This window comes from Gastrolobium bilobum, unplaced genomic scaffold (assembly GCF_033153095.1).
Source record: "Gastrolobium bilobum isolate Gb01-03AN ecotype WA unplaced genomic scaffold, APGP_CSIRO_Gbil_v1 utg3796, whole genome shotgun sequence".
In the NCBI taxonomy this organism is placed as follows: domain Eukaryota; kingdom Viridiplantae; phylum Streptophyta; class Magnoliopsida; order Fabales; family Fabaceae; genus Gastrolobium; species Gastrolobium bilobum.
Genome location: NW_026896017.1, coordinates 2,586 through 74,674, shown reverse-complemented (window position 1 = coordinate 74,674; position 72,089 = coordinate 2,586). Strand labels below are relative to the sequence as shown.

Here is a 72,089-nt window from a genome sequence, read left to right as displayed (position 1 = left end):
ATTCTCTCAAAATCAAAATTTTGATAACCTGATCAAAACTGATGTTTCAAGACCTGGATGCTTGCTTAAGTCTATGAAATAGACTTTCACAACTTGCATACCGTGTGTTCCTACTCATTTGCTATAAACCCTTTTGGTTGTTGTATGTAGATATCCTGACATCCAACTCCCAAAATGAAATCTCATAATTGAGACTTATAGCAACTAAGAGAATCTGGATAGACTCAAGCATGGCGTCTGGCAAAAAATGCCTCCAAGCTAGCTTTGAAGGTTTTCACCTTTCTGTCCATCCTCTCTTTGCCTTTTATGTCCACATGCACCTTGTGGGTTTTACCCCTCTTGGTGTCTTTACTAGGACCGAACGGAGTTGAAATGCAAGTATTTCATCTCATTGTTCATAGCCTGAGCAACACTTGATCAATAACATCTTCTAGTGCATTATCGTAACTAGTGGGATCAATGTCACTCAACAAGAAACAACTTGAGAGTTAACAAGGTTCTCTCCCACTACGAATGTACTGCACTAGACCTTGTGTATTTATAGGTAAAACAAAGAGTGGGTCAAATGATGGATCTTCAATTTCTTGAGGATCCGCTTATCCTTGATATTGTTCCTTTACATGTGATACTAATATTTCTACTAGTTTGACTTATATATTATCATGTTAAATTTCCAATCATGGTTCTCTTGTTTGTTCACTTAGAGATATATCTATCCCCTCTTGAACAATCAAGGGAACAGTGGATGAAGCTTCTACAGATTCTGAAAATTATTGATCTGAGATAAATCTCATCAAGAATAACCTAACTTAAGAGCTTATAATTTCTTATCTAGTCCTCCTTTAAGAAAATCATGTGAGTGCTCACTTAGATTATCTTGTCCTTATAAGAAATCATCCCTAGTTCTCTTAGGGTAGCCAAAAGATATGCACTCTTCCATACAAAATTCCATCTCATTTGACTGCTGTTGTAGGACGTGTGCCATAGCACCCTAAATCCGAATATGGTTTGATCTGGGCTTGCACCCTTTCCATAATTCTTTAGGTGTCTTTACAACAAACTTTGATGGAATCAAGTTAAGAAGGTACATTTCCTTCTCTTAGGCATCTCCCTTGAACAACATTGACAAAGATGAATAACTGAACATGATCTTCACCAAGTCTAGAAATGTTTGATTTTCACATACTGCAACTTCATTCAACTAACGCGTTCTTAGAGTTGACAGTTACGAAAACTATCCCCTCTTAAATCAGGTAAGACCTGAAATTACCAGACAGGTAGCCAAAACCTTTAGTAGATCAAAGTGTTTTGATTTGAACACTTACATGCTTTTCTGCCTCAGACTAAAACTCTTGGAAATTTCCAAAAGCTTTAGACTTATGGCACACTTGGTTCATCTGTCCAAATCCAAAGTAAACATTCATATAATGAAGTACTCATCACCTCTTCTGGTCTGAACGCTAAGTGGTCCACATACTTTAGTATGTACCAATTCCAGTTGAATAGTTGCGCAAACCTTTTTGGCCCTTGTAGGATTGCTTGGCCATTTTACCTTCCAAATAGGACTAACATGTAGCTATTAGTTAAAAGATTCTTGAACTTTCAGTCCTTCTTTTAACTAAAATATGTTTCCTACTTGAGATAATATGACTCAATCACAAAGGTCAAAGTTATGTTTCATTTGAAACTTTTATTTCTTTGGTGAAAATCCTTGTTCATCATCATTTTCCATTCAACATAACAAATTTAAAAAGGGTATAGGACATAGGTAATAAAGACTATTCAAACAATGTACCAGAACAAAACAAGACGAAGATGAACTTCGAAATGTAACTGAGGAATCAATTGCATTGTCAAACCATGTTTTAATCAAAACAACTAACAATAATTGAATTCCTCTTGAAATCTGGAATAAACAAACAGTCACCCAAAACCATAGTCTTATAAATAACTTGTCCTACTGCAAATGCAGACACAAGTTCCCATTTTCAAGCTTAAAATATCTATGTCCATTGCTGACAGGCATGCCATGTTTGAACTACTACAAAGAGTAACAAACATAATCAGTGATTCCTGAATCAATAATTCATTCACTGATCAGGCCTTGATATGCCCATGTCAGGTTCTTTTCATCACCTCTGGGCAATTTTTCTTTCAGTCTGCACTTGAAGAACTTGCCTTGCGGCTTCTTCATAGCAACTGGTTTGACAACTGATAACCAAGTCATTTTGTTCTTGTTACCACCCTTGGGTTTCCCTTTGGATTTAACAAGACTCTTAGCAAAACCTGCACCGACTGCATTCTGTCTAGCAGAGCTGCTAGACGCAGCAAACATGTCATTAAGAGTCTGAAGCATTTTTACTCCACTCTTAATCATGTACACTTGCTTCTGCAAGTATTTGGAAAGACTGACAATAATATAGCAGCGAACTACCATATCTACCTATGGCCCTCGCATTGTCAGGACAAATTTTAGCTTCCATGTTTTAGAACAATATCAAAAATTTGCTTTTCACTTATTCATAGTTGGTACCATCTAGAGGTTTTCGACTCAAAATCATTTCTAAGATAATTTCTGAAAAACATATAAAGCACACAATTACAAACAAATAATGCAATAAACAAACGAAGTGCAAGTAGATTCTCATAACTACTCTTGTTTATTGTTAACAATCCTTCAATTTATCTTTACAAGGCTTACGATGGGCAAGTCACTTGTAAAAACCAAAATTGTTATTTGGGCCTTCAGTGCCATTGCCAGAGCCTCGATGGGAGGGTTAACAATTTTACCAAAGTTGAAGGTAATTAACCATTGTTTAATTTCAAAATTATCCTTAGTCTCTAAGCATTGCCGACGATGGGCTGTACAATACTTTACTAAAATTTTGAAATTATTAAGATTTAATCTAGTGAAATCTGATTATCCTTATCCGATGGGGCTTCAGTGATAACCATTTCACTAATAAACCCACAAATGGAGCCCGCAGGTTTTTAAAATTAATTAATTTTTAAAACCTTCACCCATTCAACATTTTTGTTTGAGAATTTTCATAAGCCCAGTCGAATTCATTGTTTAATTTCAAAATTATCTTTAATAACTTAGTATTATCGACGATGGGCCGTACAATACTTTATTAAAATTTTGAAATTATTAAGGCCCAATAAAATCCAATCATGCTTATCCGTTGGGGCCTCACATGATTATTTTATTGATAGGCCCACAATGCGCCTGGAGGTTAAATTAATTTCTTAATTTAAATCTCCTCCCATAGATATTTAAGTCCAATCTAATAAAATCTAATCATGCTTATTCGATGAGACTTCACATGATTATTTTATTAATGGTCCTTATAATGCGCTTGAAGGTTAAATTAATTTCTTAATTTAAATCTCATTCCATTCAACATAAGCAACATTTTCTAATTTCCAAGAATTATTTAATTGAGAGTATCTTTTGTTTGATTTCAAAAACTATATAAGTAAGAGCGCCGATAAACGTGCACTAAGCTTAACATAATTTTGAAAGCATTAAGGTCCTGAAATCCGGTCACTTTACGTCAGCGTGTGCTCCAAACAATCATGATACATGAATGTTGTATGCAGCGTGTGTTATTCCATGACCATTTCAGAAAACCCACAAATTACTCGCAAAATAAAAGAATTCTCTTAGGAAATTTTTTCTAATTATTTTTCTAGATTTAAATCATCCAAATAGCTGACTTAATTATTAATCTAGATTGCAACAATCATAATAATTATCATTTATGAGGATAATTTGAAATCAAAATAATTTCCATAACGATTATTTGTCTTGATGTTAATTATCCAAAATTAATTAATTCAATTATTAATCTAGATTTTTAATAAAAATCATAATAATTATTAATTAATTTCTTAGACTGATTTAAAATCAAAATAATCCCATAATAACTATCATACTAGTCGCTGAAGACATAATAGCTATTATGCTCATGCAATCATACAAGTTATGCAACAATATGGCACCACCTATTCTATATGGCATGTTATCGCAATAAAGCATGTTATCAATCATATAATTTATACCAATCAATAAAAGCATTAAATAATAAATCATAATTACTTTAATCCATGGCCTTCCTATTTTAAAGAAAATAAAATTAAATAATACAACTTTGGAATTCGACTTTCGCCTAGCCCATAGTATCTGTCTCAAGCCCCTTTAGGGTTTCATGGGCCCAAAGCCCAAAGACCCAATCCTTTGGCGAGAAACCCTAGGACGCGAAAGAGGAACCCTAGCCGTCAGGTCTGCCGCGCCGTCACCCGAAGTCAAATCAGGCCGAAACTCCAGGGGAAGGACTGCGACATAGAGACAAGTGCACCGCCGCCGGAACCACCCAAAAAGGGGGCCGGACGCTCCCTCACTCTCCCATTCTTTGCCGGAGAGTGGCGGCCACTCTCAGACGCTTGTGGAGGAGCGTTAAGACTCCGATGGCGGCGATCCACCCACCGTTGCGTTCGTCTTTCCGTCCTCTTTCCAACCATATATAGATCACCCCATTCCGAGATCGGGAAGTCCTCGAAAAGTCTCTGACAGTACTGACTGCGCATCTTACTCGCGGTTTCTCGATCTTGAACTTTTACAAAATATTGGAAAAATACACAGAAATTCCGAAAATAAATAAAAACAGCAAGGAGGAAACCTAATCATATGGGATTAGCCTCCTTGTTACAAATCGAGAAATACACGAGAGACCCTAACCATGGATTAAAGCATTTTTATCGATTAAAATTTAAACTTTTATGAAAATGAATTATAAAATGCACATGCTAGATTCATACCATAATCCTATAACCCTAGGTGCCACATTTCAAGAAGCAAAACTAATTACATGAATAGTGAAACTAGATTCACATACCAATGTACAGCCAAGGCTCTGATACCAATTGTAGGAAATCTTAGATTTATGCGAAAGCGGTTTAGGACCTAGTACATTGGTATGCTTACCGAATCATCCTTGTTTCACAATTACCTCTCGGTGCGCAGGTCTCGTGTAGAATCTTCCCTTGTAGGATTCCTCTTCACGAACAGCTCACCTCAGCGCCGCAGCACGAACAACCTCCTTGAAGCTGGACTGTGGCAGATCTTCCAAACTATCTCTCGAGGAGGAAGGGGAAGTGTGTGGGCACTCGTTCAGATGATGAACGTCTGCCTCTTTGGTTTGTTTCTGATGATCTGTTCACTTGGAGGCACAAGAGGAGAAAACTATGAACATATACGCTTAAGTCTTAGACATAACTCAACCCTAAGCCTCATGGGCTCAAGTTTCACTGAAGCCCAATAGGACTTTAGTGACCAAAAGAGCATATATTCAACAGATTTTTTCTTTTTCCATACTACAGGAGCACGTGAAATAAAAAAAACCATAGAAATATAAACAATTCTAAAGTAAACCACGAGAATATTGGTAAACTTTTTCCTTCTTTTTATTATATAGTATGCATGGGCAATAAAAAAGTCAAATTCTTGGACTTCTCCAAATTCACCAGTGTGGCTGTATAATGATGTTTCGGCTTTCTTTACATACGTTTACCAATTCTGTTGCTGTGCAAACCGTTACATTGGTGACAATGTAATTTTATAGACAGTTATATTTACAATCTCTGCTAACTTTTAACTTCTTATAACTAAATTTTAACTTTTAATTTTCGTTAATCTAACGGTAATAATTTATTAAAAATTAATAATTATTTAAAAAATATAACCCAATAAATTATAACTATCATATTAACAAAAATCGATGATTAAAATTTGATCATAAGAGATTATAAGCAAAAAGAAATTATAAATATAATTTTCTCGTATATTTATATCTATTTTTTTCTTCATAATCATTAAATAAAGGGAAAACATTTTCTCATGTTGTGACCCTTCGATTTGCGTGCAAAGCTTTTCTTTTCTTTTTCTTTTTTTAATAAATGTGGGACCCACCACTAGTTGAGTCACAACATAAGAATTGAATTCTCATGCAACATGAGAAAATCAAATCCCTTAAACAAATAGGTAGGACATTATCAAAATTTGTCAATATCTATGACGATAAAGATAAGCATGCTCACCAAAAAAAAAAAAAAAGATAAGCACTAAATTTTCATGTTATCTTGAATGTAACCAAAGGATCCATTCTCCAATTCCATGAACAGAATACAATGTCCTTATGACATTCCTATACACTCAGCAGAAAATCCCAAGTTAACTATTTTATGCGGTCAGAGCACTTTATAAATAGTACAATTTCCATCTTTTACAGAGAGATATACCAATATACAAATCTACAAGTTCTCAACAACAGAGTCCCTTTACAATTACATCCGCATTTTCATCATACTAATAGAAAGACACCAATGAGATTAAATAGGAAAGAGCAACCACTACCCTTTGAAAATAACAAAAGGGTATGGCCAACAACAAATAAAATATTGGCCAACCCCAGCAAGTTTCAAAGAATGAGCTTTGACTCTTGGATGTGAATTACAAAAATATTATGTGCATAAGGAGAGCCACAATGCTTACAGGTAGCAACTTGGAGAGAATACCCATCTGAGAGCAGCTGGAGCTCGTATGTCCTGCATTGATGTATGCATCTTTGCTCTTGCTTGTAGCCACAGAGACATTAACAGACAAGGAACCTGAGCACCATATTCAAATTATGACAATAGTGAAGGAGCACATATGCAGGAAAGAAATAGTTCCTTTGGTGAACTTACAATCATAGTTGGCCCATCCAACTCGTTGATTAGCTAAATCGTATACAATAATCTTATCTTTTAGGACAAGATCTGCAAATGAACAAAACAATTTAGTTGATAAACTCAAAATTAAAAATATGGGACTATTTCACTTGCTGACCTGGTTAATTTGATGCATAATTGACACAAAATAAACAAGAAAATGCAAAATTAAATCTCTAATAGAAATCATTTTAAATAATGACATGACAATGACAGAATCTAACCTTTTTCTAATCATATTTTAAATCCCATTAGAATGTTCACCGAAAATAAACTATTATTTTGAAGAAGGTTCTTTGTCACACCTTACAAGGTGTTTTCAGTCCTTCCCAATCCCATGTACAGTTCTACCAACAGGAAGAAATTCTTAATGAAATGACTTTCAATCACACACAGAAGACATGTTCATTATTCAAGATTTTTGTGCTATTCACTGAAGAGCTCATTTCATAATCAAATGAGAGTAAGTGCGTTTCTTCGAATTCCTAACAGATTTTATTCTTTTTAAATAATTTTTCCAGGGTCTAACCTCCTAAAATTGTGAATCCATCCTGCCCTTTCTGGAAACCGATGCACCACATTGCAGCAGCATCCTGTAAAAGCAAAGTAGCACATCAGACTATTATCAGTGGCATGCAATTCAAAAAAATTACTCCTACTTAGGCAGGAGAAAAGAAGCAACAATGTGACCGAACAGAGAAAAGGACATACTTACAAGGAAACCATAATGCATAAGGTACTGTTCTGGTTTTAAAACCATGGATGCACCACCCATAAAGTTTAAACTGACTGGAGGAAATATATCACCCAAGCTGAAACAGCATAAATTCAAATGAGATCTCACAAATCTTAATAGGACAAACTCTCTTCTTTTATGATGAAAGAGAATTTAATCTTTATTGTAAAACTGAGTTTGAATTGAAATAACCTGGTTGAGACCAGATAACACTGGTTTCCTTTTGAAATAATGGGTTTGGAAAACTGTGACGCAGCGATAGTTATCTGCATATTCATTTAGATATTCAACATTAGTACCAGGTATATCATTTCATAAAATATAGGCAAAGTCAATTTTAAAATACAAGAAAAATAAGCCAGAGGAAGAATTTGTTTGCCTCTCTTCAAACACAAATTTTCATTCTTCAATGCCATACTGTAACATCAAGATATTGGTTGACATTGCACTTCAAATTCTATTTGACAAGACGAATATATAGCAACAGTAGTATTTGCAATTAATCACATATACCCATGTATCCAGAATCAAGATTTGGTGTTATCATTTTGACTCTTGGGAGGATACTGGATACTGGATCCTGGTAACAGAAAGACTAGAAAGGTATCCGCTATCTTTCTTGTAAACTTTTCCTAGATTCAAATCTGTGATAAAGTTCACTTATGTACATAGAACCCCTCTTCCTTCAATGACGAAAACTTTAAATACAAGCCTTCTTGTAACTTCATCATAGTATATAGTCAGGGCCTCTTTGATTATTAATTGATCCTCGTTTCCGCTGTCTAGATAGATGGTTATTGTTGCCACGTTCATATTTACTCTATTAGTTGAGTGTGTGAAAAAGTTGAAGGGATTCCCCTGTTGTTGCAAACCAAAGAAAGAGTTCTGTGGGTGTGAAAAAACTCTCAAATTTATGAAGTAACCAATTGGTTAACATGGATACTTTAGCCAATGTGAATTTTTTCCATAGGAAGAAGTTAAGTAAATAGATTAATGGGCGTATAAATAGCCCCTTACAGAAGACTTATCATATAGATCTTAAACCATCATTAGGCATTGGGCATTTAGTTATCTAGAACATATTTAAAATTGAGGACAACCTCAAATTAACAGCCTGACCTTCTGGTTGAGACAGAAAAGCCTTTCCCGTTACTCTGAGGCTTTACTGCTTATTATATTAAGTAAGAATGTGGAGGAGCATATAAGACTTTATGCGCTCAAAAAAATATATTTGGAGAATGACAATGAAATCATGGAACGCAGCCACAGTGTTTCAAAATTTCAAGAGAGGTAAAAGAAAACTTACAGCATTGACAAAAGGATCATAAGCTTCTTGAACAAGGTATGCCAATGTTGTACCAGAGTCAACCATAGTTCCTCGGTTATTAGATGTTGCAAATACATCTGTATCAATTGAGAGAAGTTGTCCATTGACAGCAATGCTCTGAAGATTTAAGTTGTAATGAGGCCTGAAATTTGATAAAGAAACTAGTAAAAAACACAGCCATATTATATCTGATATAGAACACAACAATATAATGATATTGAACTGCAAGTTATTTGACAACAGGAACAATGGCATGACAAGCATTTTAAGAACCCAATTCTCTGAGCAAGTGAGCAGTATCACCTTTTATATTTAATTAAAAAACTTTATCATTAAATAAAAAAATATGTGTTGTATATTATCATTTATAGTCATCTTAAGATATTTATTCCAACAAACAAAAACATTGTTTTTGTAAAAAATACATTGTTAAATGCAGGGTTTTAAATCCAACCCCCCCTTCTCCAATAAAATAAAATGAAATAAAAAATGAAACATCCACACTCACATACCAAGGGTGTGGCATGTAACTGTGTCCCAGAGAAAAAATAAAAAGAGACCAAGGTCCATGTCGGGACAGGCTGGACAGAACCCTTCGTCACAATATATTGAGAAACCAAGAAACTTTTCTTCTCCGCAAGAGGCATGAACCCAAATATACGAACATCAAGACCCATTACTTTTATAACAAGAATACTGCCCAAAATCAACTTATTTGGCTAAATAGAATGAAGCAGAATCACCCTTCAGAAAATTTCAATCGAGGTCAAAATATCAAAATTTTACAACATTCCAAACATCGAACATTGCAACAAACATAATCAGAAACTTTATGTAACCTAAGGGTACAAAATGATGGTTAATTAGTCAAGTTTTAAGTTTTAAGATGTCAACTAGCAGTGCTGATTTTGTGTTTCCTGACATCTAAACTAGTATATAATTATACTAAATTATAGAGGGATCATCTCATAATTACCATACAAGTAATTAATCCTTGACAGTAATGCAAATACCTAGTTTCAATAGAATTTATATTTTTCCTTCATATCAGGGTGATGGAATATTAGGGGAAAAAATTGTCCCCCAACTGAGGAAAGAAAACAAGGAAGGAAGTGCAGAATAGAGAACATACTGTGATGGGACAAGTGGACTATAAACAATACTTGGCTCCATAATTTCACCAAGAACTAGTATGCCTCCTCCGTTGCCCTCTCCTTTTAAGCAATGAGAGAACACTTTGGGTGCTATGCCTTGTGATGACAATTGTGATATAACAGATAGAGCACCAGGGCCAAACCCAAAAATTCCATCAACTGCTTTATCTGTCTTAGTCAAATCCCCAGACTGATAAGTGCTACACCTATTCCCAAAACAACCATCCAAAAAAGTTCAATTAAAACCAATATCCATATTAGCATAGACATGGGAGTTAATTAGCCAACTACCACAACAGAAGCAATAGGTGAAATAGTGAAAACCTCAACATAAACAAACCCCATTTATTTACCTTTTCTCCCCCTCCCCCATTTTTTTTTTTCTTCAAAAATCCACCTATTGACAAGATTTTCTATAATATCCATGCAGTTACTGTTAGTTTGATCCACAATATTATGATATCACAAAATTTGCTACTAATGAAACTCAGAATGTAATCTTCACCAAAAAAAGCTAGGCTCCTCTGACCCCACATCCAGCTCCACTCTTTATATCTTCCCAACCCCACATTGAGTGCACACAACTATCCATAAAAGCATAATGACTCACCCAAAAATGATGGTAGATGAGGAGTTAGAAAACATAGACTGCCCCAGGATCACGTCAAAATACATTGCATCTGAAACATAAAAACCAGAAGTCCCACTTCCATCCCCATAATGAAAGTTGTAGCTGCACTGATTAACCTGAGAAGAGCATTGACTCGAACTAGTATGAACGGCATAAGAGCATATTGGGTCTGAGCAGGAAACCAGTGCAGCAGTGGAAGAGCTGGCTGTGTCAAAGAAATTGAGCTCAATCTGTAGAGTTCATAACATAACCAACAAGAAGAGCAAAACATTACACTCTGAAACGTCTCTTTATTTCCACCAAGTTATCCACAAGTATAAATGTTATAAAAAAAAGCATCAAATTCTCACCCCCAACCCACTAGATAGCGGGCAATTACTGCAAGAATTGCAATTAAGCCACAAGATGTCACTTCCGGTATCAATCTGTACGTAAAATTCTTTTGCAGGAGACCCCATTTTCACTTTCGTGAAATACAAACTGAACAAGAAAACCAAGATTAACCCAAGTTTGAAGAGCATATGGCACTTCTTAGTCGTTAACATTATAATATGATGACACAGAAACTATATTATGATATCAAATCGTCTATATATCCATCTTCTTCTTCTTAATGCTTGCCATTGCCAGAAATGGAAGATTAAGAAAGAATCAATAAATCTACAGATTCCATGCAGTTTGAAACAAAGCAATAAATGCATATCCCTTTACTGTAATGAGAAAATTGAAGAGACAGTTAAGAATTAATTACACGTACCCAACGAAGTAAGGATCGGAGGTTCCTTGGACTGAGAAGTCGACAACCCCACTTTGCAAGATTCGACCATGGCGGGCTCTGTCACGAGCTCTCAGTGCCCCCAGTTCCACTCGCTGGTTCAGAGGAATAGCCCGTTCCAGAGGAAGATAACTCACCGGCAAACCGCTACACACAACCGTGGCCGGCGCCACCACGGTGGCTAAGACCAACAGTACGGTAACACAAACCCGCATTTTCCTCTGCTTTCTGGGTTTTCTTCAATCGCAACGACGAGGACGCAGTTGCTGTTGTCTTTTCTGCATTGAGTCCTAGAGAGAGAAACAACAATATAGAAAGAGAGAGTTCAGCATGGGTACTAATAGAAAGAGACCTTTTTAACTCTTCACATGGGTAGAAAAATATTACACTAACAAGGTGTTTGGTGCAGTTGAATTTATTTTAGGGAAATATTATTCTCATGCTAGTTTTCTTATGCTACAGAGAGAATTGAAGTGGGGTCACCATTAAAAGTCAAAAAAGAAAAGAAGAAAAAAAGAGGTGCGATTTTCGAACAAAATGAGATAACATCTTATGTAAAATGAGAGTAGTATTTTCCTTTATTTTAACGAAGAAATGTAATTAACAGGGATCTAGGAATCTGTAGGGATAATGAGTTAAGTAGAAAAGTTAAAAAAAAAAAAAAAGATGTTTGGTTGGGCAGAATATTACCGAGTAAATTAAATTGAGTGAAATTCTCTGAATCTATGTTTGGTTGAACATAAAATATTGATGGGAAATCAAGTTGAAATTATAAAATAATCCTTTACAATATTTTAATTTAGTTCTACTGTTTCCTAAAGTCATCAAATTAGGGATATTCAGTCGTTGGATATCAATTGTCCCAACGATAATATCCAAAGTTCCTGTGAAAACTCATAATCGGATTGAGTAGATCTTTGAGTAGATAAGCATGCAAAAATCAGACTGAAGTTGCTATGAAACCCAATCTGGTCGGCCTTGGTGCAGATCTAAAAGAGAAATCCAGAACCGAAAAAATGAACACCTCCGTGGATGTCCAAAAGTGGATTTGCTCTTCTCTCTTCTCACTTTGGAAGCTCCATTTTTACCCATTTTTACTTACCTAGTTATCCGTCGAATATCATCAACGCAGTAGGATTTCAGAGTGTATTTTTTGTCCAATTTTACATACAAAGCTCAATTGCTAGGTAAATCGGTTAGGTAGGCAAATTTTTGGATCACCTGTACCAAACGTATACAACCAACTTATCCAATTTCAGATGCCTAGCAAAATTTTGAGATATCCTATACCAAACACACCTTAAGATAATTGAATTTAAAATTATTGGATTGAATAAAAAAAACTTAGATAGTAATAGATATATATTAATTATTAAATTCGTTTCATAAATTAAAGTTTACAGTTTCTCTTTCAAAATTTATGGGATTATTTAAAGAAAAATGTTAGAGATTAATATAAATCATTAAAAAGGCCCTCACCTAACACCATAAGGTCTTGGGTTGAAGTGGTTCTTTAACATGGTATCGGAGCTTCAGTGATCACGAGTTCGATCCTCACGCCCCCAAGGTAAACCAAAAATTGGACCTGTGCAATATCCACGCTTCAAGCCCAAATGGCTCTTGCGTGAGGGAGGTGTGTTAGAGATTAATATAAATCTTTAAAAAGACCATCACCTACCACCTTAAAATCTTGGGTTGAAGTGGTTATTTAACAAAAAAAAAAAAAAAAATCATATTCCCATGTTAAAAAGGAGATTAGTTTGTCATATTGTATTCTCATCGAGTAATGTGTTATTTTATTTTTGGGAAAAAAGTTTCCGATGTTACTTTAGATAACTTTATCTAATGTTCATCGAAACGACGTCGTTTTGGAGTTGAAAATTACAAAAATACCATGATTTCCGTCCCAAAACGACGTCGTTTTGATGAACATTAGATAAAGTTATCTAAAGTAACATTAGAAAAAACAAACCCTTTATTTTTTTTAAGAGTAATATGTCATTCCATTTTAATGTACTACATATAGAGAGAAAAAAAAAACAATGATCTCACTTCATTTGTGTTAGGAGATAAAACTTCTCGCCTCTCGTAAGAAAAAATCCCCTTACTTAAAAGAAACTTTAAACCAGAATAGTACCCGAGAAAGGTCTCCCATTGTCCCGCATTGTGAGAAATATTTAGTATGCTACAGGACAACCTAATGATTTGGTGTTCTCTCACAATACTATTTTTTTTTTCCATTTTACCCTTGCTATTTTTCTTCTTTTTTAATTTTGCCCTTCCATTTACACTAAATAACCACTTAAAAAATGATAGTCCTGCACCACAATAAATTATCTCCACACTATGCCACTGTCTTATGCTGCCAAATTTTTAATGTACTACATAGAGAGTGAGAAAAAAAAAAGTATGCCCATGTATTTTTTGGAAGGGAAATGATAGTCTTATGCTACATAAGATACATATCTCATGTCATATCTTCATAGAATTTTGTGCCAACTTTTTTCTTTTTTATTTTCTTTTTTTTAAATTATGCACCCCATATATTTATATCACCCACATGAGAGTACTATCTCATGTAACATGAGATTAGTAGATCCTTTTTGGAATAGTCTATAATTTTATTTTGATTGCAAATGGTATTTAGAGCCTGTTTGGATGGGCTTTTTTTTCTTCAAAAGCTGCTTTTTTTAAGAAAAAAGCATTTCTCGAAAAAAAATCTGTTTGGATGCCAGCTTTTAAAAAAAGCAGAAGTCATAAAAAAAGCCAAAAACCTACTTTACTCAGAAGCTAAAAATTTTAACTTCTAAAAAAAGCAGAAGTCAAAAGCCAAACATTTTTTTCAAAAATAAAATATTTTTTAAAAAATCTAAATAGCTGAAACTTTTATAGAAAGTACTTTTAAAATAAGAAAGTGATAAAAAGAGCTTTCTTAAAAAGCCAATACAAACGCACCCTTAGTGGCAGAGTGGAGATATAATTTTAACATGTGAAAGTTCTATCATTTTTGAAAATCCAACGAGTATCAAATTTCTACCATTTTAAAAAATTTATCCAGTATCAAGATTATACCATAATATTTAAAAAAATTATATTATTTTTAAAAAACAGTCGGTGCCAAGACCAAGGCTCTCACTGATCTTCAAGTGATTCTGACTGACTCTGATCATTATTCAGAAGAAATGTTCATCAACCAATTCAAACTGTGGTGATCGAATCGACAAAATCAAAAACTTAAAAAACTAGCATATTTTAATTAGGTTGGATCTGTTTTCAGTTTGATTGGTGAAAATCAATCCAATTATTATGTATTTATTATGGAAAAAGTGTTTGTCATTTTAAATGATATAAAATTATGTCATTTTAAGAGAAAGATAGACACAAAATAAATTTTTTATTTAAAATTTAAATTAAAAAAACCACTCACTTTCTCTCCCATGATTTTCATTTCTTGTGTCTATCTCTCCTAAAATGACATAATTTATATCCTTTAAGGGGGTGTTTGTTTTAAGTTTTTGAAGAGGATTACCGGTAATTCTTTTTTGGTAAATGTAATTACCACGTTTGGTAGAAGGAATAAATTACGATTCCCGGATATCCAAGGATTACCGGTAATTTGATTTATAAAGAAAAGTCACTATTCAGATTACCAAAAATAATATGTTAATTCGGAATATCAATCAGAATACCAAGCAAAAGAGAAAGCACAACAATAAATTTTGAGACAAAAATACTCCAATACACATAAAAATCTAGACTCAATCTATCAATTACAAAAGTAAAAATAGTTTGGGGTTATTTTTGTAAAATAACCTCATATTCCAAGTCATATTTCGTTCTAAACCAAATATGGAATCAGTCATTTTTACCCAATATTTTCGGTAATATTTTGGCGAACCAAACACCTCTTTCGTAAGATTTCAAGTAAACTCAATTTCTACTGAATTCCCATTAATCATGATTCCCGGTCACCAAAAAATTTCTCTTGTACCAAACACACCCTAAAAGGACAAACATCAAACCCATTTATTATTTTTGAAAGATGATGACTTGAAATCTTTTTGTTTTGTAGACTTAAAATCTTGGATGTTATTAATAACAAACTATTCTCTTATAGTTTTTATTGCCTATTAATTTATTATAACTTTTCATGAGTTTTAAGATTTGTTTTAATTTGAAGACTTAAATTTTCAGTAGTTCGTAATTTTAAATAACTTTATTTTGATATTGATCTGAATTGTTATTATAATAATATAAGGCCCAAAATAAAAGTCTTCACTATAAGAAAGATGACAGTCAATGAAGACTGCAACCTCATCGCATGAAGCTCCACAATATTAAAACTCATCTCAACAAGCTCCTCAACATTAAACATGACAGCCATATTACTTTGTCTCCAAGACAAAGCAAACATTATCACTAAGTAAAATCCTATCTTTCTACTATAAATACATACATATTAACACAAAGGTATATATCTTCTTCTACATAATAAAACCTACTTGAACCATATCTGACTTGACCGTCAGAGTGTCTTGCAGGTACACCTCTCATCTTGTTCCATTAAAGACCCATGTGTTAAAGCTGCTCCAATTATGTAGAGGAAAATTACATGATCGGCCCAGTTATAAAACCGGTTCTAATAAGATATAATTAGTGATTTGTATGACTAAAATTTTAGGCTTTTGGAAAAATCGATCTAATTCAAACCTAATAAAATTGAATTAGATTAGATCAAATTTTTAAAAAATTCAAACCAAATTAATAATTAAATGATCAAAATAAAAGAATTGAATCAAATAATTTTTGCTTCTAACTAGATCCAATTCCAATTCAAATCACAAACACACCTAATTTTCAGTATACAGTTAGTACCAAAGATATGTTACTGCAGCAGTACAGTTGCCTAATGCGTCTGGTGTTTCTATTTAGTATTTGTTTTTCATTTTTTTTCACATAGACCCCATACTTTCGTTTTATTACTTCTGAAAGCTACTTAATTAGTTGTGCCTTTTTTTGTGTGTGGAAATTAGTTGTGCTCTTTATATACAAACACATTACGCACATTTCCCGAATTTGAAAATTCTCAAAACAAAAAGTAAATGGAGCACTGGAATTTTAACGATAAATAGATAGTAGTATATTTGTAGAACCGGCGAGCATGGCTTCATTGACTCGCGAGTCATCTTCTTCGTTGACTCGCGAGTCAACTAAGTTATGAAAGCGATAAACATGTTTTGCACACATATGTAGACTCTTTGACCGGTTGGGAGTTTTTCCCGTTTAAATATACCAATTTGGCATCTGATTGGGAGATATTATCCTTTGGGGTCTTTGAGTGTTGCAGGGAGACTCAGCGACTCTAAATGACGCCCCCTTCCCCCGCGGCACTCGTGTGATTTGTTTTTTTTTTTTCCGAAATCAATGTCGCTCCCTGTCCCCCACGGCATCAATTAAATTTTTTATTTCTTAACACTACCGCCCCTACCCCCCATGGCACTTAATGTAATCAATCAGATATATAATAACAAGATAAAAAAACAAATCTTGTCCTTCGTAACAATTGCTCGTTACTTCCCTTTGATAATCAGCAGTCTCTCAAGTCTCAATTAGTTGAAACAAATTTTTTTTTTTTTTTTTGGAAATTGAAACAAAAATTTTAAAACAAAACCACTCAGTCACAAAAGAAAATTTGAAATAATTTATCCACAAGTCCATCATAACAGATGAATCAGAAAGCTCTATTTACATGAGAAACTTTTTCAACTCCACGAGCAATGGGTTGCTGCAGTATTAACAATTGTTCGAGTATTATCTACATGTAGAAACATTAAATTACATATATATATATATATATATATATATATATATATAGATAGATAGGGTTCGCTTTTTCTGTAGATAAGTTATCTGCAGTAAGCCAATACGACGTCGTTTAGGGACAGAAATCATGGTATTTTTGTAGTTTTAATTTATTTCAGGGTTATAATAGTCTTTATATTTATAATTTTTTAAGATTCCAATACCAAAACGACATCGTTTTGGGAATAAATGTAGATAACTTATCTGCATTAATTGCAGAAATATTTTTCCCATATATATGTGTCTGTGAAAAATATTACTCTCTTTTCAGCTAAGATAACTTCTCTCATGTTATCTCACTTCGATTTTAGCAGCTCACCTTTTTCTTTTCTTTTTCTTTTTTTATGCAATGAGGAACCGATCCATTTTATCTCTACAACATAAAATAACTATCTTATATGAAAGGAGACTAATAAAATCCTATATATATATATATATATATATATACATATATATTACTGCAGATAAGTTATCTGCATTTACTCTCAAAATGACATCGTTTTGGTGTTGAAATATTAAAAAATTATAATTATAAAGACTATTATAACCCTGAAATAAATTAAAATTACAAAAATACCTTGATTTCGGTCACAAAATGACGTCGTTTTGGGCTCAATGCAGATAACTTATATGCATTAACTGCAAAAAAATGAACTCATATACATTTATATATATAGGGTTCGCTTTTCTACAGTTATTGCAGATAAGTTATATGCAGTAAGCCCAATACGACGTCGTTTCGGGGCGAAAATAATGGTGTTTTTGTAATTTCAATTTATTTCAGTGTTATTATAGTCTTTATAATTATAATTTTTTAATCTTTCAATCCCAAAACGACGTCATTTTGGAAGTAAATGCAGATAACTTATCTGCATTAACTGCAAAAATATTTTTTTGATATATAGAGAGAGAGAAAAAAAAAAATATTTTTCAAGCAGCTTGAGATATATCTCTGTCCACCTCAAAATTACGTTGTTTTGTTTATTTATTTATTTATATTAATTGATTTACATTTTAATGGTTATGATTCTCTTTTTTCTCTTTCTTCCTTTATCACCATTGATCCATTTTCGTACGGTTATGATTTAGTAGCAGGAGATAAATTTATCTCAAGCAGCTTGAGAAACGAACTACGTCGTTTTATTTATTTATTTCCTTATATTAATTGATTCACCTTTGAATGGTTATGATTCTCTTTTTCTCTCTCTTTCTTTATCACCATTGATCCATTTTTGTACGGTTATGATATACTAGCCGGAGATAAGATTATCTCAAGTAGCTTGAGAAACGATAAACATATATATATATATATATATGTGGGATCCTTTGACACACATATGAGAGCCATTAGATCAAAAAAATCAACGACTCTAATTTGTAAGCATGTGACACCATTGATCTTTGTTTATCTAATGACTCTCAAATGAGGTGTAAAACTTTAAATTCGACACTGGTGTTAAATGATCCTATCCCTATATATATTTATATATGTATATGTATATATATATATATATATATATATATATATATATATATATGGGTTTTATAAGAGTTATGTTGTAAGAAAAATGATTGTGTAATGTTAGAGAGATTCGTTTTGCGTGCCATAATTTTTCTTTTTCTTTTTTCTTCAAAAAGTGTCGGCGCCATAAAATGTTGTGTGTGTAAGAAAGTTTGTTGTGTCATGTTGAATGACAAATGTAAACCCCTTTTAAATGACATATCTTGTGTCATTTCACTCTCACAAAAAGATGTGACCCATATCTTTATTTTTTTTGTCCATTCTCTCCCCCCATAATCTATCTCTTTCTCTCACTTAAAATGACACAACTTTACTTACTTTAAAATGATACACTATATATATATATATATATATATATATATATATATATATATATAGGGAAATAATCTGTTTACAAATTTTTTATTTATAAATTTTTACAAATTACTCCCGGAAATACATAGTTGTAATTTATGACAGTTTATAAATAAAATTTCTTTAAATATAACCCTCCCTATATATATATATTTTTCATGAAAGATTGATCTCTATTTTTATGGAATTTATTTTCGAGTAAAATTCATCATTAATTACAACGGAATTTTTTCGGTTGATAAATTCGGTCGATAATTTAAACTTTTCTAGTAGTGACATACACATTACAATAGTCAATGGCGAAGCCAGCTTAGCAAATTTGCTTGGGCTAAAAAAATTTAGTCCCGGCCACAGTTATTTAGCCACGCTAAACGTGGCTAATATTTTGAAAATAAACCTGCAAATTAACCACAGAGTGGATAATTTTTGAAATTTAGCCTGGACCAGGCCCCCCACCCCAACATGGCTCACCACTAACAATAGTTGTCATATACGTTTTTATTGGTTAGGTTAATGTCAACAATAAGAAGAAGACTTGGAAACTTAAAGGTAGTCTTTTCGAGGGATTTTAATTTCAAGCAATCTGAGGTCCTGATTTACCAGAAGTAATCATAATGGATAAAGAGTATTTCTTCAAATCTATATCTATTTATTGTTCTCTAGAGAGTGTGCTAATTTTAGGTTGATAACTTCTATTATAACTTTAATTTTGGGTAAAAAGCTTATATTATAACTTTACAAGTTGGGTTTTGGACTAACATAAATTGTGTATAAAGTGTTGGCAATCACTATAATCCAAGCTTAATAAAACATCTCGTCGTGGTTTAATAAAGTAAACGCCATGTCATTATTATCAAATTCTCATCAAAGTAATCTATGTAAAATATATTGATAAATTTATCATAACAAATTGGTAATTTGTGTTAAACACTAGACCTTTTCTTTAATATTGACAAGACGGAACACATTTCTCCACTCTTGAATCAAAGTGGGAACTAGTTACCCAGTGGCAACAGAGAAATGGGTATCAGAAATTCAGGCACACTATGAGGGAAGGGAACAAATGTGCGGATTGCCTAGCGAATTAGAGGCTGGAGAAAGAGTATGGCCCTCGGATCTAGCTAGGCCTGTTTCTGATGATTTTTGTGGGATGTGTCTACACTGAGTAATCTCTGTTACGTAGTTTGGTTTTATTTATGGGCCTTAAGACCACTTTTGTATAGAAAAAACAAAGTGCGAACTAACGATATAATATACAAAATAATATTCTTTTTCCCTGAATTACTTTAATTAACCTTTTAATGTGATGGACCGATGGTCAGCGAGTTGCAAACTCCTAATTAATCTGATAATAGATTGATATGATTAATGAATTATATTATAAAAAATTGAATAATGGATTGCACGTCCAAGAGCCGATAGTAGTGCTCTTCCACGTTTGTGCCCAATTCAAACACACAAATGAACGCCAAGTTGTTATATATACATATAGAGCCATATATATATCCTCGTGAATTGTGTGTGTGAGAGAGAAAGAGAGAGATAGACATGGGATTTGCAGTGGCGTTGATGATCATTGCAGCCTCAATGCTAGTGGGCTGCACCAATAACATAGTAGTCTTGGCTGGAGATGAACCAGGAGCCATTCACGTGGGTGGAAAAGTGCTGTGCCAGGACTGCACCCAGGGCTGGAACGAATGGGTTAATGGCGGTAAACCAATCAAAGGTATTGTACAATTGTCAATCTAATCTCTTCCTAAGTCGTCGTATATTCATATATACCTTGGTTGGTTACTAATTGTGCTAGCACTAGCAGGAGTTAAGGTGTCCCTAACGTGCATGGACAAGAGAAGCAGGGTTGTGTGCTATACAAGTGATACAACAGATGAGTTGGGACAGTACGACATGACAGTGAACAAGTATGTCCACGGCAAGGAATTGGATACAAAGCAATGCTCAGTGAGGTTGGTGTCTTCCCCAGATTATGCTTGCAACATCCTCACTGACTTTGGTGGTGGCAAGTCTGGCGTCAAGCTCAACAACCCGACATCGGTGTATCGCAGTTTGATCAAATACGTGCTCAACCCCTTCTATTATACCACTCCTATGTGTGATAAGCCCGAAACTAACACCACTGATTCTGAATCTAAAGATTCTAAAGGACAAGGAGGCCATTACTGATTAATGGGAATGCGTTCTTCTAGGCTTCAATATCCATGATTATTATAGTTTCCCATTTATTAACTTTTGCAAGAAAGTGTCTGTCAACTAAAAATTTGACGAAAAAATTCCCATGTTCCTTCTTACAAATTAATGATGACCATGTCTTCTCAAATAGTACTCTACAAAATAAATTAATAAATTTCTCAATCACATTGAACCTGTTTAACTCTATTTTGCTTCTCATAAAGTTGTTCCACTTCTGTATCTACTATTAGACAAATGCAAAAGCCAGCAAAAATATTTTTAACTGGTAACGTCAAACGCGAAGTTCTGAAAAATTAAAATTGCTTCCGAAGAAAAGGAAAGTCAAAGCATTTATATACACGTTACAAGACAAAAGAAATTCCTATAATAGGGTTGACGTTTTTTTGTGTGATTCACCATTCCAGCTATTTTTGAAAGTACCATAAGCTACAGCATGACCTTCAGACAAATATTGTTTAAAGTGGTAAAGCACAAACCAAAAGAACAATGTGAATGTAAGTCTGTACGTCTTCTTAAGATGGCATGAAACTACTCCCATAACAATGAAAACAGACGTATATATTAATACAAATCACCACAGGGAACGATCACAAATTTCAAGCTATACATACGAACGTTTCTCATTTATCAGAGAAAGTTTTATCACAGCGACTACAACTTACATAATTGGTGGGGAAATATCTTGGACCAATGCAAACTATATTGAAAATAATGAACCAAAAATCAAATACACTCTCGACAAAACAAGGAGTTACTGTCTTAATTTTCATTTTCCTTAGGTGGTGCTCATATAGTTGATGTTTTAGCGGCAAGATGTATGAGAGTTTTCCTGTGATAAGTGGTACGTTGCTTCTTGTATTTCGGCAAAAAAGCTCCAAGGTCAACCTCTCTGTCAAGGAGATGCTGGTGCAGATTTTCAGATTCCTCTTCTGTATTATTCATAGACTCTGCAAAATTATAACAAGTATATCACATTTATGGCCTAGCCTTGGTCTCAATAGTGATAAATTTGGGATCACCATAGCTATTGCAGTAAATTCTAATCTCAAGTCATACCTTGAATCCTTTGGAGAAGGGATGCTGGAGAATTTAACTTCAAGATTTCTTCTTTCTGCTTCTCAAGCTCATTTAGTTTCTCCTTAGCAGCAGCTAACTCTGTTGTCCGAATTATTCTACACTGTTTCCGTAGGAGGAAAGGGAAAAATTCCATAATCAGCATAAGAATTTCACAAAAATAAAATAAAATAATCATACTAATTATAGGATTGTGATCTTACTTGATTCCTAAGTTCCATGATACGAGGTTCCTTTTGTAGATTTTCCTCTGTATTGAACATAAATGTTAGAGAAGTTCTATAACACTTGACTGCAGGCCAACTATCTAATGGCAGCATAGAAAATAAAAGAAATTCAATAACTCACCCGCAAGCTGCAAATTCTCCTTGCAAAGTTCACCTTTCAGCTGATCAAATCAGTAGGTGGGAAAATTAGTTAAAATACAAGAAGATACGAATTACAGCATCAGCAACAAAAGCAAACAATAACAGAAAAAGCAGACAGATGGAACCACTTGTGCAATTGTGCACAGTTGAATAGTTGTGAGTTGTAAATGTATGAGTTGTGTAATTAAAGTATTAAACGTCATTCCATTTGTCTGCACACATGTATTGGAGTGTCAGACTATCAGTGTAGAAAGCTCCCATTGACACTTCCAGTGTGGCAACTATGCAAATTATAATATTAGGCCCTGAAATCCCAGGAATGTTGTTGGCCTGATAAAGGACAAAACTCTTCGTTCTCCTTTCATCCCAAATCACAAGAAATCCATGACTGTTCTTATTTCTAGCTGTAGTTATTACGGGTGGTTTCCAAGGAAAAGGGATAACTAAACAAAATGTTGAAATATTTGATTCATAATAACATTTTAAAATGGCATAAGCTGTAGCTAAGTACCAGTAAATACAGGCTTTGATGCACTCTACATACAGTACTCATGAACACAACAGATTCGGATGCTTTCTGTCTATAAACTCTACAGACAATTGGTAAGTCTAGTAACAACCTTGTGATCCTAGTATCATTCAATAACTCTATCTCTAATGCAAAGCAGCTAAACAAGTACAGTCATGGATGTCAAACTTGTAAAACGTGCAATCATAACATGAAATGTAAGATTTGATTTAATTTATTCAAACTTTAGCAAATAATTTATAGAGTAAATACCTTTTTTGGTCCTCAGCAAATTTCACGATGCCCGCTTTAGTCCCTAGCAAATAAAAAGGCCCATCGTGGTCCCTAAGAAATTCAAAATGGACCCATTTTAGTCCTTTTAGGGACTAATATGAGTCTTTTTTGAATTTGTGAGAGACCACGATTTCAACTGAATTTATGAGGACCAAAAAGGGTATTTACTCTAATTTCTACATATTAATTATATGTTGACCAACTAAAAAGTTTTTTTAAAAAGTTAAACCAGATTTGATAGCAATTAAAGGAATAAAGAAAAGTAAATTAAACAAGATTTATAGCAATTAAAGGAATAAAGAAAAGTAAAGGCCATAGTTTATCTGTTACATAAAGCCCATTGTTAATAATAAATAAGTAAAAAGGCACAGCATGAAACCTAACTATTGGCACTGCCACACAGTCATAGCACCACACAGTCATAACACCACCCAGACGCAAGTGCATAAACAAGCTCAAGAGCAACCCAGAACAGAAGCAAGGGCAATGGCAGAAACACCCAGTAATACGCACCCAGTCACAAGTTCCATTTTCACAACTAATTCCAGATCGAACATTCTCAAAATCATTTCAATCGCAGTGTCACAACTCACAAACTGATCGGAGGGGGATAGTTTCTGGTGGGTTCTGGGTTTGGGCTGTTTTTTTTCTGGATTCCGCAGCTCCAACATTCCTTTTCTAATTGCAGGGTTGGCCAAATTGCATGCCCCTCCCATTTTTATGTTCTTAGACACGATCACAATCACTCTAGAACGTGTTTTCTAGTGGGATCAGGATCGCTCCAGCCCTTCTAAGTTCTGACATGTAAAACCGTTCATACAATTCTACGTGTTGACACACAATTTTAACAACCATGAGTACAGCCAACTTGGAAAACTTCTCATGAATATCCATAATGTCCTGAAGCAATACATACTCAAGCTCTCAAAGACCACAAAGATCATGGTAGAATACTACATGCAACCAAACACTATCTCAGAACAGTATATAGTGCAAAGAATCTCCGAAGTATTCATTGCCCAAACAGCACAATGAAGTAAATTAAAAAAAAAAAAATAGCTACTGAGAAATTAAAGCCAGTTATCTAAATAGTGCCATTTCCCTACTAGCTACCCTTACGACTTAGCACTACAATGAAATCAATAATTTCATATCTTATAACATTTCAACTCCAAAGAGAAGAAGCGCAAAAGATGAAATGTACTAACTAAATGCAGCAAACAAGGCAGGAAAACATACAGTACCGAGGTAATAAACCACCGTAAATTGGAGAATAAATATAAGCAACTTACATTATTTTGAATCTTGACCTGATCAAGTGAATTTAAAAACTGTTGATACGCATCCTTGTCAGATATAAGCTTCCTTAACTCATCAACACTGGGAAGTTTAAAACAAAAAACAAAAAAAAAGAAAGAAAGAAATAAGAAGCATCATTAAGATCGCCACATTTGAAAAGACGGAATAATTTCATAATATCAAAATAATTAGAGAGTACTACGTGAAAGTATTTTGCGTTTACAAAATCAGATACAGTTAAAACATAGAAAACAGAAGAAATTATGCTTTGGAGTTGGACATGAGAAGATTGACCTCTTATCCTTCAAAACAGCAATAACTCCAGCGGCTTCTGCGGGCGGGACATGTGAAGAAGGCCTCTGCGAAGAGGAAGGAGTAGCAGGCCTCGAAGAACTTGGCGAGTTCATCACCGATGACGGATACCACGACGGTGAAGAAGAACCTTCCTGCGACTGCGATTGTTGTTCTTGTGATCCCCTAAGCATAAACAAAATCCATGCTTGGTATCAAATATTCTGCTTATTATTACTATTATGTTTAAGATGTCAAAATGATCAAACGTGCGATAGCGAGTAAATTCCTCGAAGCGCGAGAAATCAAAATGACTAAAGAGATGCATATAAAATTTAATTGAGGTTTTGGAAACAAAACGGAGAATTACCAGAATCTGAACATCGCTGACTGGTTCTGATTTCGAGTTGCTTATTCACCGATCGAAGAAACAACGCGAACCCTCGAAATTTCAGAGACGGAGCGAGGAGAAGGAAAGGAAGAAGTAGAAGCAAAACGCGTCCTTCACAATCTAAAATAAAGTACAAAATAGTTATTTACAAAAAAAAAAAAAGTACAAAATAGTTTGATTTTTAATTTTTGGTTATAAAAGATGATATGGGCTTCTTCTTTTTGGGCCCCCTAATCCCAGTTTTGATCCGGTTTTAAAACTAATTTCGTATTTCTTTTCTAACTTTTTCACTACTTATTTAGTTGAAAATTATTAATTTTTTTCTTACTTTCATTTTTTTATTCCCTTTTTATGATATCTTACTCCTTTTATTTTATCCACATATGCAGGATATCCAATGCCTAGAGTTCCATCAATTTAATTGTTATTATATTCCACATAGTAGTAATATGGTGGCAGATTCTCTTGCTTTTTTTTTTAGAAAGTATTTTCGTTCAACTTTTTTTTTTTTTTTTTAATACGGCCCTAAGGCTATTTTTTTATTAAAACATATAGTGCATTGAATCACCTCTATCGAAAAGAAGAATGAGACTAATCATTCATCAAGGGAGAGTCTTTTTCCTCTGATCCCCAAAGGATTTCAAAAATTATTTTGGCCAAGGATCAAACCATGTCATGGCCGGTTGAGCTATCCGATTAGATTCTCTTGCTTTTTTACCAAAGAAACTTCACTACAAAAATTTATTATTTTGTTATACACTTATTTTGTTTATGAGTAAATTTAATTCTTAGATAAATAAGTTCTGATCGTAGTTTGTGGAGTTTATAATGTCAGAATTTTTTATAATCATTGTGAACTTCAATCAATTATAGTTTTTCATATTTTGATAAAAACGGGCTAAGTCATTATCCATACGAGAGTGCAGTATAAAACTCATTTAATTAAGTGATTTTTTTTGTTTGGACTTGAATATATGTAAATTGATTAGTGTGGATAATAGTATAAGTCGAACCCATATACTCATGATGGGAAGGGACTAGGATTAATAAGTTTGGTTAGGTCACCTCTGCATTCATAGTGTGTTGAAAAATTGTCACTCCACAATTTGCCCCATCGATAATTGTGATCAGGGAGTGATGTAAACTGCAGAGGAAGATCCTGATTTTTCAAACCTTGCAGAAAGATCGGAGCAAACAAGAAACAAGATAGAAATCAAGGATTACGTCTTCAACATGTAAGCCTTCATCTATTGGTGTTCTAATTTCATATAATTATATTTTTTTATTGCAAATAATTTGTTTTAAATTTAGGGTTCGCTTTTTCTACATTCAATGTAGATAAGTTATCTACATTGAGCTCAAAACGATGTCGTTTTGAGGCTGAAATCAAGGTATTGTTGTAATTACAATTTATTTCAGGGTTATAATAACTTTTTCATTATAATTTTTTTATCTTTCAACCCAAAACGACGTCGTTTTGAGAATGAATGTAGATAAGTTATCTACCTTCACGGTAGAAACATTAAAGCCTTAAATTTATCATAAAATTTGTTTTTATTTTTTGGACACGTGATTGGGTTGTTAGACTTCCATGGATAATTTCAAGTTTCTTTTATTCTTGTTTATTTTACAAAATTGAATATATATTTTTATGTGTCAACAAATAATATAATAAACTGTCATCTTATAATATAAAAAACAATATATATACATATATATATATATATATATATATATATATATATATATATATATTGTTTATTATTATTTTTATTAAGCACAATTCTTCATGCAAGTGACATAAGTCAAATACCATTTTCAATATGTATTGATATGATATTATTTTTATTAAGTACAATTCTTCAACACTTTTTGTTTTTTGAATAAATTTCAAATTATAAACAACTCTTACAAAATATCTCCGTATATGGTTTGATATATCTGACATGAAATTACTGATAGTTATAGCCATTTTATTTTGTAATTCTTTGACAAATGTCTTGATTTTTTTTTAAAAGAAAAACTCTTATTTCACTGTTCCCCCGCACTCCGGATTAGTCTCATAGCCGGCTCAAAGAGTCGAAGCTCGTGTGGGGATACCGGAAGGAGGCAACTCGTCTCAAAAAGATAATTAGGGTTGGGTAACTCCAAAAAAAAGAAAAACTCTTATTTCCAAAAAAGAAAAAGAAAAAGAAAAAAACTCTTACTTCTATTACTCATCGTTTATTCACGCTTCATCTAGTATATATTTTTCAATATGATAAAAGACAAATCATGTAGGTTAAGAGTAAGAAATGTCAATTCAATTGTGCAATGCTTATCTGGTTTCACATTCTCCTAGGCTTGTTCGGTTTTTTTATTGGAAATATTATTCTTATGCAACATAAGATAATATTTTTTTCCTATACACCCATTGATTTCCGTGTAGTTTAATTTGTAATTTTTTATTTTTTATAAGTGAGTGGGCCCCATCCATAATTGTGTCTATGATATGAGATAACACTCTCCTACAACATGAGATTACTAAAGTCCTTTTTTATTACTCTAATCTTTGTTTGCTCACTAAAAAATTGACCATGAAAACAAAAATACCAAGCAAAGTATGTCTTGACAGCCAGGTTATTGAAGGTTAATCTGTTGTTTTATTGGAGCCGCTCTTTCTTTGTTAATTATTTATTTCGATATTCTCATTGAAAAAAAAAAAAAACTACTTGTTTAGATACGAACCTTTGGCGCCACAGTTTGCAGCATAATTCGCCTTCCTTTAACATATTTTCAAGTTTCAACTATTTTTTCCTTTTCTATATTGTTCTACTTTTATTAGGGAAAATGCTCCTGCTCTTGGTCATATATAGTCTACAAGCCCCAATTCAAGTCGTTTATTATTATTATTATTATTATTATTAACTTGAGATCACTGTCATGCGCATCAAATTTATAATATCTTTAAAACACAATTAAAAATGACATTCTTTCTCTTATTTCTGATCGAACTAATGATCAGAACTAATTTTTTTATTGCAATATAAGAAGTGAGGATATGAACCTCGATCTTTACTTTGCAAGTCGACCTTGTGTTTGATTGAGGAGAAATTTTTTGAATAATAGAGAAATGTAATTACTAGAAAAATGGTTGGAAAGTGAGTTTAGTAGGAAAATATAAAAAAAGTTGTTTGGTAGACCGAAATATTACCAGGAAAATTTATTTAAATTTGCAAAATCTATGTTCGGGAGAAGCTTCGCACCTGTTTTTTCACTCTCTCAGTTATCTCAAAATACCACATCTCAAGTGGTATTCTGTAACAGTGAATTTCATCCAAAAATCAACACAAAAGTCATTTCCTCATCTATCTCATTTGCCTAGTATTTTTTTTGAAAAAACCTGAACCAAACGTGGTATTCTCCAATATCCACTTACACTTTCCCATCAATCCCAAAATAATCCTTCAACCAAACACTACCTAAGTATTTTTTTTTTATTTCGCATTTGTCTCAAACTTTTTCATATACACATCTTTCACTTTATTGTTTCCCTCACGGATCTGGTTCTCCTTTTTTTTTTTTTTTGAATGTTGGTCCTCTAGAGTCTAGAGTCGTGATTCACTATCTCAAGTATAATTTCATATACGTTTTTTTTTTTAATTTAAGGAAATATCATAACCTCCTTTTTTCTTCTTCTTTGTTTTTTACATTAGACAATTTCGTGACAAACGCGGATCCATTGCAAATAGAATGAATGATTTATTTTATTTTTTTATTTATAAAAAAATCTGCCTCAGGGCATATAATCTTACGGATTTTTGAAAGGATTAATATGTTAATATATGGGAAGAAAACGGAAGTTGAAGATGACCATATTAAAATTTAATTAATTAAATAAAATTTATTTTTATTTTTTTGTTTCAGTTTGAATATGCTGATACCAATACAAAATAATTTAATTTCACTTAAAATAAAGATATTAAAAATAAAAAATAAATAAACAAAGATATAAAAAGAGGTAGGATCCTTTGACACCAGTGTCAAATTTGAAATTTGACACCTCATCTGAGAGCCGTTAGATCAAAAAAATCAATGGTGTCACATGTTTACAAATCAGGAGTCGTTGATCTTTTTTGATCTAATGTCTCTCAGATGAGGTGTCAAATTTCAAATTTGACACTGGTGTCAAAGGATCCTACCTCGTATAAAAATACGACTTTTGGCTTTATATAAATAAACAATGACGTGTTATGTATACAGAGGCGGATCCAAGTGTTAGAGAAGGGGGCAAGTGCCCACCCTTAAAATCTGATGCAAAAATATAAAAATATTTTTCTCTTAAAATTCAAATTTTCCTAATTTAATTTTGGGGTAGATATTGTAACAACCAAATAGTGTTACCACCAATATTACTACCAATTAATTTCACTATTAGATCGATTATGTTGATTTAACGATTATATTTATTTTCATCTTGTATGGTTCTGATCCTCATTTTTAATGTAAAATCATTAAATATGGAAAATCATAATCATACAAAGGTGAAAATAAATATAAAGTATTAAATATGGGGAATCATAACCATACAAAGATAGAATAAATATAACCGTTGGATCCACATAATCGATCTAACGGTGAAATTGATTAGTAGTAACATTGGTGGTAACCCTAATTGATTGTTACGATATCCTACCCCTTTAATTTTCCTCCTATTTTATTTTCTCGTAAGTTTTTTTTTCCTCCTTCACCTTCATTATCCAAACCTAACAGCAGAGAGCTCGTTTGCATCTATATACTGATTCATCTCCTCTCAAACCTCAATCTATGTTATTATAAGTTGGAACATTTGTTTCTTTCTCTATCAACGGTCAAGTTGAGTCGCAATCTGTCCAAATCTAGATCTAAATCAGACCCAACCAGCCGGCACCTGCTCGCAAGTCGCGTTCCAGACTAGACCCAGATCTATATGTACTTGAACAGTGCCCACCCTTCATTAATTTCCTGGATCCGCCACTGTTTGTATATATATGAAATTGGAATAAATAAATAAAGGGTTCACTTTTTCTGCAGTTACTGCAGATAAGTTATCTGCAGTAAGCCAATACGACGTCGTTTTGGAACGGAAATTATGGTGTTTTTGTAATTTTAATTTATTTCAGGGTTATAATAGTCTTTATATTTATAATTTTTTAAGATTCCAATACCAAAACGACGTCATTTTGGGAATAAATACAGATAACTTATCTGCATTAACTGCAGAAACATTTTTCCCATAAATAAAAGGAAAAGCACTATTTGAAAGACAAAACAACCTTTTAATGTAAATTAAAAAAACTAAAGTTATATGTCATTTTCAAATATAATATCACTATAATACAGTAAGTCTCGTATTTTATTTATATTTGTAAAAATCTTGGGATACACCGCTCCAAAAGCTAGTTCAAAGGGTGGGAGTGCCCAAGGCCTTATAAATTCCACATTAGTTGCACATACAACCAATGTGAGACTATATATCTCAACACGCCCCCTCACACGAGAGCCCATTGGGCTTGAAGAGTGGACAATGCAACAGGCCCAGCCTACCTGTGCTAAGAAACGCCACAAGAGAAAGTGGGGGGCGGCGAGGCTCTGATACCATGTAAAAAACCTTGGGATACACCACCCCAAAAGCTAGCTCAAAGGGTGGAGTGCCCAAGGCCTTATAAACTACACATTAATTGCACATACAATCAATGTGGGACTATATATCTCAACAATATTGAATTAGTCTTGTACACTTTTAATGAGGTTAGAGTTTTATTTTGAATAAAAGTTAACCACGGTTTAAAAGTGTTTAATTTCATAAGATCAGTCTCATACATCCTCATGGGGGACTAGTATAAAATTAGCCATAGTTTAAATTGTGGTTAATTTACTTGTTTTTCCCCATATATGTAATGAGGCGAAACGTGACAATCCTACATAGAATATGCAGAGTTGCAGACTAGTTCCGCATGGACAGATTGTGAAATTTACTGCATTGGAATAATATTATATTTGAAAAAATATTATTTGAGAATTTTTATTTTTTTAAATTACATTACAATGGTCTTTTTTCTATTTAAAATAATGAATGATAATACTAGTTTTAGGGAACAGCCAGCATGAGCCACGAGATCTTAGTCTTTTAATACTGGAAAAGCTATCTTTATTATACATGCAAAAACATCAGTCAGTGCATGTTTAAATTTCATAATGACAACTCTTTATTTCTTTTCAATTCATGAGAAGCCATTTAAATTAGTTAATGGTGAGTTCCAATATGACAAATCAGTCTCAAGGTTCTAATCAATGCTGGAATATATTATTTTATGGATTTGGTGCGAATGCTGGAATATTTTTTTATATTAATTATTGAGAAATGTTATATTTATAAATTTTTTATTTACAAACTCTTATAAATTATATTATGTCTTACCGGCAAGACACTTTTGAGTGAAGTCTTATCGATAAAACATAATGTAATTTGTAAATTTGTAAAAAAAATTGTCAATATAACCATTTTCTCAATTATTTAATATTTACTATTTAATTCGTCACATGTCGAACCAATGGTATTTCTATTTGAGGTTTATAAAATTTTCATTCATCCCTGACAACAGTTTGGAATTGTGGAATGGAATAAATTTTTGTGCCAGATGTATTCGATATTTTTTTTCACATTTGGAAATTTTTTATCATTTCAGAATTATTTTTTTCACCATATTAAAAATTTTTCTTCTTTTAAAAAAAATGTATCGAGTTAAATATATATGATACACTAAAAATTTGTCTCCACTCACGACATGGCTGCAGACAGCCATCTACTATTGAAAATAAAAAATAAATTTTTTGGCCAAAACAATATAGAAAAAATAATAATTAAGGGAAAAAGCAAAGAAATATTTGTGTGGCTTTGGTTGAACGCAATTAAACAGAAGATCAATCCTTCGTGACATGACATTTTGTCTCCATTTATGCAAATACAATGGTAATTGGTAACTATACAGCATAGCTGAAAATAATGTTTTAACTTCCAGGGCTTATTTTAAAATTCAATAATCCATGTACCAAAAAATTAAAATAGCGTATATATAACCACTGATTCTTAACATATTAATAACGGAAATGTATTAAAAAAACTTACTATTATTTACTAGCTAAAAAAAATGGTTCGTACAAAAATTCCATCTTATCTTCTATAGTTAAAAGTAATCATTGATACCATTATATATACTTGATTGGAAATTAGATAAATATTTTCCTTCAAAAAAAAGTAATAAAAGATCGAGAAATAGAAATTATAAAAGGAAAAGGGAAGAAAGATGTGATAATGTATGAAAATTTATATTATGTACAGATAAATTGTTAATTGTTACTTAATTCGTATTCATTCAAATATTTAATCATTTACCCAGATCCTTTTTTTACAATAATATATCCTTATTTCTTGCAACAGTGGTTTAAAAATCTTCTTTTTATAGAATAAATTACCAAAGGAATGTAATATTTTGTATCAGGAGAAATAAGGAAGAAATAAAACAGGTAGAGAAAAAAAAAATAATATATTTGGATTGTTTTTCTCCCGTTTGGATGAAAGAAAAAAACAGAGAAGAGAAAAAATAAAAACACCCGTGGATCACACAAAAAATTTCTCGCATTTCTCTGATGCGAAGAAAATTGGAGTGAATAATGCAACTATTAGAAATTTTCACGGGGAGGCTGTCAAGCTGAGCTTTTTTTTTTTTTTTAATGTAAAAAGGGCGGGGTTGAATGATTATGGAAAAATTGCAATATTAAAACTAGCACATGCAGTTGGGATATGTGGAATGGAAGAGAAAGGTTAGGAACTGTGAGAGTAAGGTAGGGTTGAAATTTATGACGAAAACCCGTTACAAAGTTTGCATTTAATGGGAGAGGAAGACTAAAGAAATACGTCTTTCAGTACAAGGAGCTAAACTTTTCGAAAAATCCATCTTCACTTTAAAAAAGAAAGAAAGAAAAGGAAATGAATATTTCACACAAACAATTGAAATTAATTCATGCGCATATATTTATAGAATGAATTCATAAATCACTTTCAACACAATAGCGAAAGATGTTGATGGGAAAAGGTTGTAAGATAAAAGTTTATGATTTTTTAATTAAAACTGTTTAAAATATGATAAAAGTATCGATAAATAATTATAAATAATTTAAATTGATATTTATTAAAAAATTATTTATTTATATAATTTATAAAAAGTAGGTTTATAGTACATTTTAATAAAAAATTATATTTCATTACATATAAAATAAGAATACAAATGTCATTTTATATGATTTTATATTTTTTAATCCGCTTCTATTATTTTTCTTCATTTAAATATATAACGAACTTGAATTATTTGTATGAAATTATAACTTCAAACTTTAATATTATTAGTATATAAATATAAATATTATATATATATATATTCTTTTTTTTTTCATGCAAATACGATGACGTACAAATTTGTTTGCGGCATCCAAAATCTAAAAAAGAGTTTTTCTTGAAACATTTGATGTATTTCATTTCAAATATAACATACGATATAACTACGAAAAAATTATATAAACGTCTATAGTTAAAAAGTTAATTAACTGCGTTAATGTGCAGTTTAATTCAATAATTCTTAATTTTTAAATTATATTTACTAGTTTTTCTATAAAACGATTTTTTAAGTTAGCGTGATCATCATCTTATAAGTCGTAAAATTAAATATATTTAATTGACTACAAAATTGTCCAAAGCATACATTAAAAGTAATTTAGAATTTTTTAAAAAAAGCTGACGTAATATCCTTTATGATGCCATGGCAGTGGGACCACCAATGTATGAAGGACGGTAGGATGATTGCCACGTGGAGAAGTATGGCGATGAAAAAGGGGAAAATATAAGGTAGGTTAGGTAAATAATGGTATTGAAGCTAACGCGTAGCCAAGTAGCCGAACCTTGGGTTTGTGTCGAAACAACGTAGAGACGCAAAGAAGATCCAAAGTAGCGTAAGCGCCAAAACGCATCTCCAATCATCCAACGGTTATGGTCTTCCCTCATCCATCACTTTCCATCTCATCCATCCAATCTCCCATTTATTTAATCGCCCTTTGTCCCTATAGTCTTTAGCGTTGTTGTGTTGTTGAATTATAAGTTGAAGGCCGTTTACTCTCTCTCTCTCTCTCTCTCTCTCTCTCCCTCTGTGAATCCGCCATTATCGTTTTAACAAGTGAATCCCAATACCATTCTCTGAATCCACATTCTTCTCTCACTCATTGAGCCACATTATTATTACTATTGTTCTTATCTACCACTAACGACAATGGTAATTTAGCTATATGTGTTTGTGTGGTAATTTAGCTATGATTTTTAGAATGTCCATTTTTTCATAAACTGGATTTAATTTGAACAGGACACAATGCTGGTGCCTCCTTGGCTTGAACCATTACTGCACACACCCTTCTTCAGCGTGTGTCGGATTCATTCGGATGCAGCCAGGAGCGAGTGTAACATGTATTGCCTTGATTGCCATGACGATGCTTTTTGCTTTTATTGTCGTTCTTCAAGACACAAAGATCATCAAGTCATTCAGGTGGGTCGAGTACTACAACTAATTGATTAATGAGCATTTAATTTTCCCCATTTCTCATATAGCTAATATAATGGGTTTTGATATATATGCATTTGGACAATGGGGCTGATTTTATAATGTTCCAGAGAATAATAATTCAAATTCTATATGTTTCCTATTTAATTAATCTGTGGTGTTGTTATTGATTAGATAAGAAGATCTTCGTACCATGATGTAGTAAGGGTCGCGGAAATTCAAAAGGTATTGGACATAAGTGGAGTTCAAACATATGTGATTAACAGCGCTCGAGTTCTGTTCCTGAATGTGAGGCCTCAACCAAAAACTGGAAAAGGAGTAGCTCACATTTGTGAGATTTGCGGAAGAAACCTCTTGGACCCATTTCGGTTCTGTTCTTTGGGATGTAAGGTTGGATTTTATTATTACTAATAATAATATGATTATTATTTTTCCATCTCAATATTGTTCGTATCATTATCAACATGCACATCATTCACAACTCAATCATCCTCATCATATGGGTATAACACCCACCACCCATACATCATCACCTACATTTGAAAGCCCATCACCATCATTCACCATCATAATTATATTCCCACCACTTTTTAATATTCATCATGTCTCTATATCTAAGTATAGCTAGCATTGACATTTTGATTAATTTATAATGATAATAATAATAATAATAATAGTTAGAAGCATTAGTTTTATATATAACGGTAATTATTATTGAACAGTATTGCTGGGAACATGACAGGATATATATATATATATATATATATATATATATATATATATATATATAAAATTAATGAATGCGATCGATTATCATTAAATTAATTATTGGTCTAATTTGATGGTATTCATTATTTTATTGGGAATTGATTGAATGATTTAATTAGCTTGAAGGAATAAAGAAAAATGGGGATGCAAACTTTGCCTTGGATGGTAAGAGTGAAGCATTGACAACGGGTACTACAAGGGAGAGGATATCAAGGAAATCAGTCTCCACCAGACAGCAAGAAGAAGAATTGCGTGAAGGCTCAACACAAGACATGTATCTGGCCACGCCTCCTCCTCCATCTGCTTCAAATGCAAGGAGAAGAAAAGGCATTCCTCGTAGGGCTCCTTTTGGCTCCTAATGGTTATTCCTTCTACCTTCAAAATTTGTACATATTCAATATTCAACCAATTTCCCCCCCCCCCCCCCCCCCCCCTTTTATTACAATCCTCTTTGGGGGGAAACCTCGTTATTATAAATTTTTATTTTTTTCAATACAAAAGAAAAAAGAAAAAGAATAGGAGCCTTTTGGGGGGGGGGGGGGGGGGGGGGGGATTTGTCCAAGGTCCACGATGTGGGAAAAGAAAGGAAAGGGTATATAGGAAAGTTCCCTCTTTTCGGGTCTGGGTCCCAAATACAAACCAAATTCTCCCTTGTGAAGAACCAATAATGCAGATTTGTATAATATTAAATAGTTGCGGGTGTACATGTCATTAAGAAATTAAAAAGCAAGTCTTCGTGAAGTCCGTTTTATAGTTTTCAATGGTCCACCATCCACATGGGCCGTTTACATAAAGATAACCAGAACATGTTATATTATTTATTTTTATTATTTTATTAATACGTGTGCATGTAAAGTAACGCCGACAATTTAACTTTCTATTTTATCATTACCAAATTTGGAGAGCTCAATGAATTGCCCACACTTTCTATCCTTTTTGCCCTTTATTCTCTTGAATCCGACGTCTCCCTTTCTTTATATCCGCTAGCTAATTTCTTTGATTCTTCGATTTGATTTTTATTTTTTTGGCCAGGGGAAATCAGGGGAACATAGCTTAAGGGTAACAAACGTGAATGATTAGTTGTGCGTATGGATCATAATTGCGTAGATTCCTCTTCTCTACTTATTAAACTAATGAGCCAAAAAATTAGGTAGGAGTTCTGAAAATTGAGCTTTTAAGATTAAGCATATAGATCTACCTTCAACCTCAATTTATTATATGTATACAAGTAAGAGAGACAGTTAAAAATGAAATTTTATATAAAAATTGTTAAATAACAAGATACGAAAGGAATTGTAAAATCTTGAGTAGTATTGAATTGACACAAGAGGTACAATATATAGATACACTAATGGGCTTAACCCAAATCTAACACTGAAAGAGGAATAAAAGATTGTAAAACGTAAAATCATAATGTAAAAAAATCATAAAAAATTGTAAAAATGTAAAAAACGCTTAAAATATTGGTAAAAATGTTTTGATAATTTTTTTTTATAAAAGCATAAAAATATAGTGATAAATTGAGATTTTAACTATCATCAAGATATAAAATTACCTGATAATAAAAGAAGAATCCGTTGATAAGGATTTGTGCGCGTAAGAAAGAAATTACTCTCATTTCTCCAAATGTTTAGCAAAATCAAGAGATTTCAATAGAGGTTACTATGGTACATATAAAGTGATGAGAGCATGCATGGACTATATTTTTGACCAAGAATATTAGTCAACATAATAATCACACAAAATTCAGCCTGAGACTCACAAACCTAACACAACCCATATTGTTCTAAATACACATATATAATAGACTAATAACATGAAGTAATCATGAACCGGCTAAAACAGTAAATGCTCAGAAATATTTAATATTTAATTAATCCGTGTTTTATAAATACCTGGATAGGAATAAAGTCCACCCAGCAGATATGAACTGATGGCTACTCAGAATTTTCAACTCTCAAAAGCATGCGTAACCCAAGATTTAACTCAAGGTAAATTAAGACATTTTTTATTTATTTTTTCTTTTAGTGTTATGTTTATATAGTAGAACAATATTATTTCTTACAAAAGTTTTTGTATAAAAGTTGCTACGAATGCCTCATCATATCCAATCATAGTTGGAGGGGAAAAAAGTGAAGTTTGAAAAAAATTAAGCGAGCCAAACTTTTTTTACCGAGTCAATTTACAGAAAATACATTTGTATCATTTAGCAATATTTTCTTATATATAGTAACCATATGAGGTAAGGGAAATGAAAGTTTCCAATAGGGATTACTCAATTTAATATTAATATACTCCCAAAACAATAATTTGTCGTAAGATTTAGGAATGACGTCGTACCGACGAATTAGCAAGAGATGAGTAGGAACAAATTGATGTGATGCAAAATTATATGCATTTTAAGCTTTATTTTTAGGATTTTTTATAGATTTAACTTTAGTTTATTTTGTTTAGATTTTTAACATTTTTATATTATTATATTTTAAATTTAATCTTTTAAGTGAAATCCTAATTAAGGATTTTGAATCAATTTATGTGAACCTTAATGATAAAGCTTAAAAAAAGATCTAAATCATGTTTTACCTGATAAGAATTGGAATCCTACTTAAGAGTTGAAACTTGAAAGAATTATAAAAGGTTATGAGGACCAAAAGACCAACTAAAAACCTCAAATAATTAAGACTATAATAACTTAGACATATTTTCTACAAATATTAAAAGATTAATTCTGCCTTTGTAGCAGAAATACTTTGTCTGCCACATAATTCGACATTGGATCCTGGTTAAAAAACAATATTTGTCGATCGATTCTGGTGAATATGTGTCTATAACAGATAAATCTTTCTGTAGAAAAATAAATCCCATATTAAAAAGAATAAAAAGATAGGAAAGCTGTAAAACAGAAATCCGTTGTAGATGGGAGCTCATGATGGACAAAGAAGAAGGCTAGAGAGCCCCCAAAAAGATAAATTTGATTGAAAAATAAGGATTCAAATCATAATCTAGTACCAAAGAAAAAGAAAAAGATTCAAATCATGATCAAAGGAAGCATATTGAAGAAATTTGGCAACATACTTCATCTTATTCATTCTTTTACTTTAGATTAGGGTAAATTTATGTTTTCTTTTGTATCTTTTAATTTTATGTGCTCTTTAATATTTTTAAGAGACTGAACCCTTTTTTATATGAACAACATATGTAGCTCTCATTCTCTTTTGTGATGGAAGCCTTATTGGTTACTTAATAAAATGAAATTATCACTTTGCCTAAAGTATATCGCTATCCATATAATTAGCATGATCATAGGTATTAAGTGAATGATAGAAAGATGCAGTCTAGTATGAGAAAATCAAGAAATTGAAATTAGCAATTATGACATAGAAATAGGCTATATATATATATATATATATATATGAGGTAGAATCCTTTGACACCAGTGTCAAATTTAAATTTTGACACATCATCTGAGAGTCGTTAGATCAAAAAAGATCAATGGTGTCACATGTTTACAAATCAGAGTCGTTAATATTTTTTGATCTAACGGCTCTCATATGAGGTGTCAAATTTCAAATTTGTCACTAGTGTCAAAGGATCCTACCCTACCCCCCTCTCTCTTTCTCTCTCTCTCTCTCTCTCTCTATATATATATAGGAGAAAATATTTCTGCAGCCACTTTAGATAAGCTTCTCTACAGCTACCCTTTTTTCACTAAGTACGACCGGTCGTACATTAAAATTGCATTTTCTCTCTCCGTCACGTCAGCCGACAATGTCTGAGAAAAGAGAAAAAAAGAACAGCTTTATTGTTATCACTAAGTACGACCGGTCGTACTTAGTGAAAAAAGAGTAGCTAGTAGATAACCCTATCTAAAGTGGCTGTAGAAATACTTTTCCAATATATATATTAATTTCTACATAGGTTTGTCAATTGCTTAATTAGTCTGATCGAGGCAGGTAAGACCATAAGGATGGTAAAAATCTCCTTATCAAGTTCTTGAATGTCAAATAGTGTCTCAAAACTTAGAATGTGTTTTTGACTAATTGCAGCCTTAAAAAAAAGATATCATTTTAATTCTATCATATTTTTTGTGATTTGAAAGAGGTATTAGGTTTTATACTGTACTGGTAGGCCATTTCAGGCCCAGTTCATTAAGCCCAATATCAAAGTTCGCATCTAGAACCTTCTAGAGAGCATCACATAAGATCTCATTTTCTCCCCTTTTGCACGGCTACTTCCTGTGCAGACACAATGGGTTCAGCATGCCTAGCCTGAAAAGGCTAGGCTGACTAGATGATAGCTTTCCATATTCTCTCTCTAAACACCCCCTTTACACATTGAAGGGGGATCTTCTCCTCTACCCAACTTTCATGTTGTGTTACTCTGCAACCAACTATGGAGAGTCACCTTAGCTATCTTCACAATCACACACTCCCCCTTTGTTATGAAGCATAATGGGAAGTTTATACAGTGCTTTAATCTCTACCATTGCCACTATAAGCACCCTTAAATTGACATATTTCATGCTCTATGGGATACATTTATGAATCTTCCGGTTCATATACTATGGTAATTAACATTCAAGAATGCGATCATTTATAAATCATAATTGACTTTCGTTATGTAGTTGTGGTTAAATCATAAACCTAGTGCGCAAGTTATTGGTTAATTCTTGCTTACATTTTTTGACCTGTTTGGTTATTTTAATATGCTTGTTTATTTAAAATTATTGTTTTGTTATTTTGAATGATTTAAATTTTTGCAATGTAAGTGAAGCAATACTTTATTCATTGTTTTATTAATTACTTGCATTGTAATATGCATCTTCACAAACATAAATCTAAGAACTTATTTATGTCATCAGTCGTATGAAGTAAGAGTTGAGTGTATAAGAAAATAAGACATTAGGAGTGAGGTAACGGTGAATGACTTGAGTAATATGGATGAAATTATAAATTAAATATCGTTGTATAAAAGAAAAAAAAAAGAAAAAAAAATTGTCCTTTTAAATGATGATCATTTTAGTTAATCCCTTATGATTTTGATTATTTATCTCTTATTCTCACTTAAAATGACACAATTTTATGTCATTGAAAAGGACAAATACCAAATCCAAAGAAAAAAAGAAAGCAATATTATAAAATTCACGAAATAAACACATCAGAAAAAACTTATAACCCCAAAGAAGTGTGTCAGAAAATACTGCATGATTATGGTTAGAACTCTCAGCGAAGGTAAGTATATTATTGAAGATAAAAAATGAAAGAGGAGAGAAGGTCAATTCAATATATCCCTTGAGAATAAGAATATATTTTAGTCTTATTTTTTTTTCTATGAGAAATATGTGTTTGAACTAATTTGTTCGAAGAGAAGAATTAAAGTAGAAGGTCACCATCAACTTATTAGAGACTGTCATGATTCATGGTAAGTAAAACCATTAAAGCGCAATACGATAAAAAAATCCGCAGGATCTCAATTTGGAAGAATCCCATTGGATCTCCCACTTCCACTTTTCCGAAATTGCGAGAAGGATCTCATCAACACCGAAGACATGTGATCAAGATGCCTCAGTGATCTTGATTTAAAGTTATACTGACTCATCACAACGTGTCTTGTTGAAGAATTGGTGGAAGCCATTTCCTGATCTCTTAGTATGGTCATGGCAATATATGAAGATGACTGATCCAAAGACAATGACCTCTTCAACCCCATGACCAAAGCTCGTGGCTTTTTCTGCACGTGCGATGATGAGAAAGAGAGAGAGTGTCTAAGCAACAAAGGCTGAGGTTGTTGAAACCTCGTGATGGAAGCACTCACATCATCATTAACATTAATATGATGATGATCACTTGGAATAATGGCATGCACATCCGAGACCCTTTGTTGGTCACCATTTTGTGAAACAATTGGAACCGCTGATTCACAATCACAAGTAATTGGTGACCGGCAAACGGGGCAATTGGCATGGTCCTTGAACCATGCATCAATGCAAGGAATATGAAAGGCATGGTAACAAGCAGGTAACAAACGCACAAGCTCCCCATCCTCTAATTCGCCAAGGCAAATGGAACATTCATTATGGTCCAAAGGAAAGACTTCGTTTTTAAGAGTTGAGTAAGAGAGAATGGGGATCTTGTTGAGAATTTCTTCTTGGACCCCGCCACTTTTTTTGATGCGGTTTCTGTTGTTCCTACGTTGTACTCTGTGAGGCCTGAGGAAATACCTCAGGAGAATGAAATGGTACGCTGCTATTGCTAGAGTGGAGCATATAATGCCAGCAGCGGAGATAACAAGAGGGGTGACAAAGGATCCGTGTTTGGCTTCCTTGTCGTCCATCGTTCATCCGCGTTTGGCTTTTAGGCTTTTGCTAGTCACAGGATGATTGTGGTTGATTTATCCATTCGCACGTTGTGCAATTGGTTGAGGTTGTGTTTAAATAAGAATGAAAAGAAGTGTTTGTATTATGTGTTGTAATTGTTTAGAACTAGTATTTGGAATATGTTTCTTAATTTTTCAAACGTTTGCTCCACTAAAGTTGGGTTCTGTTCGGTTAATTTGACTGCTTCATTCAAGTGGAATATGCGCATGGTATTGGGTATCCATACCAATTCTACACTATGGAAGTGACAAGCAACAAGAAGTTGTTGGTGATGTATTTGACATGTGTAATTGTGCTGTTCAAAGAAAGAAAATTGTGTTTTGGAATACCATGACTTTAATTTAATGAGACAATTGATTATGATACTTAACTTCAAAATTTTGGCATTAATTTATTTATTTAGGGATGGTGTCCATCGAATAATTCATTATTTGCTTGTTATTTGTTTAAATTTTAAATATTTATATCAATACTCAATGAATGTTTAAAAACTGAAATTGAATACCATAATACCGCAGCAATTGGTCAATTTCTTTTTTCTTTTATTGGTTAATAAATTGGTCAATTTCTTTAAAATTTAGTAAGGATGTCAATCTTATTTTAAGAAAAAAAATATTTTAATAACATTTATAACTAGAAAAAATTTAAAGCCATATATATCACATATTTTATTTTAGGGGTAGGATCCTTTAACACTGGTGTCAAACTTTAAAATCTGACTTCAAATCCTAACCGTTAAGTTTCGTCAATCAACGATTATCATTTATTAAAATTAATAGTTAATTAATAAGTTTGATTCTCAATAAATGATAACCGCTAATTGATGAAAATCAATGGTTAGGATTTGGTGTCAAATTTTAAAGTTTGATACCGGTATCAAGCATCTTATCCCTTTATTTTATAATAGATTATCTTTATATGCCAATTTGGATATTTACCTTTCTTATTGTTTTTATTAATGAATTTCTTTTAATAAAATTAAGACCCTTAATTGATAAAAAAATTATCTCTTAATTAATTAATCAAGTTTAAGTCATCAATTATTAATGAAAACATATAATTCTTTATCTCGTTTGTGATTAATGTTATTACTATTATTACATAAAAAAAAAAAAAAAAAAAGTATGATCGGATTTTCAAGCAGATCGGGCAAATTAGAGAAAAAATTGATATAGGCCTAGTGCCAACAATAGGCCTGTAAAGCCCAAAAGACCAAATCAACCCATTAGAGCAAGAGGTGCATGCAAATAGAGGTTGAAGAGACGAGTCCAAAGGAGTTAGGAAATGCAGGAGCAGTAGCTGAATGAAGGCACAAAAGACAGAAGCAAAGGCCTCGATGATTAGACGAGGACGAGCATTACGGTAAGTGTGGACATTGGCAGATTTGTGAGATGGACTTGTTCTATAGTCTTGTTATATCGATTGTTCTATTACGATTCTGTTGCATGATTCTGCTGTAAAAAGTAGTTGATATATGGTAGCTATTTTGGGATTGGACTTTTGGTCCTTTCGATTAGGGTTGAAAAGGGGGATCGATATAAATTGGGAATATCCTTGTATTGAATGAAATTAATCCCTCGTTTCTCTCCTTATCACGACCTCTCTCATCGTTTATGTTTTTCATTTTCTCTTTTCCCATCCCATCTGACGCTAACCCAGTGTTTTTGTTCAGTTAAGATATGGGGAAACTAAAATATAGACAAAAATTATTTCAAAAAAAAATAATTACAAAAAATATACATATGCAAAAAAAAAAAAAAATGAGTTATACTTACAATTTTTTTTTTTTTTTTTTTTTTTTTTACAATCTCTTATAACTATATCTTAACACTGTTGATTTTCGCCAATCAACTATTATAATTTTTACAAATTAAACTCATTAATTAATTATTAATTCACAATAAAAAAAGTTATAAGTATAACCTTCTTTGAAAAAAAATATAGACAAAAATAAGAATAGTTTACACACTTGTACATGGGTCTATTATATTTTGTATCACAAAAATATAACCCAAAAATAATAGAATATATATATGATTTATTGTATAACACGTTATAAGAAAAAAAATTATTTTTTACACAATGGGACCCATATGTTTTTTTTCTTTTTTTTTGATATGTATATGAAATTATTTTATCTCTTAGAAACATCAAACTCATATATGTATATATATTTTATTAAAAATAAGTTATATTTACAAACTCTTATAAATTACATTATATATTTACGAAAGGGTTTGCATTCTATCATTTAACATGGTCACAAAATATTTCCTACACATACAACATTTTGTGGGCCCCGTATGTTTAAAAAAAAATAAAAATTATGGCACGTAAAACAAATCTCTATAACATAACACAATCACTTCCTACAACATAACTCTTATAAAACCTTTTACGAAAATACATTCCTAGTCAACTCTATCAGAATATGTAATACTAGTTTAAACACAAAATTTATAAATATAATTTTTTTGGGTTCTATTATTTTGCATTGTTCTTGCCAACCTGTCTGAAAGATCGAGTATCTTGTTTTTATATTAGAATCAAATCATTATAACCACTACGAGTAACAAGCACGCTAGCTGGCGGATACAATTTCGCAATAATCATACAACTACTAATATTTTATGAAAAAAATATGTGTTATTTTAGATGACATAAATTATATCATTTTATAGATACAAAGAGCCCCATGTTTTATTTTTTATTTCAATAGAGCACACACCTTCTTTGTCTATGAAATAACACTTGTATGATGATATACTTTCCCTATGTTTTATACTTCAAACAATGAACAAAATAAAACGGTGTCTCATTGTTGCTCCTGATATGAGAAAACCAGAAGTCAAAAGAGAAACTCATACTTAGAGGAAACCTCTTCTTTTTTCTTTTTTGCCCTTTCATTCACATAAGAAGAGAGTGACCTCACCCATCCTCTACATTCATCAGACATTAGTTTCTACAACAACAATGAACATGCTATCCAAATGTCTTACCCTCTCTCATCCAAATGTTTTTCTCACCCAAGTTGCAACTTCAAAAAATCCAAGGCCTTCTCACTCTCTCATACTCCAGTTCCATGCTCGAAACCACTCCTTGGCTAATCATGTCCCTATGAGATGCTCCAATTCTTCTGTCCCTTTCACTTCAACAAATTTTGAGATGGAGCCTGATCCCACACTTAGCAATGAAGATCTCAAGCCAACTGCACCTACCCAACGAACCTTTTCAGGGTTGGAAATGGCTAGCCTCTGGGTAGGACTCGTTGTGGGAGTCCCTTCCTACTACCTAGCTGGTAGCCTTGTTGACCTTGGAATGGCTTGGTGGCAAGGCATAGCCACAGTGGTTGCAGCCAACATGATCCTTTTAGTTCCCCTTATACTAACTGGTCATCCAGGTACCCGTTATGGCATATCATTCCCTGTTCTTGCTAGATCATCTTTTGGAATCCATGGTGCTCATATTCCCACTCTCCTAAGGGCCTTGATTGGTTGTGGTTGGTATGGGATTGAATCATGGATTGGTGGTGAAGCAATTTTCCTTCTTTTGCCAAAATCAATTAAAGAAAGTACATTGTCTCAATCTCTACCTTGGCTTGGCACTTCCCCACTTGAACTTGTTTGCTTTATGGCCTTTTGGGTGGCACAATTGTCCATTGTGTGGAAAGGAATTGATGGCATTCGAGAGCTTGAAAAGTACTCAGCTCCAATACTCATTTTCCTCACTTCCTGCCTCTTGATTTGGTCTTATGTCAAAGCTGGCGGCTTTGGTCACATGCTATCCTTGTCCTCTAGGCTTTCCACTTCGGAATTTTGGTCTCTATTTTCCCCTTCTCTAACTGCTAATATTAGTTTTTGGGCTACTCTAGCTCTTAACATACCTGATTTTACACGATATGCCAAGAGCCAGAATGACCAAATCATTGGTCAAGCTGGTCTTCCCATATTTATGGGAGCATTCACATTTGTTGGCATAGCAGTTACCTCATCTACAAAAGTGATATTTGGTGAAGTTATTTCAAACCCAATTCAGTTACTTGGTCAAATTGGTGGCTTTGCAACTACTATCCTTGCAATCCTTGGTATAAGCCTAGCAACCATCACGACCAATATTGCTGCTAATGTTGTAGCACCTGCAAACGCTCTTGTCAATCTCTGCCCAACATGGTTCACCTTTAGAAGAGGTGCTCTTTTAACGGCACTGATTGGAATTGCATTCCAACCTTGGAGGCTTCTCAAGTCAAGTGAGAGCTTTGTTTATACGTGGCTAGTTGGATATTCTGCATTGATGGGTCCTATTGGTGGAGTTCTTCTAGTGGATTACTATCTTGTGCAAAAAACAAACTTGACCATAACAGATTTATATACACGGAGTCCTTATGGGGCTTACTATTATTCAAGGGGGTTTAATGTGAAAGCAATTGTGGCTCTAGTTGCTGGAATATTACCAGTAATCCCCGGTTTCCTTCAGAAAGTTGGAATTGTAACATCAGTTCCTGAAATTTTTGTTGTCATCTACAACAATGCTTGGTTTATTAGCTTCTTTTCTGCAGGATTCTTATATTGGGTTATGTCAGGTTTGAGAAGGAAAGCAGGTTAATCTGCTGCTAGGATTCCACCTTTTCCTTTTGCCAGCTCCTAAGTATACACATTGTACATTGGCATTACCATACGAGAGACAACTTTATGCTATATCACGCTGGAATTATGAAAGATGTTACTAATTATTTCAAATCTTCAATAATAATTATTTTACTAATATTGTGCCATGATATGTTAGGATTTAGGACAGCCTTGTATGTTCATTTTCCTTACAAATGTAAAGGGATTATATGAACATGTTATCTCCGTAAAATATAATACTGACAGATAAGCTGTCCTCATTTTATGGGTTTTGCTTCCTTTTTAAATAGAAAAATTCAAGCTTAAATTTTAATAATGCATAAACTAAGAATAGAAGGGCATGACATAACTTAGTGGTGAGGCCGTGAGGGTGTGAGACTTAGCTTTGTATTAATTTTCTCATTATTAAGAATTTAACATTTTAAGAGTCAATGACTCAATTGTAAACAGTTGTTAGATTTTTCTTCTCTTAACTTAGACTAGAAAAATTAGTAAATCACTAATCGGAACATAAAGCTAACAAGGCACAACAAAACAAACCAAAATAACAAGAGAAGCTTTCTGTTATTTTCTTTGCATCGTAGCAAAGAGACAAGGAATTAATTTTAGAAAAAAAATTATTTTTAATTGTAAGTATCTCTGTATGTGTTTTTCTACCATGCCATCAAATAACCAAAATTTGCACAAAACCTCTCGCTATAATGCAGATTCAAAATTACAAAGGTACGAGATTAATGTTTATTATGTTGTAGGAAATAACGTTATCTTTTACACCATATAAAAATGTGTAGGATCTATATTTTTTTCTCTTTCTTTTCTTCACTTAGCTCTATATGGACTTCACATATTTTTATATGTGTATAGCAGATAAATTTATTTCTCGTAATATTTAAATATTAAAACCCAAAAATATATTACAAACGGCGGTTCCATCCCATTTGTAAGTCCTATTAAAGGGCTCAAATTCTATTGGGCCAAGACTCTAACTATTAGATTCAAGAACCGACCCAATTAATGCCAATTCCAACTTCTTCGATTCCTCCCTTACTTACTCTATAGCACAGCCTCCAATTCTATAATTGGCCCATTTTCTGTATCAGAGCTTTCGTGAGTTAGCATAACGCATGGTATTTATTTTGCTACAATTGCGGATAAAAATTTATATATTGGAGTTTTTATTTGTGGATTAGTAAATATAGATATTTTATCCTAAAATTTAATTTTTTTTGTTATAATAAATTATTTACAAAATGTTTTAAGTTGATTCTTATTATAATTAATCTTTTATTAATAAAAATAGTTATTTTGAGATGTTTTAAATATATGTACATATTTTTCAACATAAATATTTCTAAAAATATTCTGTTTACTTGTCTTATTTGAAATGATTTTGTAATTATTTTTGTTATTTGAAAAAAAATAATATTTTTGTAACTGTTAGGTCATTGAAGTGAAAATGTCTATGTTCTCCCAATCCACTGTATATTGTTTGCTTCTTGCGTATACCACACACTTAAAGTCCGCAGCAAACTTATTGCAAAAAATAAAAATAAAAATCCAATAATTCTAGTTCCTTGTTTTTTTAGAAATAATCATATGGACCGTGAATTAATATTTTCAGACTATAACTTTTTCAGTTGTCTCTTAGCACTGAAAATATTTTGGTGTCAATGACTCATCTCACTCTTAAGAATAAATCTCTTGTTAAATGAAACCTCCGCTGCAATTCGCCAAGGATTTTGTGGACTCCCCTGCCAATAGATGCGATCATCAATTCTCTGTCTATTAACTGGGCAGTTTTTTTTGTTTTTTTGTTTTTCCATTTGCAATCACTGATAGTTTTTTTTTTTTGGGTCTTATTTTATGTTTTTCGAAAGGTTATTTTTTGCAATCGATCTCAATTGTCACCTTTTCTGTTTGATGCTTTGCAAAATTGACAAGGTTATTATTTGATATTCAAAGGTGGGGCTATGTTACTGTCCGACATATTATTTGCTCATGCTTTAGTTAACAAGTGGTTAACTAAAACCAGGATGAGACGTGATTGGGTGACATGACATAAAATATTATGAAGCACTGCATATAGTTCATGATGCAATAGTAAGGTGAGGTGGGGCAAGTTAGAAAAAATGTCATCCAGCGAATTGAGGACTTTGGACAAATTTAAAGCTTCTTTATATATATATATATATATATATATATATATATATATATATATATATATAGTAGAACCTTTTTAAAAAAGAAAAGAAAAGAGAAACACATAAAAATATCATACATATATAACCAAAATTAGTTAATCCTTATGTTAATGTTTTTGTTTTACATGATTTTGTTATTAAAACTTTGATAAAAGACAGAATTTATATCACGGGAAACATGCATATAATAAGACCCTTGCATCCCCCATTCCTAATAAAACTTTTGCCTTAACAGGGACACTGAGTTGGTGAACAGGCTTAACTTAGTTATGTAGACTCTCGTGATCTGCCTATTATATATATAAGCTCAATTATTATTGACCAAATGCTATATATCATTCGACTCTAACTATAGAAGCTATAGCTCTACTCTCCCACCTGCAGGTGTTTACCAATTATTCAACATTACCTACTGCTGATAAAATGATTTGACTAGTTATTGGGTGCTTTGTATAATATTATATAGATTGACGAGCATATACTTACGTTATTATCATTTGTTTAATTAGTGCGTATTAATTACAACTGCATAAGTTCAATAACTAAAAGAGGTCAACAGCTGTAATGCATGGATAAGCTTTATTAATTATAATTTCAGCATGAGGAAGTTTAAGACTTGTGTAGATTTTGCTTATATATATATATATATATATATATATATATATATATATATATATATATTAGATTATGGTTTGTTTTTTCTAAAATTATTTTAGATAATTTTATGTAATATTTATCGAAATGATGTCATTTTTGAACAGAAAGTTTGTAATTTTAATTTATTTCAGGGTTATAATAGTCTTTATCATTTTAATTTTTTAATTTTTCAATCCCGAAACGATGTCGTTTTGGTGAATATTAGACAAAATTATCTAAAGTAATATTAGATACTTTTCCCCCATAAATCAATTAACAATTGACATGTTATTATCCTGAACATAATTATTGTAATATATATTATAAGTGGTTGTATATATCAGATATTCATGTTAGACATGATGTGACTCTCTAACGAGAAAAGTTAAAATTTAATTTACTACGATATGATATATAAGGTATATATACTGGAGTTCACATCTTTCTTTATTAAAAAAGATGTAGGCCAGGGAAGAAGAGTTCTTCTAAGCTTATGCCAGAAATTTCAATAAAAAAATTGGACCGGTAATTCAGCTTATAGGTTATTCTTTTTTCCATGACTGTAATTATTTTTTGGGGCGAGTTATGTCTCTCGGGTATCTTCACGACCTGAGCGGAAAAAAAGGTTTGCATATATTAATTCCGAGTCAAGCAACGTGATATTATTGAAAAATAGTAGAAAAAAATAATGTGCGAAGTGATTGGTTAGGCAAAATACCTACTGACATTTATTTATAGACCAAATATACTTTTCATTAAAGGTCGCACTTTTATAGTATTTTGTTGAATGAGCTCGTGACCCATAAATAATTAGCATAAGCCACATGTTAAATTTACATTTTGGATTCTCACATTGATCAGGTCAGAGGGGGAGGGGGGTGTTCTATTTTTGATCTAACTAAAAGGTGACTCTCGAGATTAGTTTTATATATATAGTTAATTCAAAGAGTTAAAACTTATGAAGATATATGAGAATAGACTCGTCTCAAAGAAAATAATTAAGTTAATATAAAAAATAGGAAATTGTTACTATCAAATAATATTACTATCAATGTCACTACTATATCTTAATCATTATTTTCGTCAATCAACGGTTATTATTTTCACAAAGTAAATTCATTAAATAATTATTAATTCACAATAAATAATAATCGTTGATTGACCGAAATCAATGGTTAAGATATAATAATAACATTGATAATAACATTATTTGATAGGAACAATATCATATTCCTAAAATAAAACACACATAAAAAAGAGAGAGCTTGGACCTTTTAAGTAAATTCTAAGCTCAGAACCCGAAACTCAAATAAACAAACAAGTTGTTCATGAATTCCGTTTATATACGCGCGCACACTACCTGAATATTTTTTATTTTTATTTTTTTAAATTTGGATAGGGATAGCTGATAGTGTATTAATTAATTTCATTGCTTTTGATTATAATCATCGTTAATATTTCCGCTGTGGGGTGACCTAGCTATACAAAAATTGGTGAGGCGGTGTTAACTTATCTCCGACATCAGCCAAACATCGAGGCCGAAACAACTCGGTACTCTCTAGGCACCTTCCTCCCTACACGCGTAGGGTATTCAAACTCAATTATTTTGAGGTTGATCGAGTTCGCCCAAACATTAGGTCCATCATCCAATTATCAATTCTACATCTTTCGGAACATTTACAGCAGGCAATTTTCACGATACGATAGAATATATGTAATTTTAAAATGAAGAGAACCCAAATTTGTTAGCCAACAAATTACATATTTGATTCTTGTCATTGCTAGTTGAACTGTTTTTGTGGTAGATATAGACAAATTTCGCAGATTGGTTAGCTGCTAGTGTTAACCATAGTTCCTGGGAGCTTAACATTCTTCCTATTGTTCCTCAGGGCTGTAGTAATTATGTAGAAAAGGACGTGTTGGGTTGTGCCAACTGTAATAGTCCTTAGTTGTCTTTTTGTTTTATTTCCCTAATCTCCAAAAAAAGAAGATGATATAGACAAATTTCCTTCAAAAGAGTATAGTATATCAATATAATAGCGATCTAGCTAGACAAACGATGTATAAAGCTAAGTTCAATAGGAGAGAGTCTTACATGAGTTGAGAACCAAGGAGAGAGTGTAGGGCAAATGGTGGCTTTGGGGCTTGTCATGAACTTATCCGAGAGGCCCATATTTTAGAAGGCCTAAGAAAGGATAATTGAAAGAGAAAATTAAGACAAATAAAGAAAAACATCAATCAAGGATATTAATCTTAACGTGACAGTATGAACCTAGACATGGATCACTAGAAAAGCCTCCAAAAGCTTAGAATTTCACTACTCATAGGTAAATTTTATAAATAAGAGATAAAATCTATAGATATGAACACTTTTTCTCTCTGCTGATATGTTATCACTGAGTACATACATCACCCTTTTAGCTAATGTTGTTATTCCTAGTTCATAGTGATCTACTACATTCAAAGACATCTAATTTATAGATAATTAAGAAAACATTTAGATCCAATATCAATCTATTAGTCTTAGACTAACATCTCTATCATGAGACTAGAACAAGGCTGTATTTTGCATAACAACAATGTGAGTGAGTATTGAAAAAAAGTCCCTCCTCAAAAGTGACAAGAAGCATTTGTAGATGGAGAATATTCTCCAATAAAAAGAGAGATGGCCATAATTGTGCACCCATTAGATGTAAAGCAAGAATTCTTACCTTATGCAAGATGCCATGTCAGAGTGCAGGGAAGAAGTTTTGTTTTAGTGGGCCAGCCACACATGGTCCCTTTCTAAAAGTAGAAAAGAAAAAGGAATGGGAGGAAATTTTTAAAAAAGTGAAGAACAAAAAAGGAAATATATTTTTCCAAAAATAGTAAAAGGACCACCCTAAAAAAATGGGCCCGGTTCATTTTAAAAAATCCGGTAGGGAAGGGATATTGAGATTGAATGGGATAAGATAACATTTATTTCACTTTATAAATGCAGGGGTTAGGGGTATAACCCTTCTAATGGGAACATATATGATCGATTCAGAATAGTAATATTGCTTGCTTACGAAGTTTTATTAGAAATATAAGGGGTGTTTGACAGTGTTTTAGTTTTTTTGTTTTCTAAAACAGTTTTAAATATAAATTTTAAAAATTGATTTTGAAAGTAAAAAATTAAAAAAATTGTTTGAGGGTAGTTAAATTAAAGTTATAAAGAAATTGTAATTATTTACAAAAATGCCATTATTGAACTTTTAGAATTACAAAAATGCCATCATAAAGTAATTGTTTTGGTCCTAATTTTACGAAATTGCCATTAAAAAATTCTGGTATTTACGATTTTGCCACCGCCTAAATGCAAAAAACAAAAAACAGCGCTGGAGAACATCATAAGGATGTTTTGGTTTTCTGATTTTTAAAATTTAAAAAGAGTTATTGTTTTGGGAAGCATTTTTCAGAACACCCGTTACCAAACAAGTTTTTTTATTTTTTTTGTTTTTAAAAAAAAAAAACTGTTTTACAAAATAGATATCAATCAGGCCCGTAATTATTAGTTTAAAATAGGATAGTACAAAATGTTATAAATTTCTTTCAGTTTAATTCAAACTTGATATAAAAAATATTTGTATAAGGAATTTTTTTTTGAATTAGAATTGTACTGTAGCAAACATACAAAAGTGTTAGGTGATGAGAGGTTTTTTTTTAAAAGACTTACTGAGAGATTAACTTTAGTAGTGATAACATGATTTTTTTTCTGTTTTATTTAAATGATATACAAAGTTCACTAGTTAGCTAGATGGGAGAATTGAAGTAAATGGAATGTGTATAACATCACTACTTGAGCGAAAAGAATTAAGGAAGGCGAGTTAAATAAATCCGATAGCAGATGACAGACAACCTATACGTGGCAGTAGTTTCAAAAAGATTCCAAACCATAGAGGACAAGTAATATGGCTACAAATACAAATATATATACGTTATAATCTACCATATATATATGGAGTTTGATTTTCTCATGTTAAATGAGAATTCAATTCTCATGTTGTAGAGATAAAAAGTATGTGAGACCCATGTGTTGGAAAAAATTATATGTAGGACCCATGTCAGCACGGAAATCGAAGAGTGTGTAGGAAATTTTGAATTCTCATGTTAAATGAGAATTATAAAACCCTATATATATATATATATATATATATATATATATATATATATATAAAAGTTGTTTTGAATAACCAAGATTGGTGAATTGCAATTCATTTTGACGGTGTCATTTCCATTTGTAAGCTATTAAATAATTTAATATTAATATGTGCTGCTAGTTCATTGGTTCTTTTAATCATGCAACAACGACCTCTCCAAAGTAATTTACGTAACTTCATGTTTCTTTTTTTTGGATACAAAAGAAATTAAAAGCAAAACTACAATCTACATAACTTCATGTTTCTTATAGTGGGTGATGATATATATTCAATTACTTCATTAAGAGAATAACTTTTGAATTTATCCAACAATTTAGTTATATATAATAAGAGGACATTCATTATAATCCAACCGGCCAAACAAAAAATTTCCATAGATGGGATCGATTACTAACTAATTAAGCGGACAGACAGTGTCAAATTTGTTTTGCGTCATCAAATTTACCATAAATATTGGCAGTTGAAAATGTTAATCTGCGCAAAATTAAGTTTCTTGCTAGTTTTAAAGATGATTCTTGTACTACTCTCTCGAATGATCTAACACTGGAAAGTGATTGGATTAATTAATCGTATTTGACAAAAAAGTAAATGATTAATTCTTGATAATAAAGAGTTAAGAAACCTATCAAGCTCTTCCAAGATGGCTAATTTAAGCCACCAAAAAAGCTGACTGTATTTTAAAACGTGCAACCCATTTAGCAAATTAATTAAAACAATGGAGATCCACTCAGCATACAAAAGAAAATAAGTAAAAGTTAATAAAACAAGTGAAGATTATGATCATTATTAATTGGAAGATAGATGAAATATATCACATTCACAATCATCATTCAAAACGAAAGTAGAGAGAGAACCCACTAATAACAAAATGCAATATATCATTCAAACATGTACATATATATTTTGAGCCACCAAAAAGTTTAAACACGACGTGGAAAGTAAATGTACGCGCGAAATAAAGATTTGGATTTTCGATTATTAATTCTAGCAGACATAAAAAGAACTCAGTCGTCAAAAATGAAATCTAGAAGGAGATTGAATTCAAATACTAACGAAAAGTTAATTATTATGACATCAAAAGGCATGACAATGAATGGTGCAAGGCTGCTACTTAATAGAGCGGAGCCAAACTGGAGGAAAACCGTGGGAAAAGGCTGTAATATACTAATACGCATATATCCACAAAAGTCAGCTATATGTATATATGGTTTTTTGTGATGACTAGTTTTTATTTTTATTGTTTTTTGAGATATTCTAATCTGTTTATCGCTCTGAGACTAGTCTAATTCAAAGTGAGTCTTGAGATTAAGTCTTTAAACCCTTTCCAAAGCCTTAATTTCGAGATCTATCTCAAACCAAACTAGTCACGAGAACAGATTGAAATATCTCAAAAAAAAAAAAAAAAAAAAACTAGTGAAGACTAGTTTTTTAAATAAATGTTTTCAGACTTTATATTACAATGAAAAATAATACAAAATTAAAATAATATATAACAAGAAAAATACAAAGAGGGAGGTAGGTTAGCTAGGAAAGGGACAATATACGATTGGAAATTTGGAGCGACAAGAGATGGGGTCTTATGTATCTGTCCTCGTCCCGTGGTCTGACTGACTTTTGTCAACGGTATTGTTAATGACTTGGAATGGAATGGAATCAGTCTTCCCCGTTCAGAAACCTGAAACCAGTTTCTTCAAAACTTGCAACTGTTCCCTGCTTTACCCTTCCCTCTTCCCTTCACTATATATACAACAACATCAACTTAACATTAACATCCATTCAAACTTTCTTTTCATTTTCTAGCCTTCTAATTAGCCCCATTTTAATCTATCTACATATTTCTCATCCAAGGTAGTTGTTACTAACTCAATTTGAGCTCATCTTTATATATATATATACACACTTGTACTTAATTATTCCTATCAATATTCTCGATCGAACCTCCACTAACGAGGTTACAATAGCAACTCTTATACTCTTGTATATTTGTAAAGAGTCTGTAATCTTGTTATCAAAAAAAAAAAGAGTCTGTAATCTTTAGGTCATACAAGGTCAATTATATCATTGTTCTAGGCTCGCCTTCGTATTTAAAATTAGTACAATTATATAAGATTAAGTTTTTTTTTTTTTTAATTTTTTTATGAATGTTCTTATAGAATTTATTACTTCCACAGGTTACTTCATTGAGCAGCATATGTCTCCTGCAATGGCAATGAATGATCAGAGGAGCGACAATGATATACCAGAAAGTCAATATGAGAAAGGAGTGAAGCATCTCTATGAGAATGGCGATCTTCACAGGGTACCTAAGAAGTACATACTTCCTGCTTCCGATAGACCCACCACGAATATTATGGAAGATTCAAATGTTGATGAGAAGCAAAAGCTTCAGCTACCCATCATTGATTTTGCCGATTTGCTTGGTCCAAATAGGTCTCAAGTCCTTCAATCCCTTGCCAATGCTTGTGAACAGTATGGATTTTTCCAGGTAGGAAATTGGGTACATATAGTACTGAAGCCTCATGCATGTTGAGCTATATATATATTATATATAGCTTTTCAGAGAACCTATATAAGATTGTTTAATTAGAATGTGGTCTGATTAAAGTGTGTTGTATAATGGATTGATGCAGCTAGTAAATCATAGCATCTCTGATGATGTTGTGAGCAGCATGATAGATGTGTGTGGCAGGTTCTTCAATCTCTCTTTTGAGGAGAGAGCTAAGTATATGACAACTGATATGAAAGCACCGGTTCGATATGGAACCAGCTTCAGCCAAACCAAAGACAGTGTGTTCTGCTGGAGGGACTTCTTGAAACTTCTGTGCCATCAAGATTTCTTCCCCCATTGGCCTGCTTCCCCAGTGGACTTTCGGTTAGTATATATCTTGATTAATTAAAAATTCATTAATTGATCCCACCCACTAAGTCATATTAATTAATATTCTTGTTTTTATAAAGAAATTAATTAGTATATGGTTTACTTTTAGTTTCTAGTAAATTATTATTGAGATGGCACAAGGACAAACAGATAACTTTTGATTCTGATCACTAATTACAATATATGTTATATGCGATAGCGTATTTTAATTTTTTTTTTTTTTTTTTTAAATTTTTAAAACAGGAAAGTGGCGGCTACCTACGCAGAAGAAACAAAACACTTGTTCCTAGTGATAATGGAAGCCATCCTAGAGAGCTTAGGAATTAGGGAAGAAGAGGACAATATTCTTAAAGAATTGGACAACGGGAGCCAGATGGTGGTCACCAATTTCTACCCACCATGCCCTCAACCAGACCTAACCCTGGGGATGCCCCCTCATTCTGATTATGGCTTCCTCACTCTTCTCCTCCAAGACGAGGTTGAGGGTTTGCAGATCCAATTTCAAGACAAATGGGTCACTGTTCAACCTATTCCCAACGCCTTTGTTGTCAATATTGGTGATCACTTAGAGGTAATTAAATTCCCTCAACGTGTTCTTACATAAAATACACTTAAACCTGTATTTTAACTCAAAATATTTATGGGGTAGTACCAATTTATATCCGTTTAAGAATAAATTTGTTTGCCCCGATATTAATTATTGATTCTATTTGCCACGTGAACTCTGATTTCAATTTAATTAAAACGGTTATATATAAATAGAATTAATGGTTATAAGAATTCGTATTATTATATTTCCTCGTGCTTTATATTGTGCTGATTTTTGGATTATCAGATATTTAGCAACGGAAAATACAAGAGCGTATTACATAGGGTTCTGGTGAATGAGTTTAAGAGTAGGGTATCGGTGGCTTCGCTGCATAGCCTTCCTTTCAACTGCACGGTGAGAGCGTCACAGAAACTCGTTGACGAAGCGAATCCCAAGCGTTACATGGACACAGATTTTGATAGCTTTCTTGCGTACATATCAACCAGAGAGACCAAGAAAAAGGATTTCCTTGACTCTAGGAAATTGACGTAAATTACAAGGAAAGTTAGATAAAGAAACAAGAATTATAGATATTGAAGTGAGGGAGACTCTATATGTAACATTAATCATGGTTTGATTTGTCTCTCACAGAGACGGTTTTGCTTTCTTTCTCTGTATAATTATTATCATGTGTGTGACTGCCTCTTGTGCTTCTCTGTATTATTATGCTATTTTGTAGAAGAAAATTTTGGAAATTGTGATTTATGTTGGTTGTTGGTGTATCGTCTAGATGATATTTAAAATTGGGGAAGAATCCATTTACAATTTATTTTTATAAATTACACTATGTACCTCAAAAAGTACATAGTGTAACCTAGTGTATTTTACATTTAAATAAATTATTCAAGAATTAATACGATATATGTTCTGGCTAACCCAACTAACTAGCCCAATCTGATCGGCCCAATATCAAAGAGCCCATACTACCCCTACTGTACCAACCCAGCAACATCGGTGTTGCCATACCAGCACTCTTTTGGCAGACTTCCCAGCGTAAGACATCAAAATGTCTTACTTGAGATGTCCTTCCCTCCCCTTTGTCTGCATGGACTCCAAAATGTTCCCCCTTTTATACCTTTCCCTGCACAGCAACCACTGCAATCCTGACAGCGGCTGCATAATGCCTTGCCCTTGCAAGGCCATATTGCTATGGCTCTTCCCCATAATAGTTAATTTTGCTCACTCTCCCACTTGGATGGAACCTACCCTAACTACAAATACCCCTTCTCTCTTCACCATGAGGAAGAGGATATCACAATTTTCATGATATGTTATTTTGTCAACTTGGAGAGCCATTGTAGCCATTCAACACCCTCCACCATTGTTATACATACATCTGGGACTCCATTACGTACATAGCCTTAGTCTATATCATTACTGTCAAAGGCCCCCCTATAACGATAATCACACCCCTTGGGGTTACATACATGGCTCGCTCACTCAACTAACAGTTGAAAATATATATGGTGGGTTTTTACTTTTGTAATATGGGGTAGTTATATTTATAAATTCAAAATTTACAAACTCTTACAAACTATACTATGTATTATGGGTAGTACATGCTAAAGTAATATGTACTATCCGTAGTACATAATGTAATTTGTAAACTAAGTTTGTAAATATAATCATGCTCTCGTAATATTAGCTATAAAAACTTGGAGTAGAGAGAAGAGTATTGCTGCTTAATATCTCTTTTTAATCTCACTTGATTGTACCAACACATACTCAAACATTTTATAGATTAATGAATACTCTAAACATTAGTTTCTATCATTTGCTTTAAATTTACAGCTGGGGCTTTTTTTAACATTTTTTTTAAGTTAACTCAATTTTAATTATATCTTTGAGGCAAGTTGGCTCCCATTAGTATCCCCAAACTTTTGATTCTTTGAACAAGCTATGGGACTAATCCGGTGTGCGAGACGGGTCAGGGATGAAGATATTTAAACCTCTCTCTAAAGTGACATGTGTAGATTGAACCGAAGCCATTTCTTTTCCACATACTCAGCCTTGCTACTAACTGAACTGCCATCATTTGGTATTACAATATTTTCTTGTTGAAGCCTTTTCATCACATATAATATATTGGCTAATATATCACTTTCTTAGTCTTCAAGATAGCCCTTTGACATACAACTGTAATCGTTAAAATATATTTTTCACTGGTTTCTTGAAATTTTGTCATGTTTTCTTTGGGAACTGGAGCATGGCAAAGAATGCCAATTTTTTTAATTAAGGTGGTTTACCAAAAGCATTTTTTCCACTCCACACTTCAAATGAAGTCATATTTCATACTATTCCGGTTATACATCTATATTTAGCAAATATACAGCTATGTTAAAAGGTTTGGGCCAAAATGCCTCAGGCATCCTTTTCTCAAACAACATGAGCCATTTTCATTATGGTTTGCTTCATCCTTTCAAATACACTATTTGTTAACTAAACGTTAAATGTGAGTTTATTTTTTAATGAGTTTAATTCAGCAGTGAGTTTAATTTTTAATGATTTTAAATTTGTTAGTTATGGATATTTATGAGTCATGAGTTTAACATTTATTTTAGGAGTTTTGAAAGTTAAGAGTCACTCGTTATGTTTTGTTATTAAATTTGGCTTTAATTGTGGTTTATGGCTATTTAGTGTTGCAGTTTTAGAAGGACAAATTATAGCCTATAAATAGTCTAGTATATTGTTTGAGAAACATAGAATTGAGAAGCAACGAAGTTTAGTAAAATATTTCATAGAAGTTTGTTCTTGTTCTCTTTCTCCACAAATCCTCACGACATTGTTAGAAGAATAGTTTTATTTGTTGGTTCTGTATTTGAGCGATCCCACACTATTTTGTTGAGGTGTATAGCTAAAAATCACACTATTTGTTGAGGTGTATAGCTAAAAATCACACTATTTGTTGAGGTGTATAGCTAAAAATCAGCTGCTCCTCTGCTCCAAACCGTCATCCTATAAAATTTATCAAGTTTATTGTCCGGGTACTCCTTTCCTTTATCCCTTTCTCAAAGTTATGAACTTATCACTTTGTTTCTTAACATAAACTTTGAATTTCTCAAATATCAAAAATACTTCAAATATATTTGTCTTGTAAAATATAGTAATGTCATATAAGTCAAGCCATGAATAAATAAAATAAATTGGCTGCATGAGCATGAGATAGAGTATTCATAGACCCATACACATCGTTGCGTACTAATTCTAGCACTTAATTTCTTGCTTCTACATGTTCATTAATTCCTTTTGAAATGGTTGACTTTAGTGTTTGCAACACAACCTTTGCAAATATCTTTTTAAAAAGCAACTTGAGACTATAGTAGTTCAGGTATCCAAGTCTTTTGTGTCACAAATAATAGTTGTTTATTTCTCTCTTGCCATTGAGCTGAAGATTTTCTCACACTTGAAATATAGTAGTGGAAAACTTTATTCTCATAGTCATCTTATAACCACTAATAATTTTTTCATTTTAAATTATAATTCTACAAGTCTGATACTCAAATTTTAGAAAGCAATCATGCTCTAAAAGCTATCCAATGCTCAGAAAATTCTCATCTAGTGCTGGTACATAAAGAGTGTCATGAATAGCCTTGCTTTCTTGCTTTGTTTCAACTCAATACTACCCTTAATTACCTTCAAATTTAATATATTCATCAATGGCCAATTTAATTTTTGAGTTGAATGATCGAATCAATGTCAAGAAAAAGCTTCGTTATCTCATACCATGTGATTGCTGTAGTCGTTGTCCAAGTAACATTTTTCTGCTCTTCAAAAGCTTTTTAACAAGCAAAGAACAAGTTCCTTTAATCATTTTAAGCTTCAATACATAATGTAGCCTGCAGCTAATAGCTAAAATGACATTCTTTTTTAACATGTCCAAACCTCTTGCAATTATAACATTGTAGCTTGCCTTCTGTGAAGCTTTCCACTTCTTCACGATTAAGTTCTTATGGCAAATTCCACACCATTTATTAGGTCCTCCATCACTTTTGGATCACCAAATTGTATTGTTGGTTGTTGAGCTGGTTGGGAAAGTTTTAATTCTTTATCTTAGAGATATATAAACCATTAATGTAGTCTCACTCAAAAGTTTAAGCCTTTGGTTGAATTGGTTCTTTGTATTGTATCAAGTCTCGATCTCCCGGATTCAATTCTCGCCGCTCCCCATTTTCTTTGTCGGACATGTTAGAGATATATAAAATCATTAATGTAGCCTAAGCTGAAGCTTTTGGGTCAAAAAAAATATTTCTTCTATCGACGAGGCCCGCGCTTCTTTTGTTGCGGTAAATACTAATGGTTTGATTGGAGATTTCCTAAAAATTAACTTAGTGAAATCCCATATTTCATATACGAGAAAAAGAAATGATCCGTTCAGTTCAGGATTGATCTCGGATAATGAGTCAGATCGGATCAATATCAATCCATTTTTTTTCTACTTATTTTTTTAAGGCAAAAATCAACAATCACTCAACCAAAATCATGGAACTATTCGTATGTTGTTCAATATTAGAAATAAGGAATGCCGATCTTTGATAATTTTGTCATCATCGAATTGTTTTCAAACGAGACCATTCAATAATGTAAAATATCATAATGGGATACAGAATGGGATAAACGAAATAATTAATAAAATTAAAAGATATACTCGAATTCCAATTAAGAATTCGCCAGGACCCTTGGGAGTCGCCCTTCAAGTTAGAAATTTTTATTCATTTTACCAATTAATAACTCATACTCATATCTCAATAACTAAAATTTTGGAAATTGACAAGTTAAAGGAAACTTTTCAACTATTTAAAAATATTGACAACTATTTAAATATTATTTAATGGACGAAAACGAGAGGCGATTCCAGGCGCAACTGTTCACGGACATTATGGAGAAATCCTTTATTAGAGATATATAAAATTATTAATGTAGCCTAAGCTTAATTTTTTGGGTTGAATTGATTGTTTATACTTTACCTTCATACTTCTCTTCTATTCTTTAATTACTACGAGGATTTGTAGCTCTAATACTACTCGATCTGTGGCTGGTATTCTAGAGTTGGTATCTTATTAAATCATAAATCATCAGGGATTCATAGGATATGGTGGACTTCTTTTGTCAGAAACTTAGAGTAGAAAGTATACTTATTCTCACTTGATTATACGTACACATTAAAGTTGAATATATCTCCTCTCTCTTTTTTTCTTTTTCTTTTTCTTTTTTTTGTTTGTTTGTGTTCTTTGCGTACATCACTTGCGGACTTCCTCAAGCCTATAAGAATTTTTCTACAAATAATAATGTAGCTTTAAATTAAAGCACGCATAGAGACCAAAAAAATAATGATTAATAAAATAAAAGAATATTCTTTTTGCTAGATGCCTCGCATAATGATGATTAGCGAAAAATGGTGGAACCTCACAATATGGTAAGCAGGAAATTTTATGTGGATAAGTAAATTAGCTCGATTCTTTATTTATTAGTCCACATATACAGAAGATCACATCAATTTTCCTTTTGGAGGAATAAATGTATTTTTGAAAAAAAAATCATAGATGAATAACTACGTCAAATTTATGAAATTGCATGATATACATCACCGGTTCTATGGCCTCGTCACTTGGAGATTACTAAATAAATTTAATCAACATAATGCAACGTGTATTCCGTGTGTTTTTAAAGGTAAGACCACAAAGATTAACTCGATCGGTTATGTTTTTGAAAGTCCAAACAGAAGTCAAAATTAATATTTTTAAGCCTCCCCTGAAGGGTCTTGGTAAAACCATGCAGTAACGAAAATGTCTTGTGTGTGTAGTTTGACCTTGACAAGATTGGTACGTACGTAGGACTACGTGCCAAATTGACTTGACCAAGCTAACCAAACTCACATGCAGGTCTTTGGCATTAGTTGACTTTAAAATTCTGCTTCCATATATATCGTAATTATCATGTCATGTTTGTACTACACAGTTCCTACTACATTATCATACTAATTACTGATGTGGCATGATCTCATACTCAAAATATTTTAGCAATTGACTTCATTTGGTGGTTGTTAAATGGATCCCTCCCTATAAACAAGTCACTCCATTCTGTTTAAAACAGATCAAATGTCCACGCAAGGGCTGGCACAGAGCCCTGATTTAGATTTGCATGCATTCACATGCTTACTTGATAGATTTTTTTTATATTCGATAGTAATTTAAAATCATTATTCACAATAGCCCTTTGACTTTGCAATGAACAGGGCTCTATATTTTTTAATATCTTTCTTTAATATAATTTTATTTAAATTAAATTATAAATCATGAGATCACCATCAGTTGGTTTTGTCAGAAAATATAAATAAATAAAATAATTACACCAATAGTCAATGAAAATTATAATTTTTTAAAAAAATTCTAAAAATGTATCAATCCGTTTCTGTTGAGCAACTCGTGAAAAGGAAAAAAATAAAAGATTTTTTGATTTTTTGTTGCTTTTTATTAGTTGTTTTTTTTTACTTTAAGAATTTTCTCTCTAGCTAATTATGATTGGTTTATACAAGATTCATTATAGCTTTTGTGTAAAAAAATTTATACTAAATAGCATTGCTGATTTTTAAATAGGAAAAAAATTATGCAGTCCCGTTGAATCTTGATCATTTTAATCATCACCACAAATTTTTAAATTTTCTCAATTAATCTGTAAAATATAACTATTATTTTAATAGACCCTTCTACCCAATAGTGGCAGCAAAATCTAATCCTTAGATTATTATGACTTATGAGATCTGAACCTCCATTACATCATTTTTTAAAATATATTTTCAAATATTTTTATTTCTTACGAAATGAATAATTTTTTTTTTTAAGTTAACCAGCTGGTGGTGTCTGTCTCAGAAGAATGCAAGGACAGGGGTGATTGAAGCAAATTATTTATAAGAATTTATATCTACTAAAAAAAAAATGCCACTCCATCTAGGGTGTGCAAAATAATCAAAAAATTAGGCCGAACCATGAACCGAACTCAACCGTCCCATAAAATAATCAGTTTTTAAAAATCAGTTTTTGAACCGAACCGGTTTTTAAAGAACCAGTTCATGAACCGAATCGGTTTTTAGAACCAGTTTAAGAACCGAACCGGTTTAAGAACCGAACCGGTTTAAGAACCGAACCGTTTCCGAACCGAACCGTTTCCGAACCGAACCGAACCATTTTCAAAACGAACCAAATTAATTTTTATAATTAAATTTTTAATTTTTTTCTTTTCAAAAGAGGGTCGACCAGAACCGGTTCTGAACCGAACCGAACCACTTCCGAACCGAACCATTTAAACCAATTCGGTTCGATTTTTCAAAAAATCGATTCGGTTCGACCCGTACACACCCTAACTCCATCCCTTGGCTGAGTGGTATAAAGAAAGGTTAGTCTTTCTTACCGGTATACCACCAAATTTTACCAGTTGACATGAGTGTTTTGAATATTTAATTATTAAACCCTTAATTTATTGATTATTTTAATTCTGACCCACTGAGCTTTGTTTTAGTGGGTCCCGAACATATAGTCCCTTTCCAAAAATAACAAAGGATAAGGGAGTGGGAGAGAATTTTCAAAGAAGTGAAGAGTAAAATGGAAAGCATATTTTTCCAAAAATGAAAAAGAGTCCACCTTAAGAAAATAGTCCTGGATCATTTTAAAAAAACCCCTGACCCACTCCATGTGAACCAAGCCATCATCTTCCTGATCGTTTTCCTTTGCAATTACAGATTCAACAATAACATTTTTTGGGGGGCAAATGAACAAATGTTGAAATTTAAACCTTCGATTTCAAGTGGTACATCTTATAAATTTGACTCATGGTAAGGTGGGTTGCCATTTGCCTTGTCTTAGACAAGTAATAATAAAGAAAAATCACTTACATATTTTAAGTGAGAAATGAATGAAGAATATGAAAAACAAATATGAATCAACCATTAAGCAAGAAATTAATCAATTTGGTTATTAACTTATGGGTTTAATTTTCTAAAATTATTTTAGTTAATTTTATTTAATGTTCACCAAAATACACACATAAAAGTGTGTGGGATCCATGTTTTTCTTTTCTCTCTCTTCTTTTAAGATGAGTTCATATGAACCTCACACATTTTTTATGTGTATTTTGATGAACATTATATAAAGTTATCTAAAATAACTTTAGAAACTTTAAACCCCTAACTTATATATAAAATAAAAATTGACCCACCTGGCCTTTATTTTCAACACACTAAATCATTTTGCAAAGTCCAGATTTATTGTCCAGCCCACTCTTCAATTTTTCGCCTAACAAACTGTGATGGACCCCCATATTTTTACTTATATAAAAAATAAAAATTGAGCCCATCTGGCCTTTATTTTCAACACACTAAATCATTTTGCAAAGTCCAGTTTGATTGTCCAGCCCACTCTTCAATTTTTCGCCTAACAAACTGTGATGGACCCTCATATTTTTATTTTATTTTTTGTTTTAAAATAAACAAAAAAGGAAAAAGTTATACTTATTATTTTTTTTCTTATTATTTCTTACTCACACTTATTAATTATTAATAAATTATAACGGTTAGATTGACAAAAATCAAGAGGTGGCGGGGAGAGACCGCCAACCATGGGCCAAGTGATCAGCAACATTAAGTGGGCTCGGAACACCACAATCAAACCCAAAACCTTAAGGCATTAGGTGGATGAGTCCTTCCATTTATATGGTGCTCACTCAGTCCATTCTTACTCAATGTGAGACTCTTTCACTCAATTATTCACCCGTGGATTTTTCAACATCTCCCCCTCAAGTGTGAGTCCTAGGCCCACATTCTTTTCCCCGGGAGCTCATGACGTGGAGAGACCGCCAACCATGGGCGAAGTGTGCAGTAATATTAAGTGGGCTCGGAACACCACAATCAAACCCAAAACCTTAAGGCATTAGGTGAATGAGTCATTTCTCAGTCCATTCTTAATCAATGTGAAACTCTTTCACTCAATCATTCACACTTGGATTCTTCATTGAACTTTTAGTTACTACAGATATTCATCTATAGACTCCAACTTCTCTGTCATTGATAATCATGAATCACTAATTATATACTGAATCAACAGATAAAGGATTTTTTTTTTTTTTTGGTAGGCAACAGATATAGGATTTGATTCTCAGAAATATAGAAAGGGAAAAGGGTTTTTCCCTGCTCCCTCTTACAATTCAGCTAAAGGATTCTTCACTACTACTCTGGTATAAATTTATTTATAATTAGGGCGGGGCAAATTGGTTATACAAAGTGAAGTGGGAGTTTGAAATAGGGGAGATCTACATCGACGCACAATTTATGACCCCAACATCAAATATTAGGTTTATAGATTTTCTGCTTATGCTTAATGATAATTGATGAATTCTAATTCTATTTGTTACCGTACTTATCTCCTACACGATGGGTGGCTACACAGGCCTCTTTTTTTCAACATTAATTTTCTTACGCTTACTAGTCAAGTTAAAGTTAGCACTAAATCAGGTGGAAGCATATACTGTTTTATTTTGGCATCAAATTATATTCCTCTCTTCTGGAAGTTCAAAGCTACAACACTAGTGCATGTACTTTCCCCTTCTTTTCTGATTTTTTTTTTTTTTTTTTTGATAAGGGCGAAGCCCCATCTGATTTTTTTCTTTACAAAATGGAATTCCTCCATTTTGGAAATAAAAAAAAAAAAGCGTAAATACCTTTTTGGTGCTCAGCAAATTTCATAATGTCCGCTTTAGTCCTTAGCAAATAAAAAGGCTCATCGTGGTCCCTAAGAAATTCAAAATGGACCCATTTTAGTCCTTTTAGGGACTAATATGGGTCTTTTTTGAATTTGTGAGGGACCACAATTTCAACTGAATGGGTCCATTTTGAATTTTTTAGCGACCACAATGAGCCTTTTTATTTGCTAGGAACTAAAGCGGACATCATAAAAAATTTCCTGAGGACCAAAAAAATATTTACTCAAAACAAAATTCTTAGCTCATAATCTCGTAACTTTTACATGTAATTGACGTCTTTTCCCCCTCCTATTCAAAATATCACTTGCCTATTTTTCACCCATCTGTTATATTACTCTGAAGAATTTAAGTATCATAGAATAAGAAAATTGAAAAGGAATGACTAAGCAGAATTGGTTGGCTTAATGCACTATAGGTATCATTCATTTGTTTTACATGAGCTATTGATTTATGATTAAACCCACTTATTTCTTCACTTTTCATGAGTACTGAGTCAGTCTTAACCCCCTAATCAATTACTTAAAACTGGTCTCAAAGTACACATCAAGGGGTAAATCCTCTGGTGAAGGAAGGTATGCAATAAGCAATGAAATAGAGAGCTATCAAACTTTGATCTAAAAGGGAGCAAAGAATGACGCAGCTATTGTCGCAAAGAAATAATATAAATCATTAAGATAACAAGAAAAAGCGAGAGGAAAAGGAGGAAAGTTAAAAGCCTACCTAGTATACCTACCTAATATTTGAACACAACTTTACTTTTTTTAAAAGTTGATATTATTTCCCTGTTAAATTGTTAATGGAGACAAGAAAAACCTAAATTAACAGTAAACTATTTAATGGCAATACCAATATTAATAAACTAGAGCAGTACTGACAATTTAATCGAAACAGTGAGAGGAGATTTATGGGAAGATTTAAATCATAAGTGGATAGCAACGAAGGTGGCAAGGGCATATCCTTTGGAAGATGCTAAAATAGAAACCTCCATTTCGCTCCTTTTTTATTTTTATATTCCGCTTTAACCAAAAAGTGACCTTAAGTCATCTCAGCCTTGTATTTCCACTATGACTATGAGCAACAACAAGCAAATCCTATAATAACCAATCCAAGCTTCATTCTCGAACCCTCTCCAAATTGCACCTCATAGCAAACATGTAATATTGCTGTACGTCCACCTCCCTGTGAAAATGTGGAAGTGGGGGTGGTGGAGATGCATGGATGGTGGGTAATGGTTATCCTTCATTTGTGTCAGTTTTTCCGTTCTCCTTTTGCTCCATGGACGAGCAAGAATAAGTTGAAAGATTGCTGGGAATGAACCGTCCTTCTTGATGGCGATTTCTCTTGAAAAGGGCAACTTTGATCCTTTGGCATTTTCCAATTCCCTCCTACGTACTCACTTTTACTCTATGTGGTTTGAGTTCTTGAGGGAGCTTTGGCAATATATAATCTCCCTACTATGTACTATTGTACTATCTTTGTTTTCTTGTATTCATAATTTGTACTTTGTACTTTAATTCGAATTGCGTGTTATGTCTATCAGTAAGTGTTTGTGTTTTTAGGCCTCTGGCCAAACTATTATATGTTTTTGTTGTCGTTGTTGTCGTTCATGTTGGTAAATCTCTGACCTTGTTATTTTGTTTCTTAATTTACCATTCTGAAATTGGACATAATGGCACAAGCTACTGCAATGGATATATATATGTGGCAGTTATTTAAGTTAAAAGAAGCTCTCCACTATCTAGTGCTGTGAACGTGTTTTGCAACTTACCAGGAAATAAGGTAAAAATAGTAGTTTCAAATTTTCAATGTTATCGTATTCTTCAGTAATTGTTTAGTACTTCAAGTCTCTAGCTTTATTTTCCCTGCTCAGCAAAAATTAAGCTCCGGATTTTATTTACATTTTGGAACTTGCCACTAGTTCTCTCTCTCTCTCTCTCTCTTTTATTTCCTTTTTTTCCTCTCCTTTTCATCCCCGATATGTCTTCAAAATTATGTTTGAGTGAGTTGTTTGCTAGTAGGGGACATGCTTACTGAAACACAGACAGTGTATAACTAACGTCATATTATTCAAGTAAAAGCGGGTCCAAAGTTTTCTACTTTGGGAACTTTGCAGTTCGTTCTAAATATAGCAAACTAAACTAACATAATTAAGTAGAAATAATGTCAAATTGTCTAAAGTTATACACTTCAATTTATGATTGCCCAGCAATTTTAAGTCTAGCACGCAATCTATCTGGTGAACAACCCAAGCTGTAGGTTACAATCTAATAGGTTTTTGTAGATAAATTGAAATTAGAATGATTATATGTAGATGATGTGCATGCTTTGAAGGATTAAAATTTCATCAATTTAAGTGAAGAAAAAATTTGTCCAGTCATCTGGGCTTACTTGACTCAAGTACTGCTTGATTAGTTACAAGTTATTAGATAAAATTCTTAGGTTTCAATTGATGTATGTGATATAAGCTTGTCAATTATAGTTACAGTCCAGAGCAAAACAACATAACACTCCTCCAGTGCTTATTTAGAGAATTGAAAATACGTCCTATTCATTAACAATACAGCGCATTTTTAAGTGTTAAGGAATAATACAATATACTCTCGTTAGAAGAAAGAATGAAGGACAGAGAAAGCAAAGAATTCTCCACAGAAGAGGCTGATCTTCTTGAGAGGAGTATTCGTAGATCTAAAGAACAAGAAGGAAGGAGTGTTGTTTCTTATAAAGATTCTCTGTTACATTTAAATGGAGGGTCAAGTGAAGAGAAGGAGACAGAGGTTCTTGAGAACCTAGGATTTGAGGAGGATGAAGAATCTCAGTTCATGGAAGAGTGCAACCAATCTGTTGATGATCCCTTCTGCCCCTCATATCGTTTTGACAAGGAGATTCACAAAGAAAGCTGCAAACCTTGGAGGATGGCAGTTATTGTGAAACTTTTAGAAAAGCGTGTGGGGGTGAAGTTTTTTCAAAATAGGTTGTTGAAGATGTGGAATTTAAGCGGCTCTTATGAGTTCATTGATATGGAGAATGATTATTTTTTATTTCGGTTTGACAAGATTGAGGACTACAATTTTGTTTTGCAAGAGGGTCCTTGGATCGTAGCTGATCATTATGTAATGGTTCAACGTTGGCGTCCCTTCTTTAACCCTCATGATGATGATTTCAAGAAGCTGGCTGTATGGCTACGTATTCCAGGTCTCCCAATTGAATTCTATACGTCTAAGCACCTATGTAACATAGGTAATCTTTTCGGGAGAACACTCAAGATTGATAGGAATTCAATTCGGAAAGATATCATAGGAGATAAGGAGTTCACAGATCGAGCAAAATTTGCCCGTATTTGTGTGGAAGTTGATCTTCAAAAAGGATTCCTGTCTAAATTCAAAATAGGCAACCGTGTTTTTCCAGTGGGCTATGAAGGTTTGCACCTTGTTTGCTTTGCTTGTGGTAGGTATGGTCACCGCCGTGATTCATGTCCTACCCTTGCTCCTGCTTCGACTAGTACTATTAATCAAAGTACTCAGATTCATACAACAATGGCAAACACCACAGTTCAGCATAAGGTGGCGATGGAAGGGGAGGCTTTTGGTTCTTGGATGCTTGTCCAGCGTAACCAGCGAGGAAGAAAGAAGGTCGTGAATTCAGCTATGGATGCTGCAATCAAGGAGAAGGCTCATGAAGTGCATTCAATTCCGAGCAAAAAATCCGCACCTGGTGTAATTGCCAATAATGGGGGGAAAAATCTGGTGCTGTCATGCAAGTTAATGCCAATTTAGGAGGAGTGAATACAGGTGCTGTTAAGAGGGAGATTTTATCAAAAAAAAACGGTCCCTAATTATGGCCAGCCAATTGGCTCACGTTTCGCAATCATTGCTGACGTTAACAAAGTTTCAAAAGATGATAACGTTGCAAGGATGTCTAATCATCAGGATTTCAATGCAATTAATTTGCAGAAATCAAGCAACATTCCTGATTTGAATCAGTTAACCATCATGGATACGTCAGCGCAAAATATTCCTCAGCCAGCTAAGCATATGGGTGATCTCATTAATAGTCTGACTAAGCCTTCGATTGGGGCCCAGGAAAAAAGGAACCAAGAAGATCAACTCCTGCAGAATGGGAGCGTTAAAGTTTCTAGAAAAAATAAACAACAGATACCGAAGAAGACTGGGGCGGTGATGGAATCTTTTGTTCTAAAGAAAAAACAAACGGGTCTTGCAGTATCTTCTAAGTCTTTCAAGCTTCCCTCTAAACCTCAATCTTTATCGAGGGAATCTAAGGAGAGAATTTTTTTGAGTTTGACTAAAGGTGATACAAACATGTTTCTCAATGATATAGCTCGTAACGTGAATCCTTCTCCAAGCTCGAATCTGGCTCTTAGTTCCATTTCCGGGAATCAGGAGAATGGTCAGCTTCTTGAGAGGGGCCAGCAAAATGGAAAAATCTTAATACCGGACGAAGAGTTTAAGGAGACTAATGAACCCCCTGATGCTTTGGTTAAATCGGTGTTAGGCAATCAGGCTCACAACAATTTGGTGGATTCGGATGGTGCTTCCATTTCGGGAGATTTAAGTGTGCAAACTGTTCCTCAATGATTGGTGTTCATACCATTCTTTCTTCTTCTCTGTATTTGTTTTTTATGAATATTGTTTCATGGAATTGTAGAGGGGCTGGAAAAAGGGCTTTTCCCCCCTAATAAAAGACCTCACAAGAAGATATCGTATTTGTATCTTAGTGCTTTTGGAAACCCGTATTGGTGGACTGCGTGCAAAGCAGGTGGCTAAAAGCCTAGGGTTCTCAAATTTTTTTATTTCTGACCCGATTGGTTTTTCGGGAGGCATATGGATTCTTTGGAATTCATCAGAAGTGAATATCCAAGTTCTGCATACTGATCATCAATTTA

The 72,089-nt window shown here is 32.8% G+C and overlaps 7 protein-coding genes across 8 annotated transcripts; 4 read left to right on the top strand and 3 right to left on the bottom strand.

The window, feature by feature from the left end:
- Nucleotides 1–6,219: 6,219 nt before the first annotated feature.
- LOC133297322 (aspartic proteinase 36-like) lies at nt 6,220–11,618 on the bottom strand. 2 transcript variants are annotated; one of them, XM_061496436.1, is made up of 10 exons: nt 11,371–11,618; nt 10,970–11,099; nt 10,599–10,849; nt 9,967–10,194; nt 8,814–8,976; nt 7,700–7,773; nt 7,487–7,583; nt 7,301–7,364; nt 6,748–6,819; nt 6,220–6,669 (listed from the first exon to the last, which is right to left on the bottom strand). In XM_061496436.1, exons 1-10 carry the CDS (start codon nt 11,607–11,609, stop codon nt 6,512–6,514), a joined length of 1,476 nt encoding a protein of 491 aa, XP_061352420.1. In that variant the 5' UTR covers nt 11,610–11,618; the 3' UTR covers nt 6,220–6,511. The 2 variants fall into 2 exon arrangements, with proteins under 2 accessions (XP_061352420.1, XP_061352418.1); XM_061496434.1 differs by having other exon boundaries at nt 11,377–11,618.
- Nucleotides 11,619–20,680: 9,062 nt separating this feature from the next.
- On the top strand, nt 20,681–21,313 carry LOC133297309 (non-classical arabinogalactan protein 31). The gene is made up of 2 exons (XM_061496421.1): nt 20,681–20,858; nt 20,949–21,313. Exons 1-2 carry the CDS (start codon nt 20,681–20,683, stop codon nt 21,311–21,313), a joined length of 543 nt encoding a protein of 180 aa, XP_061352405.1.
- A 674-nt stretch (nt 21,314–21,987) lies between these two features.
- Nucleotides 21,988–25,686, bottom strand: LOC133297317 (vacuolar protein-sorting-associated protein 37 homolog 1). Its single transcript, XM_061496429.1, has 7 exons — nt 25,545–25,686; nt 25,178–25,360; nt 24,877–24,964; nt 22,763–22,802; nt 22,618–22,664; nt 22,397–22,517; nt 21,988–22,287 (listed from the first exon to the last, which is right to left on the bottom strand). The coding sequence occupies exons 1-7, from the start codon at nt 25,556–25,558 to the stop codon at nt 22,127–22,129; spliced, it is 654 nt and encodes a 217-aa protein (XP_061352413.1). The 5' UTR covers nt 25,559–25,686; the 3' UTR covers nt 21,988–22,126.
- A 9,313-nt stretch (nt 25,687–34,999) lies between these two features.
- Nucleotides 35,000–36,315, top strand: LOC133297314 (protein RGF1 INDUCIBLE TRANSCRIPTION FACTOR 1-like). The gene is made up of 3 exons (XM_061496425.1): nt 35,000–35,173; nt 35,363–35,578; nt 36,076–36,315. Exons 1-3 carry the CDS (start codon nt 35,000–35,002, stop codon nt 36,313–36,315), a joined length of 630 nt encoding a protein of 209 aa, XP_061352409.1.
- Nucleotides 36,316–41,425: 5,110 nt separating this feature from the next.
- LOC133297313 (RING-H2 finger protein ATL51-like) lies at nt 41,426–42,289 on the bottom strand. The gene has a single exon (XM_061496424.1). It carries the CDS (start codon nt 42,287–42,289, stop codon nt 41,426–41,428), a length of 864 nt encoding a protein of 287 aa, XP_061352408.1.
- A 3,022-nt stretch (nt 42,290–45,311) lies between these two features.
- LOC133297328 (purine-uracil permease NCS1-like) lies at nt 45,312–46,934 on the top strand. Its single transcript, XM_061496442.1, has one exon. The coding sequence runs from the start codon at nt 45,312–45,314 to the stop codon at nt 46,932–46,934; it is 1,623 nt and encodes a 540-aa protein (XP_061352426.1).
- Nucleotides 46,935–56,166: 9,232 nt separating this feature from the next.
- LOC133297325 (probable 2-oxoglutarate-dependent dioxygenase SLC1) lies at nt 56,167–57,960 on the top strand. Its single transcript, XM_061496439.1, has 4 exons — nt 56,167–56,460; nt 56,606–56,847; nt 57,097–57,424; nt 57,689–57,960. The coding sequence occupies exons 1-4, from the start codon at nt 56,167–56,169 to the stop codon at nt 57,932–57,934; spliced, it is 1,110 nt and encodes a 369-aa protein (XP_061352423.1). The 3' UTR covers nt 57,935–57,960.
- The last annotated feature ends 14,129 nt before the right edge of the window (nt 57,961–72,089 follow it).

Excerpts from the sequence above, each read along its gene's own strand:
- LOC133297322 (XM_061496436.1), bottom strand. The coding sequence starts at position 11,609 with ATGCGGGTTTGTGTTACCGTACTGTTGGTCTTAGCCACCGTGGTGGCG. Across the intron at positions 10,195-10,598 it reads TCATCTACCATCATTTTTGG|GTGTAGCACTTATCAGTCTG; the intron begins GTGAGTCATTAT and ends TTTTGGGAATAG. Across the intron at positions 8,977-9,966 it reads AGTCCACTTGTCCCATCACA|GCCTCATTACAACTTAAATC; the intron begins GTATGTTCTCTA and ends ATCAAATTTCAG.
- LOC133297309 (XM_061496421.1), top strand. The coding sequence starts at position 20,681 with ATGGGATTTGCAGTGGCGTTGATGATCATTGCAGCCTCAATGCTAGTG. Across the intron at positions 20,859-20,948 it reads TGGCGGTAAACCAATCAAAG|GAGTTAAGGTGTCCCTAACG; the intron begins GTATTGTACAAT and ends TAGCACTAGCAG.
- LOC133297317 (XM_061496429.1), bottom strand. Across the intron at positions 22,665-22,762 it reads GGAGAATTTGCAGCTTGCGG|AGGAAAATCTACAAAAGGAA; the intron begins GTGAGTTATTGA and ends TGTTCAATACAG. Across the intron at positions 22,288-22,396 it reads CCTTCTCCAAAGGATTCAAG|AGTCTATGAATAATACAGAA; the intron begins GTATGACTTGAG and ends ATAATTTTGCAG.
- LOC133297314 (XM_061496425.1), top strand. The coding sequence starts at position 35,000 with ATGCTGGTGCCTCCTTGGCTTGAACCATTACTGCACACACCCTTCTTC. Across the intron at positions 35,174-35,362 it reads AAGATCATCAAGTCATTCAG|ATAAGAAGATCTTCGTACCA; the intron begins GTGGGTCGAGTA and ends GTTATTGATTAG. Across the intron at positions 35,579-36,075 it reads TCTGTTCTTTGGGATGTAAG|CTTGAAGGAATAAAGAAAAA; the intron begins GTTGGATTTTAT and ends TGATTTAATTAG.
- LOC133297313 (XM_061496424.1), bottom strand. The coding sequence starts at position 42,289 with ATGGACGACAAGGAAGCCAAACACGGATCCTTTGTCACCCCTCTTGTT.
- LOC133297328 (XM_061496442.1), top strand. The coding sequence starts at position 45,312 with ATGCTATCCAAATGTCTTACCCTCTCTCATCCAAATGTTTTTCTCACC.
- LOC133297325 (XM_061496439.1), top strand. The coding sequence starts at position 56,167 with ATGTCTCCTGCAATGGCAATGAATGATCAGAGGAGCGACAATGATATA. Across the intron at positions 56,461-56,605 it reads AACAGTATGGATTTTTCCAG|CTAGTAAATCATAGCATCTC; the intron begins GTAGGAAATTGG and ends GGATTGATGCAG. Across the intron at positions 56,848-57,096 it reads GCTTCCCCAGTGGACTTTCG|GAAAGTGGCGGCTACCTACG; the intron begins GTTAGTATATAT and ends TTTTTAAAACAG.